Source organism: Mobula hypostoma, chromosome 11, assembly GCF_963921235.1.
Source record: "Mobula hypostoma chromosome 11, sMobHyp1.1, whole genome shotgun sequence".
NCBI classification, from domain to species: domain Eukaryota; kingdom Metazoa; phylum Chordata; class Chondrichthyes; order Myliobatiformes; family Myliobatidae; genus Mobula; species Mobula hypostoma.
In genome coordinates this window covers 15,034,026-15,106,114 of record NC_086107.1, presented here as the reverse complement: position 1 = coordinate 15,106,114, position 72,089 = coordinate 15,034,026, and positions in this window count along the sequence as shown.

Here is a 72,089-nt window from a genome sequence, read left to right as displayed (position 1 = left end):
GAAACAACCTTCCTCTGGGGCCAAGGTGCAAGACACAGTACCAACTGCCACACATTGCACAGGGCACATATAGCACATAATTCCGATAGAAGTGAAATAAAGTCACAAATAATAATAATAATAATAATAACATAGCCCAAGTTCCTGAGTGCCTCGTCCTGTAGTTTAATGGTGCATGGGATGTTGCCCTGGAGCCACGTTTTCCATAATAACCAGCAGCAGTTCCTTATCTCACACTAGTGCAGCAGCAGATGAACACAGTTCAGCTTGTCTTCCACCAAGCAAACACTGGAGGGCAGCACTGACGGGAGTGGACAGCCCACCAACCCAGCATGGATGCCCATCGTGCCACACTGTCTCCTCCCCTGGGCGGCTGCAACCGATGACCCAGTGGCATGAGGGCCTGGTCTGTGGAACAACAGAGGCCACGTAGCACTCCCGCCATTGGTCTCCCCAATGAACCAGTGAACTGGACCCACATTACCAATGTCCAACAGGATCTTATGATCCCAAGAAAAACATCCACAAGGATAAAGGCAATCATTTGCACGACTACGTGCCAGCTCTGACACGTTCCTCGTTGGGCTACTGCAGTATGCAGGAGCAACATGGTAGACCACAAATCCCGTTCCACCTCCATCAAGCGATTTGCTCATGGAGTAGACCTGCAGTGTTTAATGTACTTAATGTCCAGCAGAATCTAGTGATTGTAAAAAAGATGTAAAGGACAAACAATTACTCCTTTGCCTGGGCCCAGAGAAGCCACTGTGACCGAGCGCGGTGCCATCTTACTGAAATCTGCCAGACTTACTGGAGTCTGCATGCTTTTATGCCTTGATTTGCTGCCACACGGTTGGCTGATTAGATATTTGCATTAATAAGTAAGTGTACAAGTGTACCTAATAAAGTGGCCCTGAATGTGTATTGGCTAACCAAGATTTTGTTTCCATTTCCGATAGAGGGGCTCTTGGTCTCCCAGTCTAATACTTTATTGTCTACCTGTACTGCACTTTCTCTGTAATGTAACACTATATTCTGCATTCTGTACTGCTTTTCTCTTTGTGCTACCTCGATGTAGTGATCTGTATGGATAGCACTGAAAACATAGTTCTTCACTGTACCTCAGTACACATGATAACAATGAACCTATTACCAATCTTCTTTTGTTAGATTAGTGCTGAGTACTGTTTGACCATCATCCCGTGAAACAGTTAAGACTCCTGTAAGTAGAAGTTGTTATTGTTAGTCAGAGATAGATATAAAAGGATTACTAAATCTGTGGGATTTCTTGGGAGAAAGCACTTTTTTATGAGGATATCAATTAAGTTCTCTGTTACATCTCTCTGGGATATGGGTTCCTATAGCCAAGCCAAGAAATATAAAACTTAAAAGATTAAAATAGTTTCCTAAATGACACTGCAACAGCACTTAATATTATTTAAAAGTGGTTGTTTAATTTAATGTATTTGAATTTATCAGATTTATGCCATAATCTACTGCAATCCTGTTCAATATTTGCCTGTCTTCTTATCAAGAATATTTGGTATCTATGCTGAAGTGCTTCATTCTCTTTAGACATATAAAATTCAGTCTGGGACAGAAGTAAAAATCATACAATGGTCAAATGTCAATGGTGTGGAACTTTATTTGTCATACATGTTATATGTATGTGGTGTATGTGCATGTATATGTTACATGTACATATATTCCTTCCTTCCTTCCTTGCACCCTTAACTCCTGGTGGAGTTGTCTGGGTGCCGTCATGGCAAGCTTTGCACCGGTCTGTTCCACCTGTCGCGGTTGTGTGCCAGAGCCTGGGTCACCGCAAAGGTTTTCCCTGTCCATTCTTTAATGTACATATATATACTTTGATAATAAAATTTACTTTGAACTTTAAACTTTATGTGCTAAGTTTGTACTGCTCAAAAACCTCTTGAACAATGTAAATCATATTGTGTATTTTCTTCAAAGATAATGATTTACTTCAATGTTAAAGTTATCTTCATCTGTGTAACTTCTTCCATCTCACTGAAGCCTCCAGGGGTGATGTCTGAAGAAGTCGGCATCCAACATAACAGGCTATCACCATCCAGGACATGCCCTCTTTGCATTACCACCATGGGGGAGAAGGTGCAGGAACCTGAAGTCCCACACTCAATGTTTTAAAAACAGCTTCTTCCCCTCCAACATCAGATTTCTGAACGGTCCATGAACCATGAACACTCCTTTCTTATTTGTCTTTTGCACAATTTATTTTTGTAGCTTAGAGTAATTTTTATGTCTTTGCACTTCACTGCTGCCACAAAACAACAATTTTCACTGCATGTGTTAGTGATAATAAAAATGATTCTAATTCTGATTCTGAACTTGCCAATGTGCCAACTTAATTTGTTTATGTTCATTCCAAAACACTTCCACATTTACCTACAACAGGATGGAAATAACCACTTCTTTGAGAGGGAAATTTGCAACGGAACAATTAATCAATGATAGTTGGAAAGTGAATTCTTGAACAGAGAATTTTTCTGATTCTTAAAAGCAACAGTTATTTAAATGAATCAGCAATGCTGAAAGGCATCAAGTGACTGGGTACAATCCTTCACAAGATCTCTTTACAATCCTCTTAAAAGGTCCTTTAAAATTACATGTGGAAATTGGTTCACTTTTAAAATGAGAATGTCAATTCCCAGTCAACTATTGTTTCCAGAAAACCTTGAATTTGAGTTACACACACAAAATGCTGAAGGAACAATACAGGTTGCTAAAGGTTGTATAATTTATACATTCTTTGATAATAAATGAATCTTGAATCTAGAATATAACTTAAATAGTTAAAAAAAAGTACTGAGGTAGTGTTCATTGGTTCAACTTCCATGTAGAAATCAGACGGCAGATATATATATACTTACTGTAATTCATTTTTTTCTATATTTATCATATATTGATAAATATATCAAAGATCCTCATTACCCAGGTCATGCTCCTTTCTCGCTACTACCTTCAGGCAGAAGGTACAAGTGCCCCAGGACTCGAACCGCCAGGTTCAAGAACAGTTACTACCCCTCAAACATCAGGCTCTTGAACAAGAGGGGATAACTACGCTCATTTAAGGACTCTTTTATCTTGTTATTTCATGCTCATTATTTATTGCTATTTATCTGCACTTGCACAGTTTGCTTACAATTTACAGATCCCGTTTACAGTTACCGTTCGATAGATTTGTTGAGTATGCCCGCAGAAAAAGAACTCAGGGTTGTATACGGTGACACGTATGTCCTCTGATAATAAATTTTACTTGGTACTATGTATTGCATTGTACTGCTGCTGCAAAGCTAACACATTTCATGCCATATGCCGGTGATATTAAATCTGATTCTCATTCTGATCTCTTGTGACTTATAAGGCAACTCACACAAAATGCTGGAGGAGCTCAGCAGGTCAGGTAGCATCTATGAAATGGAATAAACAGTCAACGTTTCTGTGGGAACTAATTGCCACAGAGGATAGTGTTTCTGTCAAGCCTGCCATGCAGCCCGACTTCTTTTGCAATTGAGTATTGTGAAATGTATTAAGAAGTTAATCAAACTGAGATACAGAATTTATATCAAAGCTGACGATCTTTTATGTTACCTGCAAGATTAAAGAATGGTAAATGTGAGATTGAGAACTTGCTGATATTTATTTTGTTCAAGATCACGTACAAGTCTATTGTCATTCAACTGCATGCATGTATACAGCTAAGCAAAGCATTAGGGATCAAGCTACAAGACACAGTGCATGTATCACATAAAATAATATTAACACAATAATATTAAGAGATAAAAAGAGTACATTGGATTATGATTAATTGGGTCATTGTTAGTGGGGGCAGTTACTTATTTGGGACAACTCTTAAAGAACAAAAACTAATAGAGAAAATAGCTAGTATTCCCTTCATTTATTTGGGACAGGAGACAGCTGCAAAACAGCTTCTAACCAGCATCCGTCACATACACTCTGTGTCAATTAGACACTAAAGAGTGCTTGGAGTGAACAATTTTGAAATAGCATCAGTTGCATGTGCTTGTGTTGTTATCCATATGGGCTAATGTATGTAGTTTTATGGTACTGCAGTAATAATGGTAGTGTTCTAATTTGTTCTGTATTTCATTTAAATACATAATTTGTTCCTCAGTTAAATGGTAGTTTGTCTTTTTTATACTTCTTTGGTTATTTCCAACAAACTTCAGCTAATTGGGGCAGCTGCTTAAATGTGCCAAAATGCACTGGTCCCGATGTGTCCAAATTAATCAGAATCTACTGTATTCTGTGTATGTACAAGTTGACATATAGCATCTGTATGATATATAGTTAAATATATAGCAGTAGTACTGGTCCTGTCATAAATAATGTATATTGGGTGGTAACAGGGTGTTCAGAAGTCTCACAGCCTTGGGGAAGAAGCTGATACCTAATCTCACAGTCCTTGTTCTGATCCTGCTGTACTTTCTGCCTGACGGTAGGAGGTCAAAGAGATTGTGGGAGGGATGGGAAAGGTCGTTGACAACGCCGAGGGCTCTGCGAGAGCAACGCTTCTGGTGAGTGCCCTGGATGGTTAGAGAGAGAGACCCCGATGATGCTCTCAACAGTTCCCACAATCCATTGCAAGGTCTCGCGGTCAGATGCCTTACAATTTCCATACTAGACGGTGACGCAGCTGGTTGGGACACTGGAAATGGTGCTCTGGTAGAATGTGGTTAGAATGGTGTGAGGAGCCTGACTCACCTCAATCTCCTCAGGAAGTGGAGAAGCTGCTGTGCTTTCTTGAGATCATTCGTGATGTGTCACTCACAGGAATTGGACATTGTTGGCTTACTGGACAATTTTTAACCACATCACGTGGATCTGGATTAGGTCAGGCAGACCAAGGAAAGTAGATTGACTTTCCCTGAAAGACGTTACTAAAAGAGATGGGTCATAATCCAATGCATTGCCAATTTTACATTTCAGATCCAGATCATGAACTTGTATGAGGAGTTTTAAATCACCATCATTGAACCATGCATGGAAAATTATGGTACAGTAAGAAGCCCATTTCAGACAATTCAGAATCAAGATCAGGCATATATCATGAAATTTGTCGTTTTGTGGCAACAGTATAATGCAATACATAATAAAAAATCTATAAACTACAATAAGAAATATATATATTTAATTTAATTAAATAAATAGAGTAAAAAAGAGCAAAAATACCAAGATAGAGTACATGGATTCATTGTCCATTCAGAAATCTGATGGCAGAGGGAAGAACTATGGTCTCATTGTTCCTAAGAAAATAATTACATTGTGGGCATCCTTTCCTCTTAATTATAGCCTAAGTCAAAGCCAAGAAAGTTTGATTATCAAAGTATGTATATGTCATCATATACTACCTTGAGATTCATTTTCAGGCAAGTAAATAAATACAATAGAATCTATGAAAATTATACATCAACAAAGATCAGCGAACAATATACAGTGGATCCTTATTATTGACAACATCCTTATCAAATTCTGCTCCAATCTTTCTTATGCAATAACAATCTCCCTATAATGTGATGGCCAGAAATATATATGGGGTTCTAACTGCAACCTAACTATTATCCAAGCAACACAAACAAAATGCCGGAGGAACTCAGCAGGCCAGGCCGCATCTATGGAAAAGAGTACAGTTGACATTTTGGGCCGAGATCCTTCATCAGGACTGATGAAACATCGACTGTTTACTCTTAGACTTTCTTTGTCTTTGTGCTATTACTTTGTCCAGTTTTAGTATGACTTCTTGCTCTTGTATGCCTTGTTCAGTGAAAGCTAGTATCCCATGTACCTGCTTAATTACCTTGCCTCTTATCACCACCAGGAATGCATGGACATGCACGGCAAGATCCTTCTGCTTCTCAATATACCTCAGTTTCAAACTGCTTATGCATTCTCCTGAATTCTTGAATCGTTTGCCTTCCCCATTGCAGTCAGACTGAAATAGGTTTTCCACCTTTGTGTATATCTAATCAATCATTCAATATGTTCTTTCCTACACACTGCCAATTTTGGTATTGACTGCAACTTTTTATAAAGTCATAGAGCACTATAGCACAGAAGCGGGCTTGTTGGTCTATCTAGTCCATGCTGAACTGTTACGCCTCCTCATCCCATCGACTTGCACCTAGATCTTATCCCTCCATAGTCCTCCCATCCATGTAATAACACAAACTTTTCTTGTGTTGCTTAGTGACGGCACTACAATTAATACAAAATCCTTTAATTTTAACTTTAGTAAAAAGCTGCCAACATTCTCCCCTTTGAAGCCACAGCCACACTGCTCACAATCCCTTAATCAAAGAATATATTGTAGTCAACTGTTACTCTTCTCTTTTGCGATATGAGCCAAATTTTCATCAAATTTGCTCAAAACATCATCTATCCCACCATTGCTGGTATCTACAGGTAGCACTGATTCAAGAAACCAGCATCCATTGTCACAGGTCACCACCATCTAGGCCATGCCATCAGGCAGGATGTACAGAAGCCAGAAGTCCCACACCACCAGGTTCAGTAACAGCTAGTCCCCTTCAACTATTCAGTTCTTGAACTAACCTGCATGGTAGCACGAAACGATAGCAGTTCGCGTAATGCTATGGAACCAGTGCAGAGAGACAGAGGGGTGTAAAATGAGGGTAGAAGCAAAAAGTAGTAAGGAGAAAAGTAAAAGTGGCAGGCCAACAAATCCAGGGCAAGCATCAAAAAGGGCCACTTTTCAACATAATTGTATAAGGGCTAAGAGAGTTGTAAAAGAGCGCCTGAAGGCTTTGTGTGTCAATGCAAGGAGCATTCGTAACAAGGTGGATGAATTGAAAGTGCAGATTGTTATTAATGATTATGATATAGTTGGGATCACAGAGACATGGCTCCAGGGTGACCAAGGATGGGAGCTCAACGTTCAGGGATATTCAATATTCAGGAGGGATAGACATGAAAGAAAAGGAGGTGGGGTGGCGTTACTGGTTAAAGATGAGATTAACGCAATAGAAAGGAAGGACATAAGCCAGAAAGATGTGGAATCGATATGGGTAGAGCTGCATAACACTAAGGGGCAGAAAACGCTGGTGGGAGTTGTGTACAGGCCACCTAACAGTAGTAGTGAGGTCGGAGATGGTATTAAACAGGAATTTAGAAATGTGTGCAATAAAGGAACAGCAGTTATAATGGGTGACTTCAATCTACATGTAGTTTGGGTGAACCAAATTGTTAAAGGTGCTGAGGAAGAGGATTTCTTGGAATGTATGCGGGATGGTTTTTTGAACCAACATGTCGAGGAACCAACTAGAGAGCAGGCTATTCTAGACTGGGTTTTGAGCAATGAGGAAGGGTTAATTAGCAATCTTGTCGTGAGAGGCCCTTTGGGTAAGAGTGAGCATAATATGGTGGAATTCTTCATTAAGATGGAGAGTGACATAGTTAATTCAGAAACAAAGGCTCTGAACTTAAAGAGGGGTAACTTTGAAGGTATGAGACATGAATTAGCTAAGATAGACTGGCAAATGACACTTAAAGGATTGACGATGGATATGCAATGGCAAGCATTTAAAGGTTGCATGGATGAACTACAACAATTGTTCATCCCAGTTTGGCAAAAGAATAAATCAAGGAAGGTAGTGCACCCGTGGCTGACAAGAGAAATTAGGGATAGTATCAATTCCAAAGAAGAAGCATACAAATTAGCCAGAGAAAGTGGCTCACCTGAGGACTGGGAGAAATTCAGATTTCAGCAGAGGAGGACAAATGCTTAATTAGGAAAGGGAAAAAAGATTATGAGAGAAAACTGGCAGGGAACATAAAAACGGACTGTAAAAGCTTTTATAGATATGTAAAGAGGAAAAGACTGGTAAAGACAAATGTAGGTCCTCTGCAGACAGAAACAGGTGAATTGATTATGGGGAGCAAGGACATGGCAGACCAATTGAATAATTACTTTGGTTCTGTCTTCACTAAGGAGGACATAAATAATATTCCAGAAATAGTAGGGGACAGAGGGTCCAGTGAGATGGAGGAACTGAGTGAAATACATGTTAGTAGGGAAGTGGTGTTAGGTAAATTGAAGGGATTGAAGGCAGATATATCCTCAGGGCCAGATGGTCTGCATCCTAGAGTGCTTAAGGAAGTAGCTCAAGAAATAGTGGATGCATTGTTGATAATTTTTCAAAACTCTTTAGATTCTGGACTAGTTCCTGAGGATTGGAGGGTGGCTAATGTAACTCCACTTTTCAAAAAAGGAGGGAGAGAGAAACCGGGGAATTATAGACCGGTTAGCCTAACGTCGGTGGTGGGGAAAATGCTGGAGTCAGTTATCAAGGATGTGATAACAGCACATTTGGAAAGCGGTGAAATCATCGGACAAAGTCAGCATGGATTTATGAAAGGAAAATCATGTCTGACGAATCTCATAGAATTTTTTGAGGATGTAACTAGTAGAGTGGATAGGGGAGAACCAGTGGATGTGGTATATTTGGATTTTCAAAAGGCTTTTGACAAGGTCCCACACAGGAGATTAGTGTGCAAACTTAAAGCACACGGTATTGGGGGTAAGGTATTGGTGTGGGTGGAGAATTGGTTAGCAGACAGGAAGCAAAGAGTGGGAATAAACGGGACCTTTTCAGAATGGCAGGCGGTGACTAGTGGGGTACCGCAAGGCTCAGTGCTGGGACCCCAGTTGTTTACAATATATATTAATGACTTGGATGAGGGAATTAAATGCAGCATCTCCAAGTTTGCGGATGACACGAAGCTGGGTGGCAGTGTTAGCGGTGAGGAGGATGCTGAGAGGATGCAGGGTGACTTGGATAGGTTGGGTGAGTGGGCAAATTCATGGCAGATGCAATTTAATGTGGATAAATGTGAAGTTATCCACTTTGGTGGCAAAAATAGGAAAACAGATTATTATCTGAATGGTGGCCGATTAGGAAAAGGGGAGGTGCAACGAGACCTGGGTGTCATTATACACCAGTCATTGAAAGTGGGCATGCAGGTACAGCAGGCGGTGAAAAAGGCGAATGGTATGCTGGCATTTATAGCGAGAGGATTCGAGTACAGGAGCAGGGTGGTACTACTGCAGTTGTACAAGGCCTTGGTGAGACCACACCTGGAGTATTGTGTGCAGTTTTGGTCCCGTAATCTGAGGAAAGACATCCTTGCCATAGAGGGAGTACAAAGAAGGTTCACCAGATTGATTCCTGGGATGGCAGGACTTTCATATGAAGAAAGACTGGATGAACTGGGCTTGTACTCGTTGGAATTTAGAAGATTGAGGGGGGATCTGATTGAAACGTATAAGATCCTAAAGGGATTGGACAGGCTAGATGCAGGAAGATTGTTCCCGATGTTGGGGAAGTCCAGAATGAGGGGCCACAGTTTGAGGATAGAGGGGAAGCCTTTTAGGACCGAGGTTAGGAAAAACTTCTTCACACAGTGAGTGGTGAATCTGTGGAATTCTCTGCCACAGGAAACAGTTGAGGCCAGTTCATTGGCTATATTTAAGAGGGAGTTAGATATGGCCCTTGTGGCTACGGGGGTCAGGGGGTATGGAGGGAAGGCTGGGGCGGGGTTCTGAGTTGGATGATCAGCCATGATCATAATAAATGGCGGTGCAGGCTCGAAGGGCCGAATGGCCTACTCCTGCACCTATTTTCTATGTTTCTATGATTAGGAAAAGGGGAGGTGCAATGAGACCTGGGTGTCATTATACACCAGTCATTGAAAGTGGGCATGCAGGTACAGCAGACGGTGAAAAAGGCTAATGGTATGCTGGCATTTATAGCGAGAGGATTCGAGTACAGGAGCAGGGAGGTACTACTGCAGTTGTACAAGGCCTTGGTGAGACCACACCTGGAATATTGTGTGCAGTTTTGGTCCCCTAATCTGAGGAAAGACATCCTTGCCATAGAGGGAGTACAAAGAAGGTTCACCAGATTGATTCCTGGGATGGCAGGACTTTCATATGAAGAAAGACTGGATGAACTGGGCTTGTACTCGTTGGAATTTAGAAGATTGAGGGGGAATCTGATTGAAACGTATAAAATCCTAAAGGGATTGGACAGGCTAGATGCAGGAAGATTGTTCCCGATGTTGGGGAAGTCCAGAACGAGGGGTCACAGTTTGAGGATAAAGGGGAAGCCTTTTAGGACCGAGATTAGGAAAAACTTCTTCACACAGAGAGTGGTGAATCTGTGGAATTCTCTGCCACAGGAAACAGTTGAGGCCAGTTCATTGGCTATACTTAAGAGGGAGTTAGATATGGCCCTTGTGGCTACGGGGATCAGGGGGTATGGAGGAAAGGCTGGTGCAGGGTTCTGAGTTGGATGATCAGCCATGATCATAATAAATGGCGGTGCAGGCTCGAAGGACTGAATGGCCTACTCCTGCACCTATTTTCTATGTTTCTATGTTTATTACAGTGCTAGTGAACCGGGTTCAGTTTTTGCCACTGTCAGTAATTATCATGTCACTAGGCAACACAGTAATGATTAGCACAATGCTATTACAGCTCCAGTGTTGGAGTCAGAGTTCTATCCTGGCGTCACTGTCAACAGCGCAGGACAGTCATGAGTTACATCAAGGGATGGATGGGCAAAAGTTTTGAAGAACTTATTAGGACTCCTCAGACAGACGGAAGACTATGATTGCCCGTGTTGTAGGACATAGCATATAATGATGATGAGGTCCAAATATTGATGCACTCAATTGCAACTGCTAATTTTACTTCAGTTTGACATTGAAGTGGGCACGTGGCCAAGTGGTTAAGGCATTGGACTAGCGATCTGAAGGTCGTGAGTTCGAGCCCCAGCCGAAGCAGCGTGTTGGGTCCACACAGTGCTCTGCGACGACACTGGTGCCAAGCTGTATGGGTCCTAATGCCCTTCCCTTGGACAACATTGGTGTCGTGGAGAGGGGAGACTTGCAGCATGGGCAACTGCTGGTCTTCCATACGACCTTGCCCAGGCCTGCACCCTGGAGAGTGAAGACTTTCCAGGCACAGATCCATGGTCTCGCAAGACTAACGGATGCCTTTACTTGACATTGAAAATAGTCATATCAAGGATTTATATAGGAAAATTGCTCCTGTACTATCTTGCTCTGAATACTCACACTGTAGCGTAGTGGCTACTACAGCTCGAGGTGTCAGAGTTCGGAGTTCGATTCCAACGCCAGCTTAAGGAGTTATACATTCTCCCAGTCTGTACATTCTCCCTGTGAACGTGTGGTTTTCCTCTGAGTGATCTGGTTTCCTCCCACAGTCTAAAGATGTATGATTAGTAGGTTAATTAGTCGTTATAAATTGTCCCGTGTTTAGGCTGGCGTTAAATCGGTGATGGTGACGGTGCAGCTCAAAAGGTTGGAAGGGCCTATTTCGTTCTGTATCTCCAAATGATAAACTCACCTTACATTTTCTGAACAGTATATATAAAACAGCTAGTTCTTTCTGTAGCATTACAAGTGTATTGTCATTGTATCAACTGCCCTGTGTTCTTGTGGAGATGTACTGCACTGAACTCATTTTAGCACAGATGTAATGTCTCCTACACTGAAATGACATCTGGCAATGTTAATCAAATGGAACAGCATATCACTAAACATAGCAGGCAAGAGTGAGTTCTGTTGGAATTAAAGTAAGACCACAAGATATAGGAGCATCGTTAGGCATTTGTTGCATTGGTCTGGCTCCACAATTCAATCATGGCTGATTGAATTTCCCTCTCAATACCATTCATCTGCATTCTCATCACAACCTTTGAAGCCCTTACTGATCAATATCCATTTTAAATATACCCATGACTTGGCCACCACAGATGTCTGTGACAATGAATTTCTCAAATTCCTCCTCACTTCCATTCTAAAACGATGTCCTTCTATTCTGTGGCTGGTCCTAGACTATCCCACTATTGGAAACATCCTCTCCACATCCATTCTATCTAGGTCTTTCAATGTTCTGGAGATCTCTCTTTCTTCTAAACTCCAGCAAGTACAGACTCGCATTCCTCAAACACTCCCCGTGTGTTAACCCTTTCATTGCCAGGATCATTCTCATAAACCTCTCCTGGAGCCTTTCCAATTCCCAACACATCCTTTCTTGGATAAGGGGCCCAAAACTGCTCACAGTACTCTAACAGCGGTTTGACCAATGCCTTATGAAGCCTCAGCATTACATCCTTGCTTTTATATTGTAGTCCTCTCGAAATGAATTCTATCATTGCATTTGCCTTCCTTTACACTGACTTAACCTGCAAGTTAGCCTATAGGGAATCCTGCATTAAGACTCCAAATCCTTTGCACCTCCAATTTCTGAATTTGCTCTCCATTTAGAAAATAGTCTATGCCTCTATTCATAGAATCATAGAGAAGTACAGCACAGAAACAGGCCCTTCGACCCTTCTAGTCCATGCTGAAACCATTTAAACTGCCTACTCTCATTGACCTGCACCAGGACCATAACCCTCTGTATCCCTGCTATCCATGTATGTGTCCAAGCTTCTCTTAAACGTTGAAATCAAGCTCACATTCACCATTTGTGATGGCAGCTCATTTAACACTCTCATGACCCTTTGAGTGAAGAAGTTTCCCCCCATGTTCCACTTAAACTTCTCACCTTTCACCCTCAACCCATGCCCTCTGGTTGTAGTCCCTCCCAATCTCAGCGGAAAAAGCCTGCTTGCATTTACCCATCTATACCCCTCATAATTTGGTATACCTCTATCAAATCTCCTCTCAGTCTTCTGTGTTCTAAAGAATACAGTCTTACCTATTCAATCTTTCCTTATTCCTTCCTCCGAAGGGTATGAGTACACTTCCCTACACTGTATTCCATCTGCTACTTAATTTTCCACTCTCCTAATCTGTTAAAGTCCTTTTGAAACTCCCTGTTTCCTTAACACAACCTGACCCTCCGCTTATCTTTGTATCATTCACACACCTTGCTGACTATAGCATCCTAGGCACAACAATTATAGTAGAACAGAGAAATGACAGAAAAAAGCCAAGAACTATAATGAAGACACTGAAATGGAATCCTACTTCAGTGTGGGAGGCTGCGATACATTATGAAGCGATCGGCTTACATTCAGTCTGGGCTTTAAAATACCAAAGGATCTAATGTGAAAAGAAAGTTTGTCGGAAGTTTAGTTGTACTAGAAGGCTAAAGTTAAATGATGAAGACAGTTTCTAAAACATGACACTAGACTGTCAATGCTGGAATTTGGAGTAACAATCTACTGGAGGAACTCAGTGGATTAAACAGCATCTGTGGAGGTGAAAGGAATTGTTGACATTTCAGGTTGGAACTCTGACAGAGTCCTGATGCAGGGTTAAAAAGCAAGTCATTGACATTTCCTTTACACCCATAGATACTGTTCATAACATTGATTTTTAATGCAATAGAAATCGGGGAAGAAGGGCAATGTGTGGGACAGAAGAATTGAAGTTTAGAATTTAGATTGGTTGCTTAAGGTTGTTATAGCCATGGCTGGCAATGGGGAGACGCTACCACTACCTATTAGATGCTCCCAATGGTGTGTGACTCAAATAGCCTCTGACAACCATGTCTAGCTCCTAGCCTTCAGGTGTGGCTTAGTTACTAAGCCCACTGACAGGAGCAGGACAAAAGTGGGTTCCTGGCACCTTAACACCAGTAGCTTTGGGCATATGGGGGTCATCAGCCATAACTGCCACCTCATCTAGGAGAAGGAAAACTCTGATCTCAAACCTCCGCTGCCTTGTGGCGATACCCACTCATGGGGAAAGCTTCAGGAGTAAACCTGAGGGAAGAATTGGGGGCTGGAGTCCTGATATTGAGATCAACGTTGACTGGCAGCCTTTGTGATGCTGTGGGTGCCAAACTGTATCGGTCTCTGCCGTTCCTTTGAATTCATCAAATGTGTGGAGAGGGGGAGCCTGCTGGATGGGTAACAGCTTGCTCTCCATGTCATCCGGCAGCTAGGATGCAATGGTTATGGTCGACCCTGACCGACAGAGGCCTCACAGAAATTAAATAAGGAAAACTTAGAGGCACGTTGGTCAATGTAATAGGAATCAGGGAAAGAGGGACAATATGTGAGGCAAAATAATTGAAGTTTAGAAAGTAAAGCAGGAGAACTTGGCAGAAAAATAAAACAGAAAAATAAAAATTGTGTCTCTATCTGAGAGAAGGGTCAGAATCTAGGGATTGGTGTGGCCAAGACTTCTAAGTCTCCATTTTGAAGGAGATACATTAAAGAAATGAGTAGATAAAAGAACACTTTTGCCCAGAAATTTACCATTGGCTATTAGTACTCAGTGAAAGTACATGTGTGCTTCATGGTTTAACCCATTTGAGTACTGAATTCCTTTTGAAACTATGTTGGTTACTTGCCAGAAACAATTACAATGAAAGAAATGTCTGAGACAGAACAATGTGCTTATGTTTAGTACTGTTTGATGGGGGATTAATTTCTAGGCATTTATGTTTATGAAGCATCCTACATGATCTCCGGATATCCTGTGCTTTAGATACAATAAAGAAATTAACTGTTATATAGACCCCACTGAAACATAAAACAATTACTGAATAACAATGGTAATCAGATTAAGGCTGTATTCAGGATTTGTGAAAGTAAAGAATTCATTACAGTAGGAAATATTTATCCTACATAGATAGAAAAAAACTGGATTTCTTTAATGCAGTATCTGCAGTGGCTCATTTCTATCTGGGAAACTGTATAAAAATCTCTTGGTTGTATCACACCCACTATAGGATGGCGATTGCAATAATCAGACAATGCATGCATCCTGTGGTGGCTGCCTTGCTCAACATGGTCTAAATATATCCTTCCAATTGCACATCCTCTCTGCTCTCTGCAGTTAAGACAGACAAAGTTCTACTTTAAACAAACTTGTGCTTTTCTTAATTTTATTTGTTTTAGAAGGATGGATACAGAGCATGATATCATGCACGATGACTAAATATTTTGGCACAAGTGATTCTGCAGATGCTGAAAATCCAGAGTAGTGCTCACAAAATGCTAAAGGAACTCAGTAGGTCAGGCAGCATCTATAGAGGGGAATAAACAGTTAACATTTCGAGCCAAGACCATGTCAGTGGGTTAGTTTCTGCAGCAGAATTGGGATCATTTCATCTCTTGCTCCCCCACCTGATTTCACTTATCCCCTGCTTGTTTGTGCTTCTTCCTCTCCCCCTAGCTTCTTATTCTGGCTTCTTCCCCCTTCCTTTCCAGTCCTTATGAAGAGTCTCGGTCTGAAACAAAGTCTGATTATTCATCTCTATAGATGCTGCCTGACCTGCTGAGCTCTTCCAGCATTTTGTGTGTGTTAAATACTTCGGCTATGTTTTTCAAACTTATATGCAACCTGCGAAAATTTTTATGGCTTTTATTTCATTGTTGATCCAGCGATAGCCCTCAGTGCTAGCAAAATAAGAGATGTGCAGCAATAATTATGGAATCCTGTGGAACATAGAACTGAGAACTGCTGCCACAGCATTACATCATGAAACAGCCATAAACTGTAGGAAACAGCTTAAAGGAACTACTAAAACAAGGCAGGATTTTAAAAAAAACACCAAAAATATTGTGTCACATTTGCATCTGATATTCTTGTAAGTATTGCCAAATTCTATTTTGAAGCTACCATTCAGCATCTGGAAGTTTTAAACATATAAATCAAAAAGACAAAAGTAAATTTGGTCCTTCCTATGAAATGTTATTGACTCGGTGTTAATTATGCTGGACTGGTTAAACATTTTAAATAGTTCTCCTTATTCAGTGAATCTAAACGAAGTACAACCTTCTCTGGTTTCTTCGCCCTTCCTTTCCAGACCCGATGAAGGGTCTCATTCCAAAACATCAGCTGTTTATTCCTCCTCACGGATGCCTCCTGACCTGCTAAGTTCATTCTGTGTGTGGTGCACAAAGTCTGTGGACAGGACGTTATGTTACCTTGTGTTACAGAATGCTGTTTTAAAAATAAAGTCAAGTTCTGAAATTTTCTTGGAGTAACAGAATAGTTATTAAGGAGCAGAATGGGGCTCAATGGCCTATTGTGCCCTTGCTAGGACTTTGTCCAAGCGAGGCATTTGTTGAATCAACTACTCCTCCCTCCGTGCCTCTGCAAATTTTCCCCTGTAATTCCCTCATGAAACCCACCTCCACCACATGTGCAGACAGTGCACTCTGGATTTCAGCTGCACACTCTGCAAACATCATTTCCTTCTTGGCACGCTTCCTTTTTTTTATACTTGTGATTTCTAGTTCGGAACGTTGACTGATCGTTTCCACGGATGCTGCCCGACCTGCTGAGTTCCTCCAGCGTGTTGTGAGTGTTGCTTCTCCACTATGTCTTCTGTCCAGACCCCATAGCATTTTATGTCATTTGACCAAATCTCCCCTTACCCTTCTCCATCTTTAATTATCGCTGCATCCATACTCTGAAGCAACGTTCTCTCTAATTTGAAATGACCAACGTGCACAAAAATCTTATGCAGTGCAATTTTTTGCCCAGTGACAACATGTGCGCACTGAATAATTTCTTCACTAAAAACAGTATGAATAAGCCAGTTATAAAATCTGCAGACAAATCATCACAAACTCCATGTTGTCAACACCGTCCGCATCAGAAACTGTAAAAGGGAATGTGACTGTATACGATCATGAAATATACTTAACATGCCAATGAGGTAGAGGGTGACAACCTTTTGTGCGCAGTTTAAATTCCTTTGTGCCCTCGTAGTGTGCGCGCACACATGCACATCTTCGAGAGAACATTGGTCTCAAGACCAGCGGCTCCTGTACACCTTTGCAGAACAATATTCTTTATTCTATAGCCAGCCAGTGGTGTAGTGGCATCTGCACTGGACTTCGAGGCAAGTGGTCCCTGGGTTCGAATCCAGCCAGCTCCTTGCACGCCATAGCCTTGGCCCTCCACATAGGCCTATCCCAGGTTGTGCTTTGTCAACTTCAGCTTGGAAACGGTCTCTGTAACTGGATCTTGTAGTTCTTGTACTCCGCACTGAATCTCAGCCAGCCCAAGCTGACAGAATACCTCAAGCTCCATCACGCTGAACACTGGTGTCCCCCCGGGCCTGTGTGCTCAGCTTACTGCTGATTACTCTGCTGACTCAAGACTGCACTGCAATATTCAACTCAAACGACACTGATGATACAACAGTGCTTGCCCTCATCAGCAATAAATGATGAGTAGGCACACAGAGAGGTGATATAGAGGCTCGTTAAATGGTGTGAGAACAACAAGCTGAGCCGTAATATGGACAAGGCAAAAGAAATGATTGTGGACCTCAAGAAGGCACATATCAATCACTCTCCATCAATGGCTATGCTGTGGAGGGAGAGAACAGAAATGTTCCTTGGTGTGCACTTAATGGACTATCTAACCTGGACCCACACACCTCCTCATTATTCAAGAAGGCACAGCAAGGCCTACACTTTCTGAGGAGACTGAGGCATGCAAGGCTCCGCACGCTCGTTCTAACAGCCTTCTACAGGAACACCATCGAAAGGGTCCTTTCTGGCTGCATCATTGTGTGGTACGGAAGCTGCAATGCGTTAGACCACAAGACCCCACAGAGTATCATAAAAACTGCCAAGAGGATCACTGGGCTCTCCCTTCTCGCCCCATTTGTGACATTTACCAGGAGCATTATTTGTGAAAGGTCCAAACCATTGTTGAAGATTCCTACCACCCATCCCACAATCTCTTTGACCCACTACTGACAGGAAGGGGTACAGAAGCATCAGGACTAGGACTACCAGACTGGGTGACAGCTTCTTCCCTCAGGCTGCGTGACTAATGAATACCCTGCCACCTCCCCAGTTTTGCCATTAGGGCAGTGAGCTGTTTACTTTTCGCCTATGCTGCGTACTACATACATTATGAGTTATATTTTATTAACTTGTTTGTGGTAATATTTTGTTTTATGTGCTGTGTGTGATATATAAGTTGTGGGTACACCCAGGTCCAGAAGAACGTTGTTTCATTTGGTTATACAGTCAGATGACAAAGAACTTGAATCACTGTTTCTTCCTCATGTTGGTTGCACCAGAGTCTTTTCATTTACACATTCCCCTTCCTGAATCTTGTATCTCCTTCCAAAAGGGAGGAAGGAGAAGATGGTGGCGCGACGCAGAGCGATACGTGTTAACTAGAGGCCATGCACAATCCTGATTTGATGGAGACAGCCGTGAGAAGCACAGAGGAACACCTGGAGAAACTTCTGAAATGCCCGTTTGGCTGCCGCTGCTACTGTGCGATCAAGAATCTCCGGAGGGGAAGGCCCCAAATCCTCGGCTTTGCCTATTGCCTGTTGCCAGGGTCGGGGTCGAAGCGCTCGGCAGAGATGGTGCTCGGTGCTCGGTGTCGGAGAGCTGGTCGGAGGCTCGGAGTTTTCGGACGGACTCAGAGTCGGACTGTGGTCGGATGCTTCCGGGATGCTGCACTGGCAAGTTTGCGGCACTGGAGGTTCACCGTCTGCGTGAGATGATGGGACTTTCGAGAGACTTTGAAACTTTTTACCAAGCCATTGTCTGTTCTTTATCAAATTATGGTATTGCTTTGCACTGTTGTAACTATATGTTATAATTACGTGGTTTTTGTCAGTTTTTCAGTCGGTTTGTCATGTGTTTCTGTGATATCATTCTGGAGAAACATTGTATCATTTCTTAATGCATGCATTACTAAATGACAATAAAAGAGGACTGCATGTCCTCATAATCTAATCTAATCTAAATAGGTTATGCTGGAACATCCAGCAAAGCTGGTGACAGTAAACATCCCTTTCCAGGACACTGTCCATATATGCTGACAGAAGCATTCCAGGACAGGAAAATCCCATACTTCACCTGGAAGGCCACCACATGGGATTGAAGAAAGTGCAGAAAGCTGAAAACTCAGCCAGCTCCAACAAAGGCGCTAGCCTCCCGATCAAGGAAGTGCGATGGGGCCCTGAACACCCACCGTGTGAAGAACAGCTTCTTCCCCTCCACCATCGTGTTTCTGAAATGACGATGGACCAATGAACACTACATCATCATTTCTCCTCCTCTCTATTTTCCCCTACTTATTTAATTTATTTTTCTATTTTTTATAGCTTTTAATATTATGTATTGCAATGTACTTCTGCTGAAAAACAACAAATTTCATGACACGTGCAAGCGATATTAAACTTGATTCTGATTCTGAGCTCTGTTGGGTGAAATTCTTCAATGGCAGATTCCAATTGCTGTACTGCTGCCATCAAGATGACTTGTACGTCAAGGCAGTTGGCAGCCATCAGGATCAGAATATGAATCGTTTATTATCATTGACGTATGTCATGAAATTGGTTGTTTTGTGGTAGCAGCATAGGATAAAGACATAAAACTTACTACGTTACAGAAATAATGGCATAGTATTCATGGGTTTATGGACCACTCAGAAATCTGATGATGGAGAGGGAAAAGCTATTCCTAAAACATTGAGTGTGGATCTTCAGGTTCCTGTACCTTTTCCCCAATGGTAATAATATGAAAAGGGCATATCTAATGCTGAGGGACCTTAATGATGGACTCTATCTACTTGATGCACTACCTTTTGAAGATGTCCTCAGTGGTGGGGAGGACTGTATGCATGATGGAATTGACAAAGTCTCAGCATTTTTTCAGCCCTCTACACAGAAGCCTCCCCACCAGGCTGTGCTGCAGCCAGTCAGAATTTTCTCCACTGCACATCTGTAGAAATTTGTTAGTGTCTCTGATGACAAAACAGATCTTCTCCAGCTTCTAATGAAGTAGAACCACTGCCATACCTTTGTCGTGTTTGCATCAACGTGTTGGGCGCAGGGTAGATCCATTGAGATGCTGATGCCCAGTTACCTGAAGCTGCTTACCCTTTCCTCCACTGACCCCACAATAAGGCCTGGGGTGTGTCCTCCTGACTTCCCTTTCCTGACGTCCACAGTCTGTTCTTTGATCTTGCTGGCACTGGAGCAAGGTTCTTGTTGAAACATCACACATCTGTCTGCCTACTCTTGCCAGCTGAGATTTTGCATGTTCTTGAAGCAGCTTAGCTCTCCAAAACCTCGATTCTGTGATCGAAGCTAGCTAGTCAGCATTTCCAGACTTTGATACACACGTTGGTGTCACCACCATTAATTGGGATCAGTACCAGTCATCTTGCTGTGAGTTTGTCACTGTTAGGGTTTACAACCTTTTACCAAATCAAATCATGTCACTAAATTAATGAAGTAACAGAGAGGCCATTTGAGGGAAATGCTGTGTGCTAATATAAGATTCCAACAGTCAATTGATAGATCCACATAATAGGCCTGTTATCATGAGTAAAGGTCACAGAGTAAATAACTGTAGCAGCATGGACAGAAAGCTGTTGAGGAAACAGAGAGACATTGTAAAATACTGCTGTCTGATAAATCTGATAGGCATATCAGACAGTAGAATGCCAGGACTACTTTTTTCCTTGATATAGATTGATGACATGCACCCTGGTATATGCTGCACAGTGTTTAACTCCACAAATAGCACATAACCTGGAGATGTGGACAACTGTCAGTCAGAAAATAATGGAGAAGTTGACAGCTAGTAAAATGGGCAGATAGGGGGCAGATATAGTTTAATACTAAGAATTGGATAGTGGTACATTTTGGTTGGAAAATGTTGAAGACGAAACATCAGTTGGACTGCACAATTCTAAAAGAGGTAGATGAGCCTAAAGATCTGGGAGTAAATAGGCAAACTTTGTTGAAGAAGGCCGGGCAGGCTGAGAAAGACATTAAAAAACAAAACAGCATGCAGGATTCCAGGCTTTAGAAATATTGCCTTAGAGCGTAACAGCAAGAAGTGGTGACAAACTTCACAAAGTACACATTCAACCATGAATAGAGTATTGTAGATAATTCTAGGCATCACATTGCAAGAGAAATGTAAAGGCATTAGAGAGAGATTTACCGAATTATTCCAGGAGTAACAGATTAGTTACATGGAGAGGATGCAATTGTTCACTTTGGAACAGAAAAGTTTGCTCAGGTTTCTGATAGAGGTGATTAAAGTCAACTCTACCAGATTCCATAGCAACTTTTGAGTAGCACAGTGGCACAGTGGCTAGCACAATTGCCTTAGAGAACCAACGATCACCAATTAGGATTAAATTCCTGCTGCCAAGGAGTTTGTACATTCTCCCTAACCACGTGGGTTTCCACCAGGTGCTTTGGTTTCCTCCCACATACCACTTAGGATTAGTTAATTGTGAGCTATGTTGGTGCTCAGAAGTGTGGTGACATTGATGGGCTGCCCCCAGCACAGACCTCGCCGATTTGATTTGTTGTTAATCACGCATTTCATTGTATGTTGCAATGTTCTGATGTACATATAACAAATAAAACTAACCTTCATCAGTGTAAAGAGTATGGAGGGAGTGAAAAGGACTGGAAGATATAGAGTGGAGATGAACATCAGACGAAAATGGAAGTGACAAGAGAACAAGTCGCTTTGCACAGTGAGTTGTTAGGGTCTGATTCACGTCTGGATAGTGCTGCCAGGAAACTGAAGAGAGAGACTACACATAACAGTCAAATGACAGCTGGATAATTATGTGAAGGAAAAGAATTTGCTGGGCTACAGAGGAAGAAAATGCTACTGCTTCACATAATCAAAGACCAGGATTTGATCTTGGGTGTTGTCTGTATGGAGTTTTCAGATTCTCACTGCGTCAGTATGGGTTCTGACATGCACTCCAGTTTCCTCCCATATCTCCAAGACATGGCAGCAGGTTGATTGACGCCAGTAAAGTACCCTTTATTATAACTCAGTGGCCACTTTATTAGATACCTCCTGTACCTAATAAAGTGGCAACAGAGTGTATATATGTAGTCTTCTACTGCTGTAACCCATCCACTTCAAGTTTTTATGGATTGTGCATTGGGAGATGCTCTTCTACAAACCTCTGTTGAAACGTCTGGTTATTTGAGTTACACTCTCCTTCCTTTTAGCTTGAACCAGTCTGGCCATTCTCCTCTGGCATTTTCAGCCACAGAACTGCACTCACTAGGTGCTTTTTTTTTGTTTTTTCACACCATTCTCTGAAAATTCTGGAGACGTGAAAATCCCAGGAGATCAGCGGTTTCTGAGATTCTCCAACCACCCCGTTTGGCAGCAACAATTATTCCACGGTCAAAGTCACATAGATCACATTTCTTCCACATTCTGATGTTTGGTCTGAACAGCAACCGAAGCTCTTGACCATGTCAGCATGCTTTTACGCATTGGGTTTCTGCCACATGATTGGCTGATTAGATATTTGCATTAACGACCAGGTGTACAGGTGTACTGAATAAAGTGGTCACTGAGTGGAGGTGAATGCCAGAAAGAATCGAAGGTGATCTGATGAGTGTGTGAGAGTAAAGTCAGTTGCAGGGGTATACAGAGGTGATGAGAGAATGAATGTAATTGCTGGGTCCCAGCATGGAACTGATGGACTAAATGGAATCTTTCTCAGTCATAAATGTGATGTTTTAACATTTTCAACAATGGAATGGAAAACTTAACTGTAAGCCTAAATTAGAGATAAAGCCATTCACCACATGGTCTCCTGGTATGTAGCTAATATCAGTGTGCATTGTCAAATCTCAGTTGTAGAATACAACAATTTAAAGGGGAAGGAGCATTCAAGTTCACAGCCCACATGTCTTTCTCATCTCAATGTAATAATTTTCTGTTCTCATGGGTAAGGTATGATAACAATTGCGTTCTCAGGAAAATGTATTTTCATTCCACTGAAACGAGTTGAAGGCTTCTTAATAAAATTCAAAAATCAGTTGTATTTGATTGGTTTCTAAGGAAAAGGACGCTCAGTAATCTTTTGTAAGAGGAGTTCATGAGAAGGCTTGGGTAAACATATAGGCACATGGAAGATTCCTTCTTCCTGATAAGGTAAGGTATGCATTCAGAAACAGAAGTGGAGGCATACTTTGCATTATGGAAGCTTATAACACAAATTCTTCTGAAATCTAAATTGTTCTTTTATTCAGGAGCTCTCTTGCTTTAAATGTGAGAGTGCTTCTCAGAAATTATTTACATCCAATATATTCAAATTAATAGAACAATATATTAATAAATCACACTTCCAATATGATAAACACAAGCGATTCTGAAGGTGCTGGAAATCGTGAGCAACACACACAAAGCGCTGGAGGAACTCAGCAAGTCAGGCAGCATCTACAGAGGGAAGAAACAGTCCGCATTTCAGGCCAAAACCCTTCAACAGGACATATTCATATTTCCAATAAGCACTTGATGCAATTCTTATTAACTCAGCTTTATTTTAATAATTTACTTTTTTAAACTTTTGAGGTATTTGTTTTTTGTTTGAAATTTGAAAGGCACATAGTTATTGCTTATTCTTAGTTGCCCTTCAGAAGGGTCAATCAGAATAGAGTAACTAATCGCCAGGGACATGAAGGGCTGATCGGCCACTTCCCATGCTGTATGACTATGACTCCATGATTTCTTGAATCAGTGCATGCTTTAGGTGAAGGTACTCCTATTGCTCTTTTGGGTATGGAAATCCAGGGCTTAGACACAGCACTACTGACGGATTGGCAATATGTTTCCAAATCAAAGTGTTTTTATTGTGCTTTTGGGCAGCACAGCAGTGTAGTGGTTAGCATAACGCTATTACAGCACCTGTGCCCTTGGATCAATTCCTGCTCCTCCCTGTAAAGAGTTTCTACATTCTCCCTGTGACCATGTAGATTTTCTCCTGGTGCTCCGGTTTCCTCCCACATTCCAAAGACGTACCAATTGATAGGTTAATTGGTCACATGGGTGTAATAGGGCAGCATGGGCTCATTGCACCGCAAGGACCTTTCACTGTGCTCTATCGTTAAATAAATTAGAGAAATTTTGTAGTTTCACATCAGCCTTTGGCCTTTAAACCAGGCCACCTCCCTTTGTACAGCAGGTAATAGAACCCTGTGAGAAATTGTAAACACACAACATATCTCTGTCACTGTGCCATAACTTGAATTCAAATCAATTAAGTTCACAAAAATAAGCATATGTCACCAATACAAATGAGTAAGTTGGATTGGGTGGCACGGTAGTATAGTGGTTAGCAGAACGCTTTACAGACGAGTGAAAATCTGCAGACGCTGGAAATCCAAGCAACACACACAAATTGCTAGAGGAACTCAACAGGCCAGGCAGCATCCGCGGAAAAGAGTAAACAGTTGACTTTCTGGGCTGAGACCCTTCAAATCAGGACTGGAAAAAAAAGATGAGAAGTTAGAGCAAGAAGGTGGAGGGAGGGGAGGTGCACACTGTGACCACTAGGAAATTACATGTAGCTAAAAAAATTCAACCAGGTAATTAACTGTTAAGCTGCAAAGGAAGTAGCAGCCTCATCCAACATTACTGATGGTACAGGTTGCGTATTCACAGGATCATTCATCAATCAAAGAGCAATTCAAAGTTCAAAGTAAATTTATTATTGAAACACATATACGTCACCATATACAATCCTGAGATTTGTTTTCTTGCAGGCATACTCAGTAATTTCAAGAACCATAGTAGAATTAATGAAAGATCGCACCAACAGGGCAGACAAACAACCAATGTGAAAAAGGCAACGAACCATGCAAATTTAGAAGAGAAATAATAAAAAAAACCCAATAAATATCAAGAACATGTGATGAAGAGTCCTTGAATGTGAGTTCATAGGTTGAGGGAACAGTTCAGTGATGGGGCAAGTGAAGTTGAGTGAAGTTATCTCCAACGGTTCAAAAGCCTGATGGTTAAGGGGTAATAACCATTCCTGAACCCGGTGGTATGGGTCCTGAGTCTCCGATACCTTCTTCATGATGGCAACAGTGAGAAGAAAGCATGACCTGGATGGTGTGGGTCCCTGATAATGGATGCTGCTTTCCTGTGACAACGCCTTGTCTAGATGTGCTCAATGGAGGGGAGAGGGGTTTTACCTGTGATTGACAGGGCCATATCCACTACTTTTTGTAGGATTTTCCATATATTGTTTGATTAAGTATTCTTTGTTGTTTATATAATTCATTATATAACTTGTATGCTGGGGCAGCAGGCTGAGGGTAGCAGACACCAACAGAATCAACAAACTCATTCGTAAGGCCAGTGATGTTGTGGGGATGGAACTGGGCTCTCTGACGGTGGTGTCTGAAAAGAGGATGCTGTCTAAGTTGCATGCCATCTTGGTCAATGCCTCTCATCCACTACATAATGTACTGGTTGGGCACAGGAGTACATTCAGCCAGAGACTCATTCCACCGAGATGCAGCACAGAGCGTCATAGGAAGTCATTCCTGCCTGTGGCCATCAAACTTTACAACTCCTCCCTTGGAGGGTCAGACACCCTGAGCCAATAGGCTGGCCCTGGACTTATTTCCTGGCATAATTTACATATCACTATTTAATTATTTATGGCTTTATATTGATATATTTATACTCTATTCTTGTTTGGGGCAACTGTAACGAAAATCAATTTCCCTCGGGATCAATAAAGTATGACTATGACTATGATTACATGTAAAAATACGTGAATTGCATCAATCATGACGCGACCACATGATACATGCGTATCTCGCTTAAAGTAAAAGATGAAGTTAGACTCACACTTCGGGCTCCCATGTCTTCCTTTGAATTAGTTTAATGATTTGAAGTTACAAAACATAACAATAAGTTCTTTGATAATGAATTTACTTTGAACTTTTTATTCTGGCAGGATTCATGGAGTTTTGTCAGGGTTTAGGTATATTTCAGTCTAGTGGGATACAGGAATGTTAAGTTTAAGATCTTTATCAGTCACATTAATTAGAGGGTTACTATAAATTCCAGCCAATCTGATGCTGTAAAGTCAGAATCTATTACAGATCGGAACGTTCCGGAGTTTGGAGTCAATTCTGGCACCATTCTGTGAGGTGTCGTATGTCCTCCCTGTGGAACGCATGGGTTTTCCCTGAGTGCTTCAGTGTCCTCCCACAGCCCAAAGATGTACCAGATAGATTAATTGGTCATTGTAAATTACCCCAGATTAAGTTTAGGCTTAATCGAGCTCGTGGGTTGCTGAGGTGGTGTGGCTCAAAGGGCTGGAAGGTCTTACTTTGCACTGTATCGTTAAATAAATAAAATATTAGTGTCCTAAGATTAGGATTAAAATTTACTCCAATGACAATAGTGTAGTAAGAAGAGGTTTAAACCTTATTTTGGCCACACTGATGCAATTAGATCAGGTTAAGGTCTTTGAACACTATGATTAGGACAGTCTGGTTAAAGAGTTATTCTAGGCACACTGATGGAATCAGATTCAGCTTATAATGCATTCCAGCCATGCTAACACAGTCGTTTCAGAGTTCAATAGAGTCTATAGATGCAATAAAATCTGAATTAAGATCATCCTGATAGAGGAAAGCCGCGGTTAAAATGGAAAAGAGAGCAGAAAGCAAAGATTATAAGGATGTTGCCAAGACTAGAGGGCCTGAGTTATAAGAGGAGGTTGGCCAGGCTAGGATTATCTTCCTTGGAATGTCCTGTCAGAGAATGAGGGGCAACCTCATAGAAATATTAAAAATTACAAGAGGCATAAATAAGGTGAACGGTAACAGTCTTTTCCCCAGAGTAGAAGACACCAAAACTAGTGAACATAGAGTAAACTTAGGGTGAGGAGGGAAAGATTTAAAATGGACCTAAAGGGCAACAATTTCCATGAAGAGGGTGGTAAATTTGGCTGAGGCAGATGTAGTTGTATCATTTAAGAACTTAAAAAGGTACATGGAGGGGTTGGGCACAGTGAGATATTTAGATTATGAGAACATTCAGTCCTCTTTTATTGTCATTTAGAAATGCATACATGCATTAAGAAATGATACAATGTTCCTCCAGAGTGATATCACAGAAAAACAGGGCAAACCAAAGACTAACACTGACAGAACCACATAATTATAACATATAGTTACAGCAGTGCAAAACAATACCATAATTTGATGAAGAACAAACCATGGGCACGGTAAATTAAGTCTCAAAGTCCCTGAGTCAATCGACTCCCGAGTCCCCGATAGCAGGTCGCTAAAGGGAGAAACTCCCTGCCATAAACCTCCAGCCACCATCAACTTGCCGATGCCTTGGAAGCAGCCGACCACAGCCGACACTGAGTCCATCCGTCCGAAAACTTCAAGCCTCCGACCAGCCCCTCCAATACAGCCTCCCGAGGACCATCCTCTGCCGAGCGCCTTCAACCTCGCCCCGGCCGCTGAAGCAAGCAAAGCCGAGGATTTGGGGCCTTCTGCTCCGGAGATTCTGGTTACCACACAGTAGCAACGGCAGCGAAGCAGGCATTTCAGAAGTTTCTCCAGATGTTCCTCCGTACTCTCACGCCTGTCTCCGTCAAATCAGAATTGTACGCGGTACCCTACTTGACAGATTACAGATATCATTCACCGGAGAGGCCGCACGTGCTGGCCAAATGTAGGAAATTCAGACTTGTTGGGTGGGCACCGTGGTTGCCACGGACTGGCTGGCTGAAGGCCCTATATCCATACTACATTACTGTATGTATTCTGATCACTTTCATTCTGTAAATTAGGGTTTCGATTTATTTTGACTAATTGAAGCAGTCACATCAGGGTTAAACTATGTTCTGATATGACAAACAAGAGAAAACCTGCAGATGCTGGAAACCCGAGTAACACACACAAATGCTGGAGGAACTCAGCAGGCCAGGCGGCATCTAGGAAAAGAGTACAGTCGATGTCTCGGGCCAAAACCCTTCGGCAGGGCTATGTTCTAATATGATTCATGCAGTAGTATAGTTCTAAGATTTATTCCAGCCACAGTGATTGGAAGTTTAGGGTTAATCAGAATCAAAATCAGAATCAAAATCAGCATTATTATCACAAACATATGTTGTGAAATTTGTTGTAAATAAATCTAAATTCTGGCCAAAATGCTGCAACAAGATAAGAGTTACGATAGGCTTTGACCACATTTTCTGACCACAGAAAAATTAGTGTTAAGATATAATCCAGTCATATTGATGTAGTTATTTCAGCTACACTTATTAGAAAAAATGGCATAAAATATGCCTGATGTAGATTGGGAGACCTCTTCGCCAAGCACCCACGCTCTGTCTGCCAGAAAAAAGCAAGATCTCCTGGTGGCCACTCACTTCAGTTCTACGTCAGTTCCCATTCTGACATGTCCATGGCCTCCTCTACTGCCGCAATGGGCATCGATTTCTCGAACTTCTGGTAATTGCCCTTCCCTCCACTGCTTTCACCATTCCCCCATTCCCATTTCCCTCTCTCACCTTATCTCCTTACCTGCCCCTCACCCCCCTCTGGTGCTCCTCCCCCTCCCCTTTCTTCCATGGTCTTTTGTCCTCTCCTATCACAATTGCCCTTCTTCAGGCCCTTTATCTCTTTCACCAATCAACTTCTCAGCTCCTTACTTCACACCCTCCCCCTCTCCCAGTTTCACCTATCACCTCCCACCTTGTAATTCTTCCTCCCTTCCCCCCCCCCCGCACCTTCCTGCTCCGACTTCTCATCTTTTTTCCCAGTCTCACCGAAGGGTCTCCGCCCGAAACATCGACTGCTTACTCTTCGCAAGCATGAGGAATTCTGCAGATGCTGGAAATTCAAGCAACACACATCAAAGTTGCTGGTGAACGCAGCAGGCCAGGCAGCACCTCTAGGAAGAGGTACAGTCGACGTTTCGGTCCAAGACCCTTCGTCAGGACTAACTGAAGGAAGAGTTAGTAAGAGATTTGAAAGTGGAAGGGGGAGGGGGAGATCCTAAATGATAGGAGAAGACAGGAGGGGGAGGGATGGAGCCAGGAGCTGGACAGGTGATTGGCAAAAGAGATATGAGAGGATCATGGGACAGGAGGCCCAGGGAGAAGGAAAAGGGCGGGGGGGGGGAACCAGAGGATGGGCAAGTGGTATAGTGAGAGGAATAGAGGGAGAAAAAGGAGAGTGAGAGAAAGAATGTGTGTATATAAATAACGGATGGAGTAGGAGGCGGAGGTGGGGCATTAGCAGAAGTTAGAGAAGTCAATGTTCATGCCATCAGGTTGGAGGCAACCCAGACGGAATATAAGGTGTTGTTCCTCCAACCTGAGTGTGGCTTCATCTTTACAGTAGAGGAGGCTATGGATAGACATGTCAGAATGGGAATGGGATGTGCAATTAAAATGTGTGGCCACTCAGACAGTCCTTCCAGGTGAGGCGACACTTCACCTGTGAGTCGGCTAGGGTGACATACTGCGTCCGGTGCTCCCAATGTGGCCTTCTATATATTGGCAAGACCCGAGGCAGACTGGGAGACCGTTTTGCTGAACACCTACGCTCTGTCCGCCAGAGAGAGCAGGATCTCCCAGTGGCCACACATTTTAATTCCACATCCCATTCCCATTCTGACATGTCTATCCACGGCCTCCTCTACTGTAAAGTTGAAGCCACACTTAGGTTGGAGGAACAACACCTTACATTCCGTCTGGGTAGCTTCCAACCTGATGGCATGAACATTGACTTCTCTAACTTCTGCTAATGCCCCACCTCCCCCTCGTACCCCATCCTATCATTTTGGATCTCCCCCTCCTCCTCCCACTTTCAAATCTCTTACTAGCTCTTCCTTCAGTTAGTCCTGACGAAGGGTCTCGGCCTGAAATGTCGACTGTACCTCTTCCTGGAGATGCTGCCTGGCCTGCTGCGTTCACCAGCAACTTTGATGTGTGTTGCTGTTTACTCTTTTCCATAGATGCCGGCTGGCCTGCCGAATTCCTCCAGCATTTTGTGTGTGTTGATGAAATATGTTCCGGCTACCTTAATGCAGTAACACTGGGGCTAAGACGTATTCCAATCTCAGTGATGTGTGCTAAAGTTATTAGTAAAGTTTGTTCTGGTCACATTGAGCAAGTGAAATCAGAGTGGAAATATGATTTGGATGGAGCGTTAGTATCTGACCTACCATCACATTGTTAATTCAATGTGTGCTCACATGGACTGCTCTTGATAAGAGAGGCTGTGCAACAGTCTCTATTATTGTATGCCACAGATAGGTCTTTGAAGATTGGAATGTTTGGCATTGATCATACCCAGTTCTGTGCAAAGTGTAACACACCTCTTGGATATAAGATACTGACATGAAAACATTCTTGTCATTCCTGGGTTCTGCTTTGTAATTTAAAGAATGAGGTATTTCACTGACCTTTCATCTGCCCCAACACTATTCAGAATTTAGAGAGGTTTTTTTTTCCTGGTAAATTTTAGCTAACTTGCTCTGGATTTGTTACCTTGCCAATTTGAGATGTGAATTTTGGCCATCTGGAATCTTCTACAGTTGTGAGAAATGCATCTGATTGCGACCATCAGGGAGGAGGTACAGGAGCCTGAAGACACACTTTCAATGTTTTAAGGAACAGCTTCTTCCCTTCCACTATCAGGTTTCTGAACGGACAATGAAACAACCCACAAACTTCACTATTTTTGCTCCCTTTTAGCACTACTTACTTAATTTAATTTTTTATATATTTCCCTTTGTAATTTATAGTATCTTTTATAATTCTTACACTGTACTGCTACTTCAGAATAACAAATTTCACAACATATGCCAGTGATATTAAACCTAATTCTGATTCTGCAGAACAAAGTTCTCCTATTGACATTATGAAGGGAATTGGACATGAGGTAGTAAAGGCAGGCAAGAGCAAGAGATACCTCCTGTACATGATAAAGTAGCCACTGAGTGTATATTTGTGGTCTTATGCTGCTGTAGCCCATCTACTTCAGTGTTCGACGTTGTGCATTCAGAGATGCTCTTCTGCACACCAGTATTGTATCGTGTGGTAACTTGTGTTACTGTCACCCTCCTGTCAGCTTGAACCAGTCTGGCCATTCTCCTCTGACCTCTCTCATTAACAAGGCATTTTCACCCGCAGAACTGCTGCTCACTGGATTTTTTTTTGTTTTTTACACCATTCTCTGTAAACTCTAGAGATTGTTGCTCATGAAAATCTCAGAAGATCAGCAGTTTCTGAGATACTCAAACCACCCTGTCTGGCACCAGCAATCACTCCACTGTTGAAGTCACCTAGATCACATTTTTACCCCATACTGATGTTTGGTCTAAACAACAACTGAACCTCTTTGAACCGAGAACATAGAATAGTACAGTACAGGAACAGACCCTTCGACCCACAATGTTGTGTTGAACTAATTAAATTAGTAATCAAATAGCTAATTAAACTAATATCTTCTGCCTTCACAATGTTGATACCCTTCTATTTTCCTTACATTCATGTGCCTACCTAAATGCCCCCAAAAAGTCCCTAATGTTTCTGCCTCTCCTATCACCCCAAGCAGCACATTCCAGGCACCCAACACTCCCTGTGTAAAAAAAAATATGCCCCACACATCCCCTTTGAAATTACCCCCTCTCACCTTAAACGTATGCCCTCTGTTGTTAGACATTTCAACCCTTGACTATATCTGTGTGCTTTAGTGCATTGAGTTGCTGCCATGTGATTAACTGATTAGATATTTGCATTAAGGAGCAGGTGTGCAGGTGTACCTAATAAGGTAGCCACTGAGTGTATGTCCTCTTGTCAATGAAGACTGAGAATATCACCTGTATTGTTCCAGCTACCTCTCAAAGACAGAATGGAATGTGCCGTTCATAAACATACGTTTTGCCAAATATCTTTCTTTAGAAACGAAGCAGAAAAAATTATCTGACTGTCATGCTTTGGCAGGTACAGTGGAGAAAATGATGAATCTTGTGACATTGCACTTGCTCCAGCAACACCTGTCCAACCAAGGGCAAAATCAGCAGGACTTTAGGAGCACCAACAGGTTTCTCACCAAGTCGCACGTCATCCAGACTTGGAAAATATATCGCTATACCTTCACTGCTGGATCGAAGTCCTAGAACTACCTCTCCTTCACTACAAGGTCTGCAACAGATCACCACAACAACAAATAGGTAATAAATCTTTGCCTTGCTACAGAAGCTTACATCCCATAAATAACTTTTTTTTAATAAAATCTCTGCAGAGTGTTTTATTGGAGGTACACTCTGCAGTCACTGTAAAAGACTGGTGAACGGAATAAGATTTTCCGTCATACTCCTGATGTGTGCGTTCTAGATGGTGGAAAGGCCTTGGGGTGTCAGCAAATGAGTCACTGCAGAACACCCAACCTCTGACCTGATCTTGTAGATGCAACACTCATTTTCCCCAGGGTAGGGGAGCCTATGACAAGAAGACATAGATTTAAGGTGAGAGGAGAAAGATTTAAAAGGAACCTAAGGGCAAAGTTATTCACACAGAGGGTGGGTGGGTACACAAAAAGAGCTGCCAGAGGAAGAAGCAGGTACAATTAAAATGTTCAAAACACATTTAGACAGGTACATGGGTTTTAAAAAATGATTAGAGGCATATGGGACTAGCTCAGACAGATACCTCGTTCACAAAGGACAAGTTAGGCTGAAGGGCACGCTTTCATTCTGCACAACTCTGTGAGGCTGGTGCCAATGAATTTCTGATCCATTATGTCAACCAAGATGTTAATGATTGAGAACCTGCGGTCACTTAACGTCGAGGGTAGGCAGTTACATTCTGGCTCTGTGGAAGTGCTCCTTGTAGATATTACATGACCCTTATTAACCAATTCCTTAACGTTGTTCAGAGTCTTGCTGAGGGTGATAGAACAGAGAGCGTAGAGCACAGAACATACAACACAGTACAGAACCGCACAGTACGGGCCCTTCGGTCCATAATGCTGTGCCAACACGCATAAAACTTGTCGTTCCTTTCCACGCCTTGTGGAGCATTGGGTGACAACCTTGCTATTTCTTCAGTTTTTTACGAAGCTGAGTTGCTGGTTGATGCTCAGCCCAGAACAAATGGAAGGCGTGCAAGGATCCGGCTGTATCCGAGCCCGGGACCATTCACCTTGAGGTCTGGTATGGATGCCACTGCACCACCCGGGCTTATGTACATAAACCTACTCTATGAGATATCTAACCCTTCTCTCCTACTCAGACCATTCCCTTCAATTGGCGTACATCTCTTAAACGTCCCTATTGATCAGCTTCTACCACAACACCTGGCAGTGTCTTCCACGCACCTCCCACTCTCTGTGTAAAAAAAGGCCTCCGTCTGACATCTCCCTCAACTTCTCATCACTCACCTTCAATGGAAGTCCTCTGGTATTTGCCATTGCCACCCTGGGGAAAAGGTGCTGGCTGTCCATTCTATCTATGCCGCTCATAATCTTTCACACCTTAATCAAATCGCCTTTCGTCCAACATCAATCCAAAGAGAAAAGCTCGAACTTACTCAACCTTTCCTCAAAACACACGTCTTCTAATCTCCTCATCACCCTTTCTAAAGCTTCCATATCAATCCTATAAAGAGGCAACCAGTACTGAATACAATACTCCAACTGTGGTCTAACCAGCATTTTATAGCATTGTAACATTACCACGTGGCTCTTGAACTCAAATCACCCAACTACTGAAGACTAATATACCATAAGTCTTCTTACCTTAACCACCCTTTCATTTTGCTTAGCTACTTTGAGGGATCTTTGGACTTGGATCCTAAGATCCCTCTGTCCCTCACACTACTAAAGATCCTGCCTTTAATATTGTCCACGTTCAAGTCAGTCCTCCAAGGGTATCAAGGGACTCCAGTTTAAGATAGCGCTGGTGTATCACAGCAACAACTTGCTGTCAGCAAGCAAAACAAACAAAATTATAAATTACTGTATGAATCATTCTTTTTGCAGATATGATCACTGAAATCCTGTAACTTCCATTTTGGAGTTGAGCTTTTCAATTGCCTGCACGATCTGGCATTTTTGTGGTGCGAGCTGAAATCTCAAAGGTACAGGATGGTTGCGGCCTGGCGGGTACTGGCCCCGGGCCTGAGAGTGGGGAATGAACCAATGTCTTGCCATTGCTCTTGGAGGAGATTCGATGCGACAGAACCAGGGTGAGGTGAGTGGAGGACAGAAATGACCCTCTGTTTGACCAATTTAAGCACCGAGCCAAACCGGATAGGTCAGGTATGAGCCAAATCGAGGTGGTGGGACCTAGACTTGAGAGTGACGAATGACTGGAGGTTTGGACAATGTAAGCATGGGGTCAGATTGAAAAAGTCAGGGTGCTGGAGTGGGAAAAGAGGGAAGGGCTGGCTCTCAGCTCACTGCTCCACGAGGTTTAACTCATCTCTGCACTGAAATGAGGCCATGGCCTGCAACTAACGGGCTCACAGATTGACTGCAGTGAAGACTGGCTTCATGGCTGTGGACTCACTTATATGAACTTCAGTTCTGAATGTTATTTGCTACTCTTATTGTTTGCACAATTTGTTTTTTTTTCTGCATACTGGGTGTTTGATAGTCTTCATTTTTTAAATGGGTTCCTTTGGATTACTTGGTTTTGTGGCTGCTTGTAAGAAGACGAATCTGAAGGTTATATAAAGTATACAGTACATACTTTAAAATGTAATTTGAATTTTTGAACATTTTTGAATTGGAAAGAGATTAATCCTCCTACCACATTTCATTGGTTTTCTCAAACTATATCTTGTTTAAATCTAGAAAAAATTAGAGGTGTCATTTTTGACCCATCTATTAAATTTGATGAGACTTGGAGACCATTTATTCAATACTTCCACATGATGTAATTTGACCCTTGCCAAATCTATTTTGTGATTTCAATATATGGGGAGAGGAGCGGAAGTGGCGACAGTATTGGTTCTATCTGAGGTATCATAATAGCCTTTCTTTTCTTTTTTTTCCTTAGTTTTCTTTAGTTTGGGTAGATTAGTTTTTTATAGGGGATTTTTTTTTCCTTTTTCTGTCTTTTTATGATATTTTATATTTTATGTATACTCCTTATATATTTTGTTGCTAATCTGTGTGATTCTGGGATGTTTCTAACTATGTGTTACCTGACTGTAAACTTCAATAATTATTATCAATTAATATAATCTCAGTTACTACGTACTTACTTTTTGTAATGTGTTTGATGTTGAAACTAATAAAAAGATTGAATAAGAAAAGAAAGAATTTTTGAACATTTCACACTTTTCTGGACCGAGCTCAGGTTTCCAGTCCTTGTCCCTGGACTCTCGGACTGGCAGACTATATGTCATGAAATTTGTTGTTTTATGGCAGCAATTCAGTGGAAGACATAAAAAAATTACTATAGTTACGATAAAACCTAAATAAACAATGCACAATCATTGACACAAACACAAGAGATTCTGCAGATGCTGGAAATCCAGAGCAGCACACACAAAATGGTGGGGGATCTCAGCTGGTCAGGCAACAACCGAAGAGAGAATACGGCCAACTGTTTATTCCTCTCTATAGATGCTGCCTGACCTCCTGAGTTCTTCCAGCAGTTTGCATGTGATGCAAAACCATTGATTTAGTACGCCAACAGGTTATGCTTCTTTTTAGAGAAAATTCTAGTTAGGTCACATCTGGAGTATCACGTAGGGTTCTGGTCACCCCACTATAAGAAGGATGTTGAAGCTTTGGAGAGAGTGCAGGAGGGTGACTAGGATGCTGCCTGGTTTAAAAGGCATGGGCTATCACGAGGGGGTGGATAAACTTGTGTTGTTTTCTCTGGAACATTGAGGGGACTGAGGGGAGATCTGATGGATGTTTAGAAGGTTGTGAGAGGCATAGATAGAGTGGACAGATGATCTGCTTTCCGAGGTTGAAATGTCTAATACCAGAGGGCATGCATCGAAGGTGAGAGGTGGTAGGTTCAAGGGGGATGTGAAAGGGTAAGTTTTTCACTCAGAGAGTCGTGGACTGTCTGGAATGCTCTGCCTGGTATGGTGGTAGAGGCAAATACATTAGAAATTTTTAAGAGACGTTTATCCAGAGACATGGATGTAAGGAAGAAGGAAGGATACAGAAATTGTGTAGGTAGGAGGGATTAATGTTTGGATGTTTTTGATTTGCTTTTTAGCTGGTTTGGCACAGCATTGTGGGCTGAAAGGCTTGTTTCTGTGCTGTACTCTTTTACTGTATGTTCTATGTTCTAAGATGCTCCCAGAGTTTGGTAGCTTGTTATGAGTTACTCTGTGCAGATCAGTTCATCACCTCCATACTCCAATGCACTGTGTAGGGGTTTGATCTGTATGAACAACATACAAAACAAGATTTTCACTGTATCCTGGTGCATGTGATAATAATAAATTAATTCCAATCCCAGTTCCAATTCCAATTCCAATACATTATTTATAGACGTAACAGTCTGTTTGGTGTTGTCAGCTCCACATTGTCAGGGCTGGTTAGGTGATAGAGGCGCAGAGGGAAGGAGAGCCACTTCAAAATCAGCAGCAAAACTTCACTTCTTCAAAGTTCCTTCTGTTTATGATGCTGTTGTTCGAGGCAATTTGCAGCGCAAGAACATCAAATAGCACCTTCCCCATAGTAACATGTCACAAAGTACACGAGCGGGGTATAAGGCAAACTTTGACACCAAGCTACAATAAAACTCCAATACCTAATTGGGTTAGATATCCTGATAATTTAGTATCTAGCTCAGCAGGTTCAGTTTCTCACTTCCTTTTAAACACATTAGGGCCCTATTATCCAATGTTTCTTTAAACTCACCGGGATCCTATTCCTTGTGTTTCCTTTAAACCAACCTTCTTCTTACAATGTTTTTTATATAATTAACCGAGGGGTCCGTGGATCCCAGATTGGGAACCCCAGTTTTAAACATATGGGAACTTGGTTTACCCTGTTCCCTTTGAACAACCAGTGTCTTTTTTCCCATCCACCTTTGAACACAATGGTGCTCTGTAAAATACAACAATTCAGTATTATTTACTGACTTTTTGTTGCAGGCCTGTCTGTGTGCAAGAATGAGTGGGAGGGTGGGAAAGGGGCTTGTTTTGCTGTTGATGTTTTGTTTTGTTGCTGTTGTTAACGTTTGTGTTGTTCTGCTGAACACTTTTGGGCATGCTACATTGGCACTGGAATGTGCGGCGACACTTGCTGGCTGCCCCCAGCACATCCTCAGGTGCGCTGGTTATCAATGCAAATGCCGCATTTCACAGAACGTTTCGGTGTTCGTCCGTTTGTTTTGTGCCGTGTCGTATGACATGGGCGATCATGGTCTTTCCATGACCATGATTGTTCTTGGTAAATTTTTCTGCAGGAGTGGCATTGCCTTCTTCTGGGCAGTGTCTTTACAAGGTGGGTGACCCCAGCCATTATCAATGTTCTTCCAAGATTGTCTGCCTGGCGTCAGTGGTCGCACAACCAGGACTTCTGATATGCACCAGCTGCTCATACAACCATCCACCATCTGCTCCCCTGACTTCACATGGCCCTGATCGGGTGCTACACCTTGCCCAAGGGTGACCTGCAGGCTAACGGAGGTAAAGAGTCCCTTACACTTCCTTTGGTCAAGACGTATCTCCACCCACCCTGATGTACATGTGATAAATAAATCTGGGTCTGAATCTGTCAGTGATATTAAACCTGATTCTGATTCTATTACCACAAACGCAGAAGGGAGCTTAGCAAAATAACTGCTGCACAGGAAATACATGTATAATCACACAGCCATATTAGTCTCTCACTTTTTGAATTTAAGGTCACAAATTATTTCAATAAATTACTCTCTTAGTATTTAACAGTGAATGGATTTACAACATGTCTCCCTCTGTTAAATCACAGGTCACTTCTCTGTTATCTCCTTGATGTCAACAGATCTGCTAAACAGGCATTGCTTGTGGTCACCTGAACTGTGGCAGTGCAATTATAAATCAGTAACAAATCCGAAACCTAATGGAAATAATGAGTTGAACTGTGTGCCTGCTGTAGGTTCAGAGTCAATGATATATTTTTCCCTCAGATGTGGCTCAGACAAAAATGGGAAATAGTTGAACAAGATCCATAATTACACTGACTTTTTTCCATTCATGACTCGGTAATCAAGCATGGGTCTCCTTGGGTCAACGATCTGGTCATTACTGCGTACACTTTGAAGCAGCTTTTAGACTTCCGTGATACCCCACAAAATGCTGGCCTCCTACGTATCCCTGATTTCCATCACTTCAACATTGACAGCCATGCATTCAGTTCCTGAGGCCCTGAGTTCTTAAATGCCCCCTCTAAACTTTTGCATCTCTTTAATGAAACTTCTCTAACCTTCTCTTTCTGTTCCCTGTGCTCTTTTTAAACTTCTCAGCTCTAATATTTACGTGTGTGGCTGGTGCTTGAGTTTTGAATGGTGAGGAGCCTTTGATGATTTTACAATGATATATTGTACGAGGAGGAGGAGGAGGGTACGCAGTGGTTAATGTAACACTATTACAGTGCCAGGTATAAGATCGGGGTCCAATTCCTGACACTATGCGTAAGGAGTTTGTACATTCTCCCTGTGACTGCATAGATTACCTCTAGGACCTCTGGTTTCCTCCCACTTTCCAAAGTCACACGGTTAAAGTAAATGATTCTTGGCATGCTATGCTGGTGGTGGAAGCATGGTGACACTTGCGAGCTGCCTCTAACACTATACTCATTTGAACAAATGGAAGAATGTCACTGTATGTTTTTTAAGCCATCCGTTAGTCTTGCGAGACCATGGATCTGTGCCTGGAAAGTCTTCACACTCCAGGGCGCAGGCCTGGTCAAGGTTGTATGGAAGACCAGCAGTTGCCCATGCTGCAAGTCTCCCCTCTCCACGACACCAATGTTGTCCAAGGGAAGGGCATTAGGACCCATACAGCTTGGCACCAGTGTCGTCGCAAAGTAATGTGTGATTAAGTGCCTTGCTCAAGGACACAACACGTTGCCTCGGCTGGGGCTCGAACTCACGACCTTCAGGTCGTTAGTCCAATGCCTTAACCACTTGGCCACGTGCCCACACTAACTGTATGCTTTGATGTACATATAACATATAAACCTGAACTTATCTTACTGTGTCTTAAAAAATTGCATTTCTAAATTTCATTTCTGATTGTAACAGAGCTTGCCATGCACTTCACCTGTGAGTCGGCTGGGGTGATATACTGTGTCCAGTGCTCCCGATACGGCCTTCTACATAATGGTGAGACCCGATGCAGGCTGGGAGATCGTTTCACTGAACACCTACGCTCTGTCCGCCAGACAAAGCAGGGTCTCCCAGTGGCCACACATTTTAATTCCACGTCCCATTCCCATTCTGATATGTCTATCCACAGCCTCCTCTACTGTCAAGATGAAGCCACACTCAGCTTGGAGGATCAACACCTTATATTCCATCTGGGTAGCCTCCAACCTGATGGCATGAACGCTGACTTCTCTAACTTCCGTTAATGTCCCACCTCCACTTCGTATCCCATCCGTTATTTATTTATTATTATAATTTTTTTTCTCTCTCCTTTTTCTCCCTCTGTCCCTCTCACTATACTCCTTGCCTCTGAGCTTCCCCCCTCCCCCTTTCTTTCTCCCTAGGCCTCCCGTCCCATGATCCTCTCATATCCCTCTGGTCAATCAACTGTCCAGCTCTTGGCTCCATCCCTCCCCCCGTCCTGTCTTCTCCTATCATTTCGGATCTCCCCCTCCCCCTCCCACTTTCAAATCTCTTACTATCTCTTCTTTCAGTTAGTCCTGACGAAGGGACTCAGCCCGAAATGTTGACTGTATGTCTTCCTATAGATGCTGCCTGGCCTGCTGCATTCACCAGCAATTTTTATGTAGGTTGCTTTGTTTCCCACATCTCAGCATTGAGTGCAGTTCAAACACATTTAATTGGCTGTAAACTGCTATGGGATGTGTTGATGAGAAGATGAAAGGCACTAAATAAATACTTAAATGTGCTATATCTTTCAAAGATTAGCTTTACTTGTCACATGTACGTCAAAACCAGAGGAGTAAACACATTGGTATACCACCATCAAGAGCACCCACTGCGCCATCCTATGCTCACACTTAGTAAAGTCCGATCACCTGGCTGTACTTCTACTCCCAGCGTATAGGCAAAGACTAAAGGCCTCAGCATCAGTGGTGAGGACCAAGAAAGTGCAATCAAGGGAGGCAGAGGAGCACTTACAGGACTGTTTTGAGTCAGCCAACTGGAAAGGCAGTGGCTATATTAAGAGTTTGAAGTGATTTGGCATGCTAACAAATATACTCAAAAACTTCTATAGTTGTACCATGGAGAGCATTCTGACAGGCTACATCACTGTCTGGTATGGAGGGGCTACTACACAGGACCAAAAGAAACTGCAGAAGGTTGTAAATCTAGTCAGCTCCATCTTGGGCACTAGCCTGCAAAGTACCCAGGACATCTTTAGGGAGTGGTGTCTGAGAAAGGCAGCATCCATTATTAAGGACCTCCAGCACCCAGGGCATGTCCTTTTCTCACAGTTAACATCAGGTAGGAGGTACAGAAGCCTGAAGGCACACACTCAGCGATTCAGGAACAGCTTCTTCCCCTCTGTCATCCAATTCCTAAATGGACATTGAAGCCTTGGACCCTACCTCACTTTAATATATAGTATTTCTGTTTTTGCACCATTCTTTTAAATCTATTCAATACACATAATTAATTTACTTGTTTATTTATTAAGTTTTATTTTATTTATTTTTTTCTCTCTCTCTCTGCTAGATTATGTATTGCATTGAACTGCTGCTACTATGTTAACAAATTTCACATCACATGCCGGTGATAAATAACACACATCAAAGTTGCTGGTGAACACAGTAGGCCAGGCAGCATCTCTAGGAAGAGGTACGGTCGCCGTTTGTCAGGATGTGTGTTGCTTGAATTTCCAGCATCTGCAGAATTCCTGTTGTTTCCGGTGATAAATAAACCTGACTCTGAAATAGTCAGAGTTTCGACTTCAGATCTGAATGAATATGCCACAGTTGGCACTGACTTCATCAAGACCTGTGTGGATGAGGGTGTGTCTTTGAGAAAATACTGGACACATCCAAACCAAAAGCCGTGGATGAACCAAGGGATTCATAGTCTGCTGAGATCTAGATCTGCAGCAATTCAAGGCTGGCGACCCAGAACTATACAAGGAGTCCAGGTATGATCTATGGAAGTATATTTTAAGAGCAAAAGAACAATTCCAATTGAGGTTAGAAATGGAATCAGATGCACGTCAGCTCTGGGTGGGATTACAGGTCATTATTTCCTACAAGGTGAAACCTAACCTCATGAATATCTGTAATGCTTCACTCCCAGAATAACTACATACCTTTTATACATGCTTTGAAATGGAGAATACAACTGCAGCTGGTCAAATTCCTGCAGTATCTAATCTCCATCTCGGAGGCCAACATCAGAGCGGTTTTCATGAGGGTGACCCCTCACAAGGTGTCAGACACTGATCGTGTACCTGGTAGGGCACTGAAAACCTGTGCCAATAAACGGACAGGACTATTCAAGGACATCTTCAATCTCTCATTGCTGCAGTTGGAGGTTCCCACCTACTTCAAAAAGGCAACAATCATATCAGCACCCAAGAAGTGCAGGGTGAGCTGCCTCACCCTGGTGCACTCTCATCTACTCTGATGAAGTTGGTGTGTGTGTATATATACACACACACATACACACATATATATATATATATATATATATATATACACACATGCACACATAGTTTCATTAAGCATTCTTGTTCATTTATATAATTTACTACAGGGTTTGTGTATAAATATATGAATTATATATGCTATCACGCTCCCATATGATATGTGCACGCCTCGCTTAAAGTAAAACACGAAGTCAGGCCACATTTCGGACTCTTGTCTTTTCATTTGAATTAGTTTAATGTTTTGACCTTACAAAACATAACATTGATGAAGAGGTATTTTTAAAATGAACCCAAGACAGCTTCTGACTTGTTGAATTGCTGTGAGACATTTGAGTTCAAAGAAAAGTGCAGCGAAGAATGGTGAGTAAACAAAAAGCAGTTTTAAAAAAGGCAGTAAATGGCAGAATTCAGGGTTCATAAAGAATGAGTACTGAGTGACAATAATCATAAATAAAAACAGAAATAGCAGGCTCCATCAGAAATGTTAACCAGCTTGATTACACAGCAGGTAACTGGTTGGTATATGCCAAGATAATCCAAAAATATTTTGAAGCAAATGAAACAGCCAATGAGAAACAAGTGCCAATTTTGCTGAGTACATTAGGCTTAAAGGTATACAGTTTGCTTCAAAGTTTAGCTACTCCAGCCAAACCAGCAGAAATGAGCTTTGCTGATATTGTAAAAGCAATGCAGGAACATTTAGAGCTGAAGCCATTGTTGATTGCAGAACAGTTTAGGTTTCATAAGTAGAATCAAAAAGAAGGGGAGTCCATTTTAGGGTACGTGGCTGAATTGAAGAGATTGCCTGAACATTGTCAGTTTGGTAATGAGCCTAATGAGACATCATTTAGTTTTTTGAATCTTAGAAGAAATTGTTCAAAACAGCTCTTAATTGAAGCACAGATCACATTTAAAAGGGCAGTTGAAATTGCTGTTTCAATGGAAACCACAGATCTGGAGACAGAGATGTAATTGAGCTGTAGTCAGTAATGAAAGTGAGTGCAAAAGAAATTGCAGCGTCCAAACAGAAACCAGCCCAGCCAAACAAATTGTGTTATCATTGTGACAGGGGCTCACGATTATCAAAAAAATGCAGGTTTAAAGGTGAAACTTGCAGAAAATGCAACAAAATAGGACGCATACAAAGAGCATGTTGGGCAGACAAAAATAACTGAACTGCTCAGGGAAGAGAAAAAGCTAAAAAGTCAAGTTGCAATTTCAAAAAGGTTACGTTGTTGATGTAAAATCTGATAATGATGAGAGTGGCACTGGACTATGTAGCCTTAAGATATACAGTGCGAAAATTAACAACAGACAAGCAATATGGTTTACACCAGAAGTGAATAGCAAATTAATTAAAATGGAATTAGACACTCAGCTGTTTCAGTCATTCTACAAAATAAGTTTGAATGGTATTTCAAAAATACCAAATAAATACCTATAGATATTCAACTAAGAACTTCTACTGGAGAAAAGATAACCCCAGTGAGAATGACATCCATATCAGTGAAATACAACAACCAACAAGCCACATTGAACTTGCATGCTGTAAAAACAGGAGGACCAGCATTGTTTGGGGGAGGGGGGCAGTGATTGGCTGAGACAACTGCCACATCCCCTGCAATAAAATCATATGAAAGTGAATTAAGAAAGATAATGTCACAGCAGTGCTCAAGGATGGCATTGGATAACTCAAACATATCAAGGGTAAAATACTGTTAAATGAAAATGCCACACCCAAGTTTTGCAAAGCCCATCCAGTTCCTTATACCATCCGTGTTAAAGTAGCCAGTGAAATAGATTGCATGGAGGCTGAAGGAATTCTTTCCAAGTTTGAGTGGAACCTATGAGCAACACCAGTGGTGCCAGGAACCAAGAAGAATGGGTCTGTCAGGATCTGTGGTGTTTTTAAGGTTACCATCAACCAAGTACTGAAAGTAGATCAATACACACCGCCCAGGATAGTGGATATCTTTGCAAACCTTTCTGGGGGAAAACACTTCAGCAAAGTAGAATTAGCTGAGGCCTACTTGCAGACAGAGATGGAAGAAGCGCCCAAAGTGGTTTGCACCATAAATACTAACAAAGGGCTTTATCACTACAATTGGCATATTTTTGGAGTAACATCTTCATCTGCATTCTGTCAGAAAGCTGCAAGGCTGCCCAGGCACTCAGTGTTACCTGGATGACATCATTGTTACTGGTAAGGATGACGAGGAATATCTCCAAAACCTCAAGCAATGTTAAAAGGATTAGAAGATTATGGGCTCAGAGCATGATGTGACAAGTATGAATTCTTTAAACCATGCATCCCTCACTGTGCTCACATGATTGACTCACAAGCATTACACAAGTATGCTGAGAAAATTCAAGCAGTGGTGCATGCCCCAAGGCCAAAGGATGTATCACAGATGCGGTCCTTTATAAAGCTTTTATTCAATTACTATAACAGGTTCCTGCCAAACCTGCCTACTGCTCCAACCCTTGAATTCATTATAGTGGATTGGAAAAAAATGGCAATGGACAAAACAGCTTGAGATGATTTTCAGAAGGTTAAAGGAAATGGTGTTTTCAGACACTGTTCTGATACGTTATGAGCCATATCATCCCGGTACTTGTATGGGAGAGAGTTTACCCTCATTACTGATCATCAACCACTCATGCTCATTTCCAATCCACAGAAGGGTGTTCCACAAACAGCAGCAGCATGAATGCAGAGATGGGCTCTGTTTCTTGGAGGTCACAATTACAAGGTTGAATTCAAGAGGACGACTAACCATGGAAATGCTGATGGATTGTCTTGTCTACCCCTCGAAAAGGAAGTATCAGAAAACTTTACTAAAAAGGACGCATTCTCCCGAGTAATAAATTAAAAATCTCCTTATTATGACAAAGGGAAACCAGAAAGGACCCCACTGTGTCTCAGGCCTACGTGGCCACCCAAAATTGTTGGAATGTGCAAAAGAAGCTCAGTTTCCCCAGTTTTTACCAGTGCTGGGATGTACTTGCCCTTCTCCATGGTTGCCTTGCGAGGGGATTGAGAGTTGTGCCATCCAAGCTGAGAGCTGAAGTGTTGGAGGAGCTACATGCCAGTCACCTAGCCATGGTTAAAATGAAAGCATTGGCTCGAAGCTTTGCCGATGGCCCAGGATAGGCCAGCAGATTTAGCAGCTTGCCATGCACTGTATGGGATGCCATCGTGTCCAGAAAATGCCAACAGCAGCGCCACTCCATCCCTGGGAATGGCCTGCATTGTCCTGCAGAGGAATCATGTGGATTTTGCTGGTGTCAATTTCTTGCTAGTAGTGGATGCAGCTACAAAGTGGCCAGAAGTGTTCCCAAAGGCCTTCACTATTGATGTGTTAAGAAGCCTCTTCACAAGAATTGGTGTTCCAGAACAATTAGTCAGTGACAATGGACCACAGTTTGTTGGGGAACAGTCTCAATCATTCCTATAAATGAATGGAATAAGACATATTACATTTGCACCATACTACCTAGCTACAAATGGCTTAGTGGAAACATTTGTCTGGAGCCTAAAGAGTGCACTGCGACCAATGCCAGCAGAACATACTACACTGACACAGAACCAGAAGCTCACCAATTTCCTGCTTGTATGTTGTAAAGCAACACACTGCACAAACAACAACTCACCAGCTATGGTGCTCCTGGGTTGTCCTTTGCGTTCATGCTTGGATCGCCTCAAACCCAATCTGAGAAGGAGGATGTAGGGCAAACCACTGAGATGAACTGAAGGCTCCTCAAGCTAGAGAGTTTGATGCTTAACTTCTGGACAAGCAGTCCTGGTGAGGGACCACAGAGGTGATCAAAAGTGAGTACTCGGAAAGATAAAGGTCAGAGCTGGATCACTCTCCTACATAGTGGAGATTGTGTACAATGTCATCTGAACACAACACATTGATCAGTTGAGGACAGCAGAGACAATTGTTAAAGAAGAAACAACTGCTATCAGAACCACTTCCTGCAATCTCAGAGTCAACTCCTACAATCACCATAGAGGTGGCCCCCAGAACTTGAGATTGTTGCACAGCCACATGTCAGGATGGACGTTATCCCCCAAGAGTAAGAAATCCTCCACAGTGATTAAATCTTCAGGCCTGAAAGGAACAAATTAAAGTTTGCTTCATCTGTATATAGTAGTTGTATTATATAATATACCTTGAATATAGTTGAGTTGCATACTATTGAGTTGGAGTTTATAGCCAAGCATGGAGGAGTATTGTGCATTTAATATTTCAGTAATATTTGAGTAAACTTGTTTCTACTTTGCTTGATTAAGCCTTCTTGCTCATTTAAATAATTCATTATGGGTTCTATGTATAAACACGTGAATTGCATATGTCATCATCGTACCACGTGATACGTGCATACCTTGCTTAAAGTAAACACTTATTTAGACCCACATTGCTGGACTCCTGTGTCTTCCTTTGAACTAGTTTAATATTTTTAAGTTACAAAACATAACACCTGCCTAGGTAAGGACCCAAACCCACTGCAATTTGCCCACCACCACAATAGTTCTACAGCAGACGCAAACTCATTGGCTCTCCACTTGGCCTTGGATCATAATACCTATGTCAAGGTGCTGACAGCTCATCTTTCTACACCATCACACTCTCACTACTAATCAACAATGGCAAAAACTGGGTCCCTGTACCTCTATCTGCAACTGGATTCTTGATTTACTCTTCAGGAGACCACAGTCAGTGCAGATTGGAAGCAACATCTCCTCTTTGCTTATCATCAACACTGGCACACCTCAAGGATGTGTCCTTAGCCACTGCTCTACTCACTCTACACCCACAACCATGTGGCTTGGCACAGCTCAAATGCCATCTATAAATTTGCTGATGACACAACTATTGATGGCAGAATTTCAGATGGTGACGAGCAGGTGTACATGAATGAGATAGAAAAGCTGACTGAGTAGTGTTGAAACAACAACCTTGCACTCAATGTCAGAAAGACTATGGAATTCATTCCACATACCAGTCACCATCGAGCAATTAGTAGTGGAAAGGGTGAGCATTTTCAAGCTCCTAGGTGTCAACATCTCTGAGGGTCTATCTTGGGTTCAACATATTGATGCAATTACAAGGAATTCATGACAGCAGCTATATTTCATTCGGAGTTTGAAGAGACTTGGGACAACATTAAAGACACTAGCCAATTTCTACAAATGTACCGTGGAGAGCATTCTAACTGGTTGCATCACTGACTAGTATGGAGGAGCTACTTCATAAGACCGGAAAACGTTGCAGAAAGTTGCATACTCTACCAGCTCCATCATGGGCACTGGTCTCTCCAGCATCGAGTTCTTCCTCAAAAGGTGATGTCTCAAAATGCAGCATCTGTCATTAAGTACCCCGGTCACCCAGGGCATGCTCTCTTCTCATTGCTAACAGGAGATACAAGATCCTGAAGACATGCACTCAACATTTAAGGTACATTAATTAGATGCTTTTTAATTTTTTTGCTCCCTTTTTAGACTGTGGTGGGAATTGAACCCCAGTTAGTGGAGGTAATCACTTGATGGAAGTGCCAGGCAGTGTATACAGGATTCAGAATCTGTATTAAATTATTTTAATGGAAAGACGTATTAGATTGAATTAAGTATAGGATAGACGGCTCAAGCTTGCTGTAGCATTTTCGACTCATGCTAAGAGGGCAACTAGAATTTTTCCTTCTGACCATCCTCTTCTGATTGTTCCTCAGTGTGCTGTAGTGCTGATAGAAGACATTGTCAGCTTCAATTGCAAAGCTCAATTTGCCAAGATGTGTTACCAAATGCTCAGATATTGCGACAGCATCAAGAGTGAGTTACTGAATAAACCAACAGTTGTTCTTCTCTTCTGGGGACAAAGAAAGGCATTGGCAGGGAAAAAAAATTTTTCTCAAAGAGCAGCCATTCCTTGATTTATGAAAGCATTTCATTAAAACAAAATGGGGACACTTCAACAGTGTAGCGATTAGCCCGGTGCTATTACAGCACGGGGCATCGGAGTTCAGAGTTCAATTCCTGTGCCGTCTGTAAGAAGTCTGTGTAACCACATGGGTTTCCTCCAGGTGCTCCAGTTTCCTCCCACAGTCCAAAGACGTATAGGTTTGGAGGTTAATTGGTCATTGTAAATTGTCCTGTGATTAGGCAAGTGTTAAATACGTGGGTTACTAGGTGGCGTGGCTCGTTGTGCTGGGAGGGCCCATTCCACATTATATCTCTAAATAAAGTAAAATAAGTAACATTTTGTAGATGAAAGCCACTGCATGAAATATATTGCAGATAAATTTTTTTGCAGTGTATTCCTGTGCACTAACAGTAGCATGCTACTCACTACAGTGAAAAATAACAATAGTATGTATGCAGGGGTTCCTAATCTGGAGTCCATGAACCCCTCAGTTAATAGAAAGGTTCCTTGACAAAAATAATAGGTTGGGAACTCTTGCAGGAATAACATGAATACTTGTGAACTAAAAGTCATAAATTAAGGAAATTTTATGTGATTACTGCACAGGATAGGAAACTCAGCAACCAATCTATATATTGCAAGATTCCATAACAGCGATGTGATAGTGATCTATTGTGATATTAACTGAGGTCTAAATATTTGTCAAATAGTGCCATAGGATTGTTAAATCACAAGCACAAGAAAATCTGCAGATGATGGAAATCCAAAGGAACACACACAAAATTCTAGAGGAACTCAGCAGGCCAGGCTGTTGAAGGGCCAGTCCTGATAAAGAGTCTTGGCCTGAAACGTCAACTGCTTACTCTTTACCATAGATGCTACCTGGCCTACAGAGTTTCCTGCAGCTTTTTGTGTGTGCAGGATTTTTAACGTTCAACAAACTTTTGCTCATTGGTTGTTTGTCAGTCTTTGCATGTAGTTTTTCTTTGATTCTACTGTATTTCTTTGTTCTACTGTGAATGCCTGCAAGAAAATGAATCTTAAGATACAATATGGTGATTTACAGTATATGTAATATGTATTTTGATAATAACTTTACTTTGAATTTTGAGAAAAAAGGAAGATGGTAAATATTGGCTCCTTATAATTGGTTTATTATTACTGGTTCCTTAGCATTGTTATAGTGAGAGGGAGGTAGTGGGGACAAGCTCCCACTGCCTATTAAATGTTCCCAACGGCGTGCAACTCAAATAGCCTCTGACAACCAAATCCAGCTCCTAGTCTTCATGTGTGGTTTAGCTACTAAGTCCAGCAGACCCATTTCCACTGACAAGAGCAGAGGCAAAGGCAGGTTACTGGTGCTTTAAAACCAGTAACTTTGGGCAGATGGGCTTGTCAGTCATATTCGGCTGCTCATCTAGGAGAAGGAAAACTCTGATCTCATGTCTCCACTGTTCTGGGGCTATATCCACTCATAGGAAGTCTTCAGGAGCAAACTCTGAGGAAAATTCCAAAGATGGAGTCCCTAAGGCAGTCCTACATTGAGTTCTAGGCTGACTGGCAACTCCTGCGACACCCTGAGTGCCAAACCGTATCGGTTCCTGCCATTCCATTGGATTATCAGCTGATTCGAAGAAGGAGTCTGAGAGTCTGAGTGGGAGTGCCGAGAAAGACATTTTTGAAATTTTCGTTTTTTTTTTCTCCAACGGCATTCTGAGAGGCAGGACTGCGCAGGCGTGTGACGTCGGGCAGTGCAGCGCGGCAGATTTAAAAGGAACAGAGCCTCATAGAGCGGGCAGCGTAGTTTGCGGGCTGCGGAGTGAGCTGGGAGCAGAGTGAAGACTTAAGGGCTTCGGCTCAACGGGCTTAGGCAGAAACGGGCGAAGCGAGGAAGGTTTGGCATTTGTTCTCTGTTGTTATTTGAGGAGAGGGGCAGGATGAGTGTGAGGGCAGTTTGCTGTTCTCGGTGTCGGATGTGGGAGGCCCTGGAGTCTCCAAGCCTCCCGGACGTCTACATCTGCGCCAAGGGCATCGCGATGCAGCTCCTAAGGGACCGCGTTACGGAACTGGAGCTGCAGCTCAATGACCTTCGTCTGGTCAGGGAGAGTGAGGAGCTGATAGAGAGGAGTTGCAGGCAGGTGGTCACACCGGGGCCACGGGAGGCAGACAAGTGGGCCACGGTTAGGAGGGTGAAGGGGAAGTGTCAGGGAATGGAGAGTACCCCGGTGGCTGTGCCTCTTGACAATAGGTACTCCTGTTTGAGTACTGTTGGGGGGGACAGCTTACCCGGGGGAAGCGACAGTGGCCGTGCCTCCGGCACAGAGTCCGCCCTGTAGCTCAGAAGGGTAAGGAAAGGAAGAGGAGGGCAGTTGTGATAGGGGACTCGATAGTAAGGGGGTCAGATAGGCGATTCTGTGGACGCAGTCCAGAGACCCGGATGGTAGTTTGCCTCCCTGGTGCCAGGGTCCGGGATATTTCTGATCGTGTCCAAGATATCCTGAAGTGGGAGGGTGAGGAGCCAGAGGTTGTGGTACATATAGGTACCAATGATATAGGTAGGAAAAGGGATGAGGTTCTGAAAGGAGAATATAAGGAGCTAGGAAGGGAGTTGAGAAAAAGGACTGCAAAGGTAGTAATCTCGGGATTACTGCCTGTGCCACGCAACAGTGAGAGTAGGAATGCGATGAGGTGGAGGATAAATGCGTGGCTGAGGGATTGGAGCAGGGGGCAGGGATTCAAGTTTTTGGATCATTGGGACCTCTTTTGGCGCAGGCGTGACCTGTACAAAAAGGACGGGTTACACTTGAATCCTAGGGGGACCAATATCCTGGCAGGGAGATTAGCGGGGGCTACTGAGGTGACTTTAAACTAGAATGGTTGGGGGGTGGGAATCAAATTAAAGAGGCTAGGCATGAGGAGGTTAGTTCACAACAGGGGGATGGGAACCAGTGCAGAGAGACAGAGGGGTGTAAAGTGAGGGTAGAAGCAAAAAGTACTAAGGAGAAAAGTAAAAGTGGCAGGCCGACAAATCCAGGGCAAGCATTAAAAAGGGCCACTTTTCAACATAATTGTATAAGGGCTAAGAGAGTTGTAAAAGAGCGCCTGAAGGCTTTGTGTGTCAATGCAAGGAGCATTCGTAATAAGGTGGATGAATTGAAAGTGCAGATTGTTATTAATGATTATGATATAGTTGGGATCACAGAGACATGGCTCCAGGGTAACCAGGGATGGGAGCTCAACGTTCAGGGATATTCAATATTCAGGAGGGATAGACATGAAGGAAGGGGAGGTGGGGTGGCGTTGCTGGTTAAAGGAGAGATTAACGCAATAGAAAGGAAGGACATAAGCCGGGAAGATGTGGAATCGATATGGGTAGAGCTGCGTAACACTAAGGGGCAGAAGACGCTGGTGGGAGTTCTGTACAGGCCACCTAACAGTAGTAGTGAGGTCGGAGATGGTATTAAACAGGAAATTAGAAATGTGTGCAATAAAGGAACAGCAGTTATAATGGGTGACTTCAATCTACATGTAGATTGGGTGAACCAAATTGGTAAAGGTGCTGAGGAAGAGGATTTCTTGGAATGTATGCAGGATGGTTTTTTGAACCAACATGTCGAGGAACCAACTAGAGAGCAGGCTATTCTGGACTGGGTTTTGAGCAATGATGAAGGGTTAATTAGCGATCTTGTCGTGAGAGGCCCCTTGGGTAAGAGTGACCATAATATGGTGGAATTCCTCATTAAGATGGAGCGTGACATAGTTAATTCAGAAACAAAGGTTCTGAACTTAAAGAGGGGTAACTTTGAAGGTATGAGACGTGAATTAGCTAAGATAGACTGGCAAATGACACTTAAAGGATTGACGGTGGATATGCAATGGCAAGCATTTAAAGATCACATGGATGAACTACAACAATTGTTCATCCCAGTTTGGCAAAAGAATAAATCAAGGAAGGTAGTGCACCCGTGGCTGACAAGAGAAATTAGGGATAGTATCAATTCCAAAGAAGAAGCATACAAATTAGCCAGAGAAAGTGGCTCACCTGAGGACTGGGAGAAATTCAGCGTTCAGCAGAGGAGGACAAAGGGCTTAATTAGGAAGGGGAAAAAAGATTATGAGAGAAAACTGGCAGGGAACATAAAAATGGACTGTAAAAGCTTTTATAGATATGTAAAAAGGAAAAGACTGGTAAAGACAAATGTAGGTCCCCTGCAGACAGAAACAGGTGAATTGATTATGGGGAGCAAGGACATGGCAGACCAATTGAATAATTACTTTGGTTCTGTCTTCACTAAGGAGGACATAAATAATCTTCCAGAAATAGTAGGGGACAGAGGGTCCAGTGAGATGGAGGAACTGAGTGAAATACATGTTAGTAGGGAAATGGTGTTAGGTAAATTGAAGGGATTGAAGGCAGATAAATCCCCAGGGCCAGATGGTCTGCATCCTAGAGTGCTTAGTAGCCCAAGAAATAGTGGATGCATTAGTGATAATTTTTCAAAACTCGTTAGATTCTGGACTAGTTCCTGAGGATTGGAGGGTGGCTAATGTAACCCCACTTTTTAAAAAAGGAGGGAGAGAGAAACCGGGGAATTATAGACCGGTTAGCCTAACGTCGGTGGTGGGGAAACTGCTGGAGTCAGTTATCAAGGATGTGATAACAGCACATTTGGAAAGCGGTGAAATCATCGGACAAAGTCAGCATGGATTTATGAAAGGAAAATCATGTCTGACGAATCTCATAGAATTTTTTGAGGATGTAACTAGTAGAGTGGATAGGGGAGAACCAGTGGATGTGGTATATTTGGATTTTCAAAAGGCTTTTGACAAGGTCCCACACAGGAGATTAGTGTGCAAACTTAAAGCACACAATATTGGGGGTAAGGTATTGGTGTGGGTGGAGAATTGGTTAGCAGACAGGAAGCAAAGAGTGGGAATAAATGGGACCTTTTCAGAATGGCAGGCGGTGACTAGTGGGGTACCGCAAGGCTCAGTGCTGGGACCCCAGTTGTTTACAATATATATTAATGACTTGGATGAGGGAATTGAATGCAGCATCTCCAAGTTTGCGGATGACACAAAGCTGGGTGGCAGTGTTAGCTGTGAGGAGGATGCTAAGAGGATGCAGGGTGACTTGAATAAGTTGGGTGAGTGGGCAAATTCATGGCAGATGCAATTTAATGTGGATAAATGTGAAGTTATCCACTTTGGTGACAAAAATAGGAAAACAGATTATTATCTGAATGGTGGCCGATTAGGAAAAGGGGAGGTGCAATGAGACCTGGGTGTCATTATACACCAGTCATCGAAAGTGGACATGCAGGTACAGCAGGCGGTGAAAAAGGCAAATGGTATGCTGGCATTTATAGCGAGAGGATTCGAGAACAGGAGCAGGGAGGTATTACTGCAGTTGTACAAGGCCTTGGTGAGACCACACCTGGAGTATTGTGTGCAGTTTTGGTCCCCTAATCTGAGGAAAGGCATCCTTGCCATAGAGGGAGTACAAAGAAGGTTCACCAGATTGATTCCTGGGATGGCAGGACTTTCATATGAAGAAAGACTGGATGAACTGGGCTTGTACTCGTTGGAATTTTGAAGATTGAGGGAGGATCTGATTGAAACATATAAAATCCTAAAGGGATTGGACAGGCTAGATGCAGGAAGATTGTTCCCGATGTTGGGGAAGTCCAGAACGAGGGGCCACAGTTTGAGGATAGAGGGGAAGCCTTTTAGGACCGAGATTAGGAAAAACTTCTTCACACAGAGAGTGGTGAATCTGTGGAATTCTCTGCCACAGGAAACAGTTGAGGCCAGTTCATTGGCTATATTTAAGAGGGAGTTAGATATGGCCCTTGTGGCTACAGGGGTCAGGGGGTATGGAGGGAAGGCTGGGGTGGGGTTCTGAGTTGGATGATCAGCCATGATCATAATAAATGGCGGTGCAGGCTCAAAGGGCCGAATGGCCTACTCCTGCACCTATTTTCTATGTTTCTATGTATGGAGAGGGTGGGGGGGGGGCGGCGACTACATGGGCAACAGCTTGCTCTCCATATTTACTGCCCTGGCTTGCGTAGCAAGTGGACAGGTGGGTTGTAACATCCATGGTCGATCCCAACCACAGTGGGCCTCATATTGTCACATGTACTGAGTTTATAGGCATCCGTTAGTCTCAAGAGACCATGGATTTGCACCTTGGAAGGTTTCCAGGGCGCAGGCCTGGACAAGGTTGTATGGAGGACCAGCAGTTGCCCATGCTGCAAGTCTCCCCTCTCCGCGACACCAGTGTTGTCCAAGGGAAGGGCATTAGGACCCATACAGCTTGGCACCGATGTCGTCGCAGAGCAATGTGTGGTTAAGTGCCTTGCTCAAGGACACACACGTTGCCTCAGCCAAGGCTTGAACTAGCGACCTTCAAATCACTAGACGAACGCCTTAACCACTTGGCCACGCATCAACACTGTACTGAGTTATGGTGATAAAATTTGTTTCATGTCATTCTTACAGGTCACTTCATCAGAACAACAATCACTCAAGAGTTCAATCAATAGTTTAACATAACAACGAGACAGAAGCTGTCCTTAAGCATAATGCTACATCCTTTAACACAAGTTTCCGCATCTTCAAAAGTGTGACAGCACCTCACTACAGGCTGTTAGATATCAACCTAAATTTATACAGTGGCTTTTGAAGATGGAATCCACAATATGTTGAGTCAGAGGCTTGAAAGGATGCTGACTGTGCTATTGTGTACAACAACCAGCACCAGATATTAAATAGGATCTCCCAAGTTCACTCCCAGAAGTATTATCATATAAAACTTGACACCAAGGATCATGAAAAGATATTGAGGGAATCTTCCAGCTGGAGAGAGGCAGAAAGGTTTCTGGAGGGAATTGGCAAGGTACCATTTGAGAAAAGCGTAACGAAAGACCACAAAATAGAATAGGCACAGGGGGAATGAACTAATCAGTAGAAAGAATTTTATAAGCTTGAACCTTGGTGTATGGTGATGCCTGACCATATATCACCACTATTTGACACACACTGGTTGGCACTGGGCCAGATTTGTGATGTTGAATTTGAAATGTTAGCGATCAGATTTCTGTCCTGATAACATGACTAATCTTAGATTATACATTGAGCTCTTGGCTCAAGTGGTGAGAGTAGAATTAATTTTCTCCTCAGTTTCCACTCTTCCTTTCATCTATCAGATCATCCAGGCAAGTTTTCAGTTTTCAGTTGCTGAATCATTTTGTTCTACTAGTATTACACTTCATTGTTTAACTTCAGTGGGTGTTTGAGAGACTTTATCAGCTTTGCTCTCCTGGTGAGGGGAAATTGCATGCCATAAATATTAGTTGGGTAAGTGGATGGAAAGTCCTACAGTTTCTGATGAAGAGTCTCAGCTTGAAACATTGACTGTACTTGTCCATGTGACAGATAAAGCTAATCTTTATTCATTTTCCTCTGTAGATGCTGCCTGACCCACAGAGTAACATACACAAAATGCCAGGCGAACTTATGAGGTCGGGCAGCATCCATGGAGAAGAATTAACAGTTGACATTTCGGGCCAATACCCTTCATCAGAAGTTTCTTTAGTGTTGTGTGTGCTACTCTGAATTTCCAGTAGCTGCTGAAACTCTTGTGCCTGACCTCACTGAGTTTTCATTGACTAACACTGCAGTCCTTAAGTCTGTGATCCATATTGCACTGATCATTAGGGATCAGTTGATTTGTCTTTGTCTAGTCTATTCCAGCACTTCTAAGACAGGAGTCAATGCCCACCCTTTACACTCAACAATGAATTTGACAAAGTAAAGGAGGAGAGATAAAGATGGGTATTCTCCAGATTTGTATGATAAATTGTTGCATTGCCTTGTTGAAAGGATGCATACAGCTCTATAAGATGTGATTTACTCTGTCTGACCATGAGATAGAATTAGATAAACAATAAAATTTTCTGCATAAACTTGGCTCCAAATCTCAAGATAGCCCTATATTTATGCTGTGAAAGTGAAGCTCAAAGTGTGAGATGCTAATTGCCCAACATGGCACCTAAGAGCTAACAATGGTACACATCTGACCCAGATATACATAGGATCTCAATACACAACATGCAAAGAACACATAATGATTTGTCCACTGCACTTTTTCCTCTCCAGAAACCAGGACCTCTACTGAATATCATAAAATTGCAAGATAGAGCAGAATAATTGGGCCATTTGTCTCATTCTATCTGCTCTAGTATTTAATCATACCTGATTTTGTTTTCAGCCCCATTCCCCAGTTTACTCCCCATTACCCTTAACCCTTTGCCAATCAAGAAATCGCAGCCCCTGCCTTAAAGACACCCAATCCTGCACAACCATATGTGGCAAAGACCTCCACCAATTCACCACCCTGAGGCTGAAGAAATTCCTCCTCATCTGAGTTTTAAAGGGCATCTATTTATTCTGAGGCTCTGCTCGCAGATCCTGGACTTTTGCCACCCAGGTAAATGTTCTCTCCTCGTCCCCTCTATCCAGGCTTTTGTTGGTAGGTTTCAATGAAGTCTGCCATCATCCTTCTGAACTCAGGCTCAGAGATGTCAAACACTCCTCATACATTAAACCTCTTATTCCTAGGATCATTCTTGTGAACTTCAGAAACCTCTCCAAATACAGTACATCCTTCCTCAGATACCAGGCCCAAAACATCCTCAGAGAGAAAATCCATCCATTTGTAGCATTCTCAAAATTAACAGCAAAATAATCCAATGGTTTGATGAGTACCAGTTCTTTGATGGTACAAACTAATTCCTACTTGTTTGTCTGCAGGATTCAAGAACAATTCCTTTCGTGACACGGGGTGGCATGGTAGCACCACTACTTTACAGCACCAACAATTACTGATCAAGGTTTGATTTCTGGCTCTGTCTGTGAAGAATGTGGATGCTCTCCCCATGAATGCATGGATTTGCTCTGGGTTTTCCAGTTTCCTGCCACATTCCAAAGGCATACGGTTAGGGTTAGTCAGTTGTGGCCAGGCTATGTTTTAATGTTTCAATGTACATGTGACAGGTGACATGACTATGTCATTTCTGTAATGATTTGAAGATCCCAGAAGAAGCTAAGAAATACTTTACTTTATCTTTAAATGGATTCACTGCCATTATGGAATGGTAGGACTCAGCTATGATACCAGGCATGATAAGTTCCCCAAAGATGGAAAATGCACTGAAAATTGAAGTCTCTGCCAGCAGAAACTCAGAGATGCTTCTTCCTGGGGCAAAACACCCCATGGCTTGGAGGGCAAGCAATGCTCTAGGTTTGGAAGAAAATAATCTGCCTTCCCTCCTTCCCTTCACCCAGATTTGCATGAATAGGATGTTCAAAAACTTGGAGAAGATAAGATTTGCTGACGTGATAAAATAGTGCCTTCATCACTAAAGTGATTCCACATTCTTGAAATTGTAAATAGTTTACTTGAGAACCCATATTCACAATTATTGTAGAAATGATGGGGAATAGTAATGTTAGAATTTGGAGATGTGATATTCCTGTGTAAATTTGTTGCAACCTTAAGCCCCTAGAAAGGCAACTGTACATAGCCTCACAGACCTGCCAGAGTCTGAACTGAACTCCTGGCACCTTATCTTCCTTAAATAAGACCATCTGCCACAACAAAGCAGTATCCAAAGCAGTATTCATCTTCAAGCATCACCGCCATCTAGGCTATGCTCTCTTCTCACTGCTGCCATTGGGAAAGAGGTACAAGAGCCTTAGTTTCCACACCACCAAGTTCAGGAACAGTTATCCTTCAATCATCAGGCTCCTGAACCAGCATGGATAATTTTACTCAGCTCGACAATGATCTGATTCCAAAACCTATGGGCTCACTTTCAAGGACTCTACAATTAATGTTCTCAATATTATTGATTGATTTATTATGATTTGCTTTTTTTCTATTTTCATTTTGTCTTCATTTACACTTTGATTTTTCATTTTTGTTTGTGTGTAGTTTTTCATTGATTCCATTATACCCCATATATCTACAGCGAATGCCTATAAGAAAATGAAACTCAAGGCAGTATATGGTGATAGATACATACTTTGATCCTAAGTTTACTTTGAACTTTGAAAATATTTCTGCTTTGTGGTTTTGTCTGTCTTCACCACTGCCACATCTCATCCACTGCTGAAACTCTGAATGACACTTGTGTTGTATCAAAGGTCAGATATCTGGTAACTTCCCTAAACCAAAGCATAATTGCCTGCATCCTAACATGCACCAGGATACGATCACTGATTCAGGAATCTCCAATGTTTCTCAGTGTGTGGGCTTCTGGCATTAAAATTCCTCCATGGGTTTTCCCTTGTAGCACCTTTCAGTTCTACCTTCAAAGTTCAAAGTAAACTTATTATCCAAGTACACATAAGTCAAGATTCAAGATAGTTTATTATCATTCTTCAGCATGCGAGACTGAAGGATTTTTGGTACAGGGATGTAGTGGCTAAATAGCAGCATGAGGGGACAGCAGTCTTGAAGATGTCTGTTACATACAACCTTGAGATTCATTTTTTGCAGGCATCACAGTGAAACAAAGATATATAGTGGAATCAATAAAATACTACATGCAAAATCTGACAAAAAGCAATGTACAAATGAAGACAAATTATGCAATAGATAATGAATGAGTGAATGAATATGGGTTGTAAAGTCCTTGAAAGCAGGTCCACATCCATGCTATCTGTGTTCCTCAGAATTTGTACCAATCCCTATCCACCACTTCCTTCCTCAATCATTGGCGCGTGGACCTTCAGCTGGTGGAATGTCTGATTCACTAAAGGAAGTAATTAAAACTCACCTCTTTAAAAATGCTTTGAAGCATTTGTCCTAATATCTTCTTTTGTTCTGTGTTGAGTTGTGTATACTTATACTCAGGATGTTTTCTTAAGCCAATATCTCAGTTTCTTGAACGACAACATTTGTCTCCCACCCCATCTCTCCCCTCTCCTCGTCCTTCCTTCACCCTATCTCTATTCTCCTGTCTCACAGATTCACTCTTTTAAATTATTGCTTGCAAAATGGTTAAACATTGGGAGAGATCACGTAGATTGCGGGGATAGCTTGTAATCCTCCAATGAACTCTTAAGGCTTGTTAGCAATTAGCATACTCATATTAGTTTCAGGGTGCGTTATTGTAAACACTTGGGTAAGTGTCCTGGTCAGATCCATTGACTTCCCTGCAGTTGTCCCTTTAGACTCCATCGTTCCATGACCGACGGTCTGCTGGTCGCGTCCCCACGTTTGCACTCAGCCGGTTTGAATGTGTGTGCCTCCAGGCTGTGGGTGATCTTTTACCACCCATTCATTTCAGTGATAGCGAGGGGAAGGGGGAGGAGATTTAAAGTGGGCTGCCAACAAATGCAACATACTTAGCCTAAAGATTCTAACAACCCGCTCTCATACAACCCCAATTTGAAGGAACAATGGCACATTTTTGCTTTGAACTAAAACTAATTCGGACTTGCATTTTTATATATAATATATATATATATATATATATATATATATATATATATATTTATATATATATATATGGAAATATATATATATATATATATATAAAATGAATTCTGACTCTTCAGTGAAGCAGAGTGTCACCCCGACCCTTTTCTCAGCATCTTAAAGCTTTGGTTAGTCTTTTAAGTTGACAGACCACACTGCCAAGGAGGAAACGTCAAGTTCTTTATGCCTCGCTTACTCTTGATATGTCTGAAGCAGTTAATGTTGCTTCACCATAGTCTGCATGGCAGGAGTTGTGCGTTGGCTGCGGTGCCTATTGTCCGTATTTTCCTCTCGTTAGTTCTCTTGCCCTTTCATTGTGTTCCTCCCACAGTGTCAGGTCAGACTTTGTGTTGGCCCCTTCACAAGGGACTTGATTCCCTTTGCGGATCACTAAACGGGACAATTGCTCTATCCATCTTTTCACGGAGCTTTTGTGGGAGTCCTCTGAGGAGAGAAAAGTTTGATTCACTGAGAAAACCTCCGAGTTAAAGAAACCATGAGCACCCTGAGCATGCTTCCCATCAGGAACTCTGTCTTAATCACTGACTTTTTATCTGGGGATATGAAGAGGATTCAGAACATCAAAAGATCGGGGATAGACTGGGCTTGAGAGCAGTTTTGCTAAGAATAATAGCGAACCTTTACAAATGAGCAACCAGACCTGCTGCAGAGTTGAAACTATAAGTAGCGTTGTAATCTGTTTAAAATGTATCAAACAGAACCTCTTAGAACAATCATATTTTTGTTAGTGTAAGGTTCATTTTTTAAATTCCACTCTAAACTTTACAATTTTATAAACTGAAAATGAACTCTTTTGAATGTTACATTGTCACCTTTAAGAAGAATTATTAGGAACACTGCAAAGTGAAGCAATTTTTTTTTCAGAAGGGTGAAACAATTGTTGAAAAGCGGTTGGATGGGTGTGTGCTGGTGGTGGGTTGAGGTTTACGCTTCAGAGCAAAAAGACACATAAAGCTAAGCCTCTGAAAGAAAACTGGTTACTCTTTTATTCTCAGACCCACCTCATGATGCACTCTGATATACACCATTAACAGCATTATGTGTTTACTTCACAGGTCCTACGAACATAATTTACACTTTCCCACAACAAGCAAATATTTTTTTTAACAATTCACAATTGCCTTTAGATCTTAATTTGTTTTCTCACCCACAGTAATGAAACTCATTGAAGAATTCAAGTGTTTAAGATTGTTTATTGTCATCGGTCAGTACACAAGTGTAAAGGAGAGCTAAATGATTTTTACTCGGAATGTGATGCAGCCTAAAAAATGCAATAAAATTAAATAAATCGCAATATAGGTCGCACTTTACACCACACGCTATCGGAGCAGTGCTGCCAGGATAATCAATGACACGACCCACCCAGCCAACACACTTTTCATCCCTCTTCCCTCCGGGAGAAGGCTCAGGAGCTTGAAGACTCGTACGGTCAGATTTGGGAACAGTTTCTTTCCAACTGTGATAAGACTGCTGAACGGATCCTGACCCGGATCTGGGCCGTACCCTCCAAATATCCGGACTTGCCTCTTGGCTTTTTTGCACTACCTTACTTTCCATTTTTCTATTTTCTATTTATGATTTAAATTTTTAATATTTACTAATTTTAACTATTTTTAATATCTTTGATATTTAATATTTGTAATCCAGGGAGTGTGAAGCGCAGAATCAAATATCGCTGTGACGATTGTACATTATAGTACCAATTGTTTGGTGACAAGCATAAAGTATATAGTGCAGAACACGCCCTTCTGCACCTTCGAGACATGCCACCTAACAACCCCTGATTTAACCCTAGTCCAATCACGGGGCAATTTACAATGACCAATTAACAGATGAAACTGTGGACTGTGGGAGGAGACTGGAGCAGCTGGAGGAAGCCCACGCTGTCGTAGAAACTCCTCACAGGCAGCAGCTGGGATTGAAACTACGTCACTGGCACTGCACAGGGTTGTGCTGAACACTACACTACCATAATAGCGTAAGTAACAATAATTTAAAAACACATTAAGTATAAATACTTAAGAGGAGAGGAAAAGATGGCGGCGCCATGCAGCTCACAGCGGCCACTCCGGTGGTGATGTCTGCTATTTGTCAAGTAGGGTGCTGTGCACAATCCTGATTTGATGGAGACGGATGTGAGAGCACGGAGGAACATCTGGTGAAACTTCTGAAATGCCTGCTTCACTGCTGCTGTGTGGTCCGAAATCTCCAGAGGGCAAGGCCCCAAGTCCTCAGCTTTGCTTGTTGTTCAGCAGCCGGGACGGGATCGAAGTGGTCAGCAGAGGATGCTGCTCAGTGCTCGGTGTCGAAGGGCTGGTCGGAGGCTCGAAGTTTTCGGACGGACTCAGAGTCTGCTGCGGTCGGGTGCTGCATCGGCAAGTTTGCGGCGCTTGGAGGTTCATGGCAGAGAGAGTTTCTCCCTTCTACCGTCTGCAGGAGATGATGGGCTATCTGGACTTTGAGACTTTTTTTTACTGTGCCCATGGTCTGCTCTTTATCAAATTACGGTATTGCTTTGCACTGTTGTAACTATATGTTATAATTATGTGGTTTCCTCAGTATTGGTCTTGGTTTGTCCTGTGTTTCTTGTGATATCATTCTGGGGGAACATTATATCATTTTTCAATGCATGCATTTCTAAATGACAATAAACGAGGACTGAGTGTCCTCATAATCTAAAAAAAATATATATAGACTGATTTCATGTACACAAAGTGATACTACGCATAGCAATACATAAGGTGACTCTAACAGGAAATGATAAAGTAGTGGTGATGAAAGATCTCAGTCCAAAATGTTGACTCTTTATTCCTCACCATAGATACTGACCCATCTGCTGAGTTTCTCCAGCATTTTGAGTGTATTAAAGGGTGGATGCATTGAACAGCCAGGGGGCAAGTAATCCTTTTTGAGCCTCGTGGCCAAAAAGTTCCATTCAGAAGGTTCAAAGGAACATCTAAACAAGCCTGATGCATTTCGGAAACAAGTCCTGTGGACTGAAGAAGTTAAAATAGAACTTTTTGGCCGCAATGGGCAAAGGTATGTTTGGAGAAAAAAGGGTGCAGAATTTCATGAAAAGAACTCCTCTCCAACTGTTAAGCACGGGGGTGGATCGATCATGCTTTGGGCTTGTGTTGCAGCCAGTGGCACGGGGAACATTTACTGGTAGAGGGAAGAACAAATTCAATTAAATACCAGCAAATGCTGGAAGCAAACATCACACCGTCTGTAAAAAAGCCGAAGATGAAAAGAGGATGGCTTCTACAACAGGATAATGATCCTAAACACACCTCAAATTCCACAATGAACTACCTCAAGAGGCACAAGCTGAAGGTTTTGCCATGGCCCTCACAGTTCCCTGACCTAAACATTATCGAGAATCTGTGGATAGACCTCAAAAGAGCAGTGCATGCAAGACGGCCCAAGAATCTCACAGAACTAGAAGCCTTTTGCAAGGAAGAATGGGCAAAAATCCCCCAAACAAGAATTGAAAGACTCCTAGCTTGTTACAGTAAGCGTTTACAAGCTATGATACTTGCCAAAGGGGGTGTTACTGACCATGCAGGGTGCCCAAACTTTTGCTTTGGGCACTTTTCCTTTTCTGTTATTTTGAAACTGTAAAAGATGGAAATAAAAAAGTTTTCTTGCTTAAAGTATTAAAGAAATGTGTCATCTTTAACTTTATGCCTTTTGGAAATCAGTTCATCTTTTACTCGCTTAGCTATTTACAGTAACAGAAATTTTGACTAGGGGTGCCCAAACTTTTGCATGCCACTGTATAATTGTAAGGCTACTGGAGGAAAGAATAAGGGAGATGTCAGAGTTAGTTCTTTTTTATACAGAGAATGGTGGATGTGTGGAATGCACTAATGCACTATCAGGGGTGCTGTTAGAGGCACTTACCAACATTAGGGACACTTAGCTTGGGTGCCTAAGACTTCAGCACAGTACTTTAGTAATTTTTATGTATTGCACTGTACTGTTGCCACAAAAAAAAGTTTCATGACATATGTAAGTGATGATAATCGTGATTCTGATATTGGTCTCTACTGTGGACTAAGAATGGGATGGGGTAGGGAGAGGGGAATTATGGTTGGGAAAAGGGGAAGGGAGAGGGGATGGAGAGGGAATCACAAGAGAGAAATTCTGTAATGATCAATAAACCAATTGTTTGGAATCAAATGACCCTGCTTGGTGTCTCAGGGCTGGGTGTGTCTGCACCCTTGCCATCCCACCCCTGGCCCTGGCACACTTTCTCTGCCACCTGTCCCACACCCCCTCCACGGCTCTCCATCCTCGCCATTCCCAACAACCTTTGCTCCCGCCAGATTTACAAATTCACTCTCCACTCCACATTAACAAATACACTACTGTGCAATACTCATAGAGACCCTAGCTGTACAAATGTGCCTAAGACTTTTGCACAGTACTGTAGACGAAAGAAAAATGGAGGGTCATGTGGGGAGGAGGCTTTGGATTGTTCTTGGAGTAGATTAAAAGGGTAGCACAATCTTGTGGGCTGAAGGTCCTGAATTGTGCTGCACTGTTCTATGGTCTATGTTCAATGCCATTTTACATGGATTAAAGGAAACTCTAAATTCCTAGTGATACGGGAGCTATCACAAGTAATGGGATGCATGATAGGTTTGAAGAGGGATGGAAGAAACTTAGTATAGAAGCATAAAACCAGCATAGTTTGCTAAAGTGGGCGAGTCAGGGACCAGGGGGCACAGCCTCAGAATAAGTGAATGTCCATTTAGAACAGAGATAAGGAAGAATTTCTCGAGTCAGAGTGTGAAGATTCTGTGGATTTCATCTCTACAGATGGCTGTGGAGGCCAAGTCACTGGCTGTGTTTAAAGCCGAGGTCGATAATTTCTTGATTAGTCGGAGTGTCAAAGGTTACAGGAAGAAGACGGGAGAATGGGCTGGAGAAGAATAATCAATCATGCATGATGGAACAGTGGAGCAGACTCGATTGGGTGAGTGGCATAGTTCTGCTCCTGTATTTTATGGTCTTATGGTTTTATAAACATGTTAGGTTGAAGGACCTGTTTCATTGTTACATATTTGCTACGTGATTTAATCTATATGGAGCTGCTGAGTGAAGGCCTTATTTCAATCTTGCTCCAAGTTCAGCACAACTGGTTAGGTATACCCAGAAAGAGAGTGATGCAAGTCCCCCTTGTATATGAAGCACAGTCAGAGTTGCCATCATAATCACATTGCTGCTAGTGGGAGCTTGCTGTGCACAATTTGGCTCCTGTGTTTTTTACTTTACTATAATGATGTTACTCCTTGTAAATTGAGCACACTTACAAAGAGCGCTGCCACAGGAAAGGATCTCCTGTAGCGGATAGCACTGATAATCCTGCTAATTCTCCACATCTCTCACTTTTTCCTTAATTGAAGATAAAGTCTTACAGTCAGTGACCCGGAGTCAAAACCGAATTTATTATCGTGTGAAATTTGATGTTATGTGGTGGCAGTGAAATATGTAGACATAAAATCACTGTAAATCACAAAAAAAGAAAGATATTGCAAAAAAAAATGGAGTAACAAATTGAGATTCATTACTTCATGGCTCTTTCAGAAATCTGTTGACAGAGGGGAAGTTCTTGAATCTTTGACTATGAACTATGCACTGAGCTCCGAGGTATTTCTTCTGCGTTAAAAACTAATGCTACAGTTTCGCACGTTACTATCCACAGAGGATAGCTACCTGAAATGTGACTATGAATTACCTGACAACAAGGAGTTACTTTAACCTAAATACCATATCGGAGTGAATGTAAATATTTCTCTTCCATCCATAATAAGGTTTCTCATGACTTGGAATAAAGAAAAGGCAGTACTTCAAACATTAAATTCCACTCAAAGATTAAAGCCAACTTGGAAACTACCTGTTCTTTAATGCAGGTATTTTTCCCACAGATTGTGTGCCAGAGTCATAAATTTAAGTAAGGAGCAAGTTTTGTTCTCAGATCATTAAATTTCTTTAATTTTGGGGCCAATTTTCTTTGGGGCTTCTTTCAAATTCTTTAAAGGTCTCCTGAGCATTGATGAGTCTCCAGGGTGGCATTTCCTGGTCCACAGGTAGACCACAGATTATTCAGCCTTCTACCCAAACTCAGGAAATGATCTGTTACCAGAGGCAACAATCTGCCCTCTGACACAATTAGACCAATATTCTTGGAAGGCATTTGAGAAGCATTGCATTAAGATTTCCCATGCAACTATCAATAGATTGCCTTGTGTTGCAAGTGATATCTTGATGAGTTATCAGATGATTTTTTCATCAGAAAAAAGGAATTTTCCTTTTAACTCAAAATACAAGACCATCTTTTTTCTCATGAAGGTTTATATTTGTCAGAATTAAAATAGAAGACATTAAAAATGTGTGTGCACACACACACACACACACACTGAAACACACATAAAACCCTGGATTAACCCTTTGTACAGTGGTCAAGGTGAACATATGATTACTGTAATTTGTTTATATAGGAACATTTTTGTTCCTAATTTTCTATAGCATGTGCCACTCGACCTTTACAAGTATTTTTAGCACTTGAAATTGTGTTGAAGTCAAATACACTTCCTGACCACTTGAAGAACCATAACCTACAGGGGAAGTAGAGAGAGACAGCAAAATAAAGAGTGAAAGAAATAAAGAAAGACAGAGAAAGGAATATAGAGAAAAACAGCAAAGGGGAGCAAGATAGAGAAAAAGAGAGAGAAAAGAGAGAGAGAGAGAAAAAGAGAGAGAGGAAGACAAAGAAAGCAAGCGAGAAAGAAAAATAAATGGAAAAAAATTTGAATAGATAATTAAACCAATAATATCTGCATTGTCTTATAGTCTTATGGTCTCAATCATGACCTCAGGATAATCCAAACTCCCTGCTGTAATGAAGAAAGTTTATGATATTCAAGTTTCTCTGCAAAGTCATGAATATATAACCTAGGACAACAAACAAGCAATATCAAGGAAGTGCTGCTTTTTGAATGGGGAGTAAACTATAGTCCCAACTGTCTTGTCAGTAAATATAAAGGGTCCAGTGCCTCGACTTTGCAGACAGTAATGTTTCAGGGGCACCATGCAGTAATAAACAGATAATCTAGCGCTGCTGGTTGAGAGAATATTATTCAACAGAACAGTCAGACAGGACTTCAGTCTTTCATCTCATATAAAACAAAAACACCTCAGACAGCAGAGCACTCACACATTACAGCCTAATTATATGGTCAAATCTCAAGAGTTAAACCCAAAACATTCTGGGTCAGTGATGAATGCTTCCACTGAACCATAGTTAACAAAGACTGAATCCCATCAGACATTTTAATAAATTAAGATTGATTTAGAACCTAAAATTAACAAAATTACCCATCAATCTAAACCAATTGGAATTATGACCATAAAACTGCACAAAAATCCATTAGCAGGGCTGGAAAGGAAGGGGGAAGAAGCCAAAAGAAGCTCTCTTCCCCGTTACTTTCCAGTGCTGATGAAGGGTCTTGACCCAAAACTCAGACTGTTTATTCCTCTCCAGTGATGCTGCCTGACCTGCTGAGTTCCTTTAACATTTTATGGATGTTACTCTGGGTTTCTTGCATTTTCAGAATTTCTTGTGTACAAAGATCTATTAAACATTATTTTATGTTCTGGGAAGGAAAGTTTGAAAAGTTTTGCTGTTGTCTCCCTAAATCAGAGGGTTCCAACTTTTTTTTATGCCATAGGCCAAGAACATTAAGCATGGGGTCTGTGGACTGCAGGTAGGGAAACCCTGCTGTAAATTCACCAAGAGAAATGGATTGAATGGATATAATGTAGAGGAATATAACTGTAGCATTCTTTTTGGTTGAAATATTTACAAAACACAAGGCTGTTCATTGATAGTTTACTTGATGAAATGGCACCTCAATAACATTGATTGAAAAGTGATCAGACATGTAAGATCCAGACATATGAATGTACGTACTGGTCCACAGTACTTGGTCAAGGTTTGCTCTACTGTTTTTTGTACTAAACATTCCACATTTAAACAGTTTGAAGTTCCTGGGTGTCAAGATCTCTGAGGACCTAACCTGGTCCCAACATATCAATGCAGTTATAAAGAAGACAAGACAGCGACTATACTTCATTAGGAGATTGAAGAGATTTGGTATATCAACAACTTCTATAGATGTACCATGAAGAGCATTCTGACAGGCTGCATCACGGTCAGGTATGGGGTGGGGGGGAGGGGGGCTACTGCACAGGATCGAAAGAAGCTGCAGAGGGTCCTAAATTTAGTCAGCTCCATCTTGGGTACCAGCCTACAAAGTACCCAGGACATCTTCAGGGAGCGGTGTCTCAGAAAGGCAGCATCCATTATTAAGGACCTCCAGCACCCAGGGCATGCCCTTTTCTCACTGTTACCATCAGGTAGGAGATACAGAAGCCTGAAGGCACACACTCAGCGATTCAGGAACAGCTTCTTCCCCTCTGCCATTCGATTCCTAAATGGACATTGAACCCGTGAACACTACCTCACCTTTTTTAGTATATATATTATTTCTGCTTTTGCACGATTTTTAACCTATTCAATATACATATACTGTAATAGACTTAAAGTGCAATGCCAAAGTTTGGGCACCCCTAGTCAAAATTACTGTTACTGTGAATAGTGAAGTGAGTAGAAGATGAACTGATCTCCAAAAGTCATAAAGTTAAAGATGAAACATTCTTTTCAACATTTTAAGCAAGATTCGTGTATTATTTTTGTTTTGTACAATTTTAGAGTGAAAAAAAGGAAACGAGCATCATGCAAAAGTTTGGGTACCCCAAGAAATTTGAGCTCTCAGAGAACTTTTACCAAGGTCCCAGACCTTAATTAGCTTCTTAGGGCTATGGTTTGTTCACAGTCATCTTTTGGAAAGGCTAGGTGATGCAAATTTCAAAGCTTTATAAATACCCTGACTCCCCAAAACTTGTCCCTACAATCAGCAGCCATGGGCTCCTCCAAGCAGCTGCCTAGCACTCTGAAAATTAAAATAAATGATGCCCACAAAGCAGGAGAAGGCTATAAGAAGATAGCAAAGCGTTTTCATGTAGCCGTTTTCTCAGTTCGTAATGTAATTAAGAAATGGCAGTTAACAGGAACAGTGGAAGTCAAGTTGAGGTCTGGAAGACCAACAAACCTTTTCAAGGGAACTGCTTGTAAGATTGCCAGAAAGGCAAATCAAAACCCACGTTTGACTGCAAAAGACCTTCAAGAAGATTTAGCAGACTCTGGAGTCGTGGTGCACTGTTCAACTGTGCAGCGACACCTGCACAAGTTAAACTTTCATGGAAGAGTCATCAGAAGAAAACCTTTCCTGCGTACTCACCACAAAATTCAGCGTCAGAAGTTTGCAAAGGAACATCTAAACAAACCTGATACATTTTGGAAACAAGTCCTGTGGACTGAAGAAGTTAAAATAGAACTTTTTGGCCGCAATGAGCAAAGGTATGTTTGGAGAAAAAAGGGTGCAGACTTTCATGAAAAGAACACCTCTCCAACTGTTAAGCACGGGGGTGGATTGATCATGCTTTGGGCCAGTGTTGCAGCCAGTGGTACGAGGAACATTTCACTGGTAGAGGGAAGAATGAATTCAATTAAATACCAGCAAATTCTGGAAGCAAACATCACACCATCTGTAAAAAAGCTGAAGATAAAAAGAGGATGGCTCCTTCAACAGGATAATGATCCTAAACACACCTCAAAATCCACAATAGACTACCTCAAGAGGCGCAAGCTAAAGGTTTTGCCATGGCCCTCACAGTCCCCCCGACCTAAACATCATTGAAAATCTGTGGATTAGATTAGATTATGAGGACATGTAGTCCTCTTTTATTGTCATTTAGTAATGCATGCATTAAGAAATGATACAATATTCCTCCGGTGTGATATCACAGAAACACAGGACAGACCAAGACTGAAAAACTGACAAAGACCACATAATTATAACATATAATTACAACAGTGCAAGCAATACCATAACTTGATGAAGAACAGGCCGTTAGCAGGGTAAAAAGTTCAAAGTCTCTCGAAAGTCCCACATCTCACGCAGACGGGAGGAGGAAGAAAGCTCTCCCTACCATACCCGACCACAGTCCGACTCTGAGTCGTCGGAAAACTTCAAGCTCTGATCAGCCCTCCGACACAAAGCACCGAGCACCATCTCTGCCGAATGCTTCAACCCCAGCTCCAGCTGCCAGCAGCAGGCAAAGCCGAGAATTTTGGGGCCTTCCATCCGAAGATTCTCAATCGCACAGTAGCAGCGGCAGCGAACCAAGCATTTCAGAAGTTTCTCCAGATGTTCCTCCGTGCTCTCACGGTTGTCTCCATCAAATCAGAACTGTGCACGGCCCCTATTTAACAATACGATATCATTTCACCGGAAAGGCTACGCACGCTGCGTCACGCCGCCCTCTTCTCCTCCCACCTCAAAAGGATAGACCTCAAAAAAGCAGTGCATGCAAGTCGGCCCAAGAATCTCACAGAACTAGAAGTCTCTTGCAAGGAAGAATGGGTGAAAATCCCCCAAACAAGAATTGAAAGACGCTTAGCTGGCTACAATAAGCATTTACAAGCTGTGATACTTGCCAAGGGGGTGTTACTAAGTACTGACCATGCAGGGTGCCCAAACTTTTGCTTTGGGCCCTTTCCTTTTTTGTTATTTTGAAACTGTAAAAAATGGAAAAAAAAAAGTAATCTTGCTTAAAATATTAAAGAAATGTGTCATCTTCAACTTTTTATCTTTTGGAAATCAGGTCATCTTTTTACTCGCTTAGCTATTCACAGTAACAGAAATTTTGACCAGGGGTGCCCAAACTTTTGCATACCACTGTATTTATTTACTTATTTGTTCTTCTATATTATGTATTGCATTGAACTGCTGCTGCTAAGTTAACAAATTTCATGACAGATGCCGGTGATAATAAACCTGATTCTGAATCTGGTATCTCATAATCATCAATGAAACGCTTGAAGTTCAAAGAAAATTTGTTTTCATATGTTTTTGTTACCATTGTACTACCCTGAGATTCATTTTTTTGCGGGCAAAATACAATGGAATCAATGAAAATATACACACACACAAAGAATGAGAAAAAAAGACTAATGTGCAAAAGGAGACAATCCATGCAAATACAAACAAACAAACAAACAAATAAATAAATAAATAAATGGATAGCTGGATAGATAGATGGACAGATGGACAGATGGATAGATGGAAAAATAGATGGATAACTAGATAGATAGATTGATGGATTGATGGCAAGATGGACAGATGGATAGATGGATGAATAGATAGGTACATAGATAGATAAATTATACCTAGAACATGAGTTGTAGAGTCCCTGAAAATGAGTCCATAGATATGGAATCAGTTCAGAGTTGATGTAAGTGGGTCAGCTGATTTGTAAGAGGGTTAATTGTCAGGAGACAATAAAGAAAATAATTGTATTTCTCTGGCACCCTTTACAGCCTCAGGAAACCCCCAAAGATGATGACATTGCCATCACCCTCCACCTGGCCCTAACCCACCTGGGTAAAAAAGACACGTACGTTCGAATGCTGTTCATAGACTTCAGTTCAGCATTCAACACAATCATTCCTCAGAAACTGATTGGAAAGCTGAGCCTACTGGCCCTGAACACCTCCCTCTGCAACTGGATCCTAGACTTCCTGACTGGGAGACCTCAGTCAGTCCGGACCGGGAGCAGCATCTCCAACACCATCACACTGAGCACGGGGGCCCCCCAGGGCTGTGTGCTCAGTCCACTGCTGTTCACTCTGCTGACCCACGACTGTGCTGCAACACACAGCTCGAACCACATCATCAAGTTCGCCGATGACACGACCGTGGTGGGTCTCATCAGCAAGAACGACGAGTCAGCATATAGAGAGGAGGTGCAGCGGCTAACGGACTGGTGCAGAGCCAACAACCTGTCTCTGAATGTGAACAAAACAAAAGAGATGGTGGTTGACTTCAGGAGAGCACGGAGCGACCACTCTCCGCTGAACATCAACGACTCCACCGTACAGATCGTTAGGAGCACCAAATTTCTTGCTGTTCACCTGGTGGAGAATCTCACCTGGTCCCTCAACACAAGCTCCATAGCAAAGAAAGTCCAACAGCGTCTCTACTTTCTGTGAAGGCTGAGTAAAGTCCATCTCCCACCCCCCATCCTCACCACATTCTGCAGAGGTTGTATTGAGAGCATCCTGAGCAGCTGCATCACTGCCTGGTTCGGAAATTGCACCATCTCGAATCGCAAGACCCTGCAGTGGATAGTGAGGTCAGCTGAGAAGATCATCGGGGTCTCTCTTCCCGCCATTACAGACATTTACACCACACGCTGCATCCGTAAAGCAAACAGCATTATGAAGGACCCCACGCACCCCTCATACAAACTCTTCTCCCTCCTGCCATCTGGAAAAAGGCACCGAAGTATTCGGACTCTCAGGACCAAACTATGTAACAGTTTCTTCCCCCAAGCCATCAGAATCCTCAATACCCAGAGCCTGGACTGACACCACCCTACTGCCCTCTACTGTGCCTATTGTCTTGTTTATTATTTATTGTAATGCCTGTCCTGTTTTGTGCACTTTATGCAGTCCTGGGTAGGTCTGTAGTCTAGTGTAGTTTTGTGTTGTTTTAGGTAGTTCAGTATAGTTTTTGTACTGTTCATGTAGCACCATGGTCTTAAAAAACGTTGTCTCGTTTTTACTGTGTACTGTACCAGCAGTTATGGTCGAAATGACAATGAGAAGTGACTTGACTTGACTTGACTTGACTTGAAGAACTTCCCAGGCAATGAAATAGTTTGATCGGTTACTTCACAGGAAACATTGCAGCCAATGTGCACACAGCAAGTTTCCAAAACAATGTCAGTGTAAAGTTTAACGTTCA